This window comes from Bidens hawaiensis, unplaced genomic scaffold (assembly GCF_021521415.1).
Source record: "Bidens hawaiensis isolate Kalapana, Puna unplaced genomic scaffold, B.hawaiensis_p1.1 tig00012057_1, whole genome shotgun sequence".
NCBI lineage: Eukaryota > Viridiplantae > Streptophyta > Magnoliopsida > Asterales > Asteraceae > Bidens > Bidens hawaiensis.
This window is the reverse complement of record NW_027491968.1, coordinates 238548-310636: the sequence shown is the minus strand read 5'-3', so window position 1 is coordinate 310636 and position 72089 is coordinate 238548. Positions and strand designations below refer to the sequence as shown.

The 72089-nt window shown below is 35.7% G+C and overlaps 4 protein-coding genes and 2 pseudogenes across 4 annotated transcripts; all 6 read right to left on the bottom strand.

Moving 5' to 3' along the window:
* Nucleotides 1-4451: 4451 nt before the first annotated feature.
* LOC143539808 (GATA transcription factor 1 pseudogene) lies at nucleotides 4452-5828 on the bottom strand (annotated as a pseudogene).
* Nucleotides 5829-9155: 3327 nt separating this feature from the next.
* LOC143539795 (beta-glucuronosyltransferase GlcAT14A-like) lies at nucleotides 9156-12954 on the bottom strand. Its single transcript, XM_077033006.1, has 4 exons — nucleotides 12304-12954; nucleotides 11112-11187; nucleotides 10908-11023; nucleotides 9156-9884 (listed from the first exon to the last, which is right to left on the bottom strand). The coding sequence occupies exons 1-4, from the start codon at nucleotides 12857-12859 to the stop codon at nucleotides 9376-9378; spliced, it is 1257 nt and encodes a 418-aa protein (XP_076889121.1). The 5' UTR covers nucleotides 12860-12954; the 3' UTR covers nucleotides 9156-9375.
* A 5719-nt stretch (nucleotides 12955-18673) lies between these two features.
* On the bottom strand, nucleotides 18674-19482 carry LOC143539793 (dirigent protein 16 pseudogene; annotated as a pseudogene).
* Nucleotides 19483-19799: 317 nt separating this feature from the next.
* Nucleotides 19800-31837, bottom strand: LOC143539792 (uncharacterized). The gene is made up of 12 exons (XM_077033005.1): nucleotides 31475-31837; nucleotides 31316-31392; nucleotides 21416-21575; nucleotides 21324-21348; nucleotides 21151-21240; nucleotides 20897-21068; nucleotides 20735-20808; nucleotides 20499-20568; nucleotides 20330-20401; nucleotides 20119-20252; nucleotides 19974-20047; nucleotides 19800-19891 (listed from the first exon to the last, which is right to left on the bottom strand). The coding sequence occupies exons 1-12, from the start codon at nucleotides 31701-31703 to the stop codon at nucleotides 19800-19802; spliced, it is 1269 nt and encodes a 422-aa protein (XP_076889120.1). The 5' UTR covers nucleotides 31704-31837.
* A 2703-nt stretch (nucleotides 31838-34540) lies between these two features.
* Nucleotides 34541-38454, bottom strand: LOC143539821 (chaperonin CPN60-2, mitochondrial-like). Its single transcript, XM_077033025.1, has 18 exons — nucleotides 38414-38454; nucleotides 38313-38334; nucleotides 38114-38245; nucleotides 37333-37492; nucleotides 37059-37234; nucleotides 36887-36982; nucleotides 36663-36767; nucleotides 36483-36569; nucleotides 36301-36390; nucleotides 36138-36218; nucleotides 35973-36041; nucleotides 35812-35889; nucleotides 35634-35729; nucleotides 35459-35558; nucleotides 35277-35380; nucleotides 35063-35168; nucleotides 34905-34983; nucleotides 34541-34816 (listed from the first exon to the last, which is right to left on the bottom strand). The coding sequence occupies exons 1-18, from the start codon at nucleotides 38452-38454 to the stop codon at nucleotides 34696-34698; spliced, it is 1743 nt and encodes a 580-aa protein (XP_076889140.1). The 3' UTR covers nucleotides 34541-34695.
* A 7315-nt stretch (nucleotides 38455-45769) lies between these two features.
* Nucleotides 45770-57966, bottom strand: LOC143539807 (chaperonin CPN60-2, mitochondrial-like). Its single transcript, XM_077033015.1, has 17 exons — nucleotides 57907-57966; nucleotides 49408-49539; nucleotides 49042-49201; nucleotides 48772-48947; nucleotides 47894-47989; nucleotides 47670-47774; nucleotides 47483-47569; nucleotides 47303-47392; nucleotides 47138-47218; nucleotides 46964-47026; nucleotides 46814-46891; nucleotides 46642-46737; nucleotides 46457-46556; nucleotides 46276-46379; nucleotides 46069-46174; nucleotides 45889-45967; nucleotides 45770-45794 (listed from the first exon to the last, which is right to left on the bottom strand). The coding sequence occupies exons 1-17, from the start codon at nucleotides 57964-57966 to the stop codon at nucleotides 45770-45772; spliced, it is 1638 nt and encodes a 545-aa protein (XP_076889130.1).
* Nucleotides 57967-72089: the final 14123 nt, after the last annotated feature.

Here is a 72089-nt window from a genome sequence, read left to right as displayed (position 1 = left end):
TCCTAGAACTCTAGAAGCTCATGGTTTAGCTGGGCCTGGGTTGTAAATATACATCCACACCGTCCACGTAGAAACACAAAACGGTTAACTGGTTATCAACTGAACCGGTTTTTTTGTCAGCATGGTCAAAACCGGTTCGTTTTATAACTGGTTTTCGTATCTTGAAAACCCTAACCTATGAAACCGGTTAGGCTATAGCCGTAACCAGTTAACCGACCAAAAAAAAATAGCATGTTCATAAAAAAAGTTGTATTAGTTTTTATTAATAACAACTATCATCTTTTGGTCATCGTCGGTCCCAATTAATGAATTAGCTGCTTACAGTCTCATCTTTTAACACACTTGTTCTCAACGGTCTGCGACTAGCAGAATCCTAACGTTGTTAGTTGCAGGTTGCCGGAAAAACGTCTTTGGCCTCAAAACTCACTTTTTTCCTGGAAAACTCAACATTTTCGTCCCAACATTTTTGTAACCTTGGATTGGACATTTAGGAACATTTTTCTAGTAATAGCCCCAATTATTGGGGTTGTCGAAACCCTAGAACCATCGTCGGAATCGGAAGTAGTGGTGGTTGGTTGGTGGTGAGTCAGTTGGTGATGGTGGCAGTGTTCAGGTTGACTTTTCCTACAAAAAATGTTACTTTTCCGGCCAAAATCGTATTTCATGCAACCTGCAAGTAACGGCGTTAGGATTCCGTCAGTCGCGAATGGTTTGGAACAAATACGTTAAAAGTGGGACCGTCAGCCACCAATTTTGTTGGCTGGGACCAGCAGCGACCGAAAGATGATAGTTGGGATTAAAAAAAATAATAATAAAAACCTAGAAACCCGATTTTGAGTAACCGGTTTTAAATTGGTGGATGAACAATACTCAAAACCGATTAGGAAACGTTGGTTAGAATGGGCCTGGGACTGGTTTTTATGCTAGCCAGGGGCAGATCTAGTATGTTAGATACGGGTTTACGGGAACCAGAGTTGCGGATTTTCAATAGAACGTCTATATAAAATATTGAAGTGAATCTACATGTAAAATGTTGAGTGAATCTGTACACAAAATAAGCCATGGTTTGTGGTAAAGACTTTGTCCCCCTATAGTCTCACCCGGGGTTTGATTCCCGTCTTATGCATATCCCCCCCCCCCCCCCCCCTAAATGGACAAGCGTGATCCAAAAAGGTATGCTTGTTTTATATTTGATGAAATCACCTATGGTCTTGAAACTTGTTTATTTTAATTTTGAAGGATTTATTTCATGAGTCAGTCGGCATGTACCACATATTACTGTGTGCAATTGTGAAGCAGGAAATTAAAGAGTCAAATGGAACACAAACTACATGGAGTGTATCAAATAAAACCTTATTATGGGTCTGTTATTAATTTATATAATTACTCATCCAAATTACTAATTTCATTGTTCTATAAATTGATGTTGCAATGATTAAGGTTGTAAACGAGTCAACCCGAGCATGAGTTCAATATTTTCAAAGGCTAGCTTTCTTCACAAACATGCGTTTAGTATTTATATTATTTTTTTGTTTTGACTCTTACGATTAGTAAAGGGGGAAATGGTTTATAACGATGACATATTTGTAATTGTATGAGTCGTAATAGCTAAAATTACATCCCACATGAAATCCTATTAGCTAATTCTGTGCGTGTTAGGATTGTAAACAAAAAAAATTTATTTTTTGTAAAAGGCCCCGAATTTTCATTCGCTTTAGGACCCTAAAATGGTTGAGCCGCCCTTGCCCAACTCGAATTGACCTAGAAATGTTTGCATCCAGTACTATGAAACTTGAGCGTCTAAAAATAGTGAACCTACTGGAAAAATTTTCTGGATCCACCACTAATGCTAGCGGTAATTAATAACCGAAACCGGTTTCGGTTAATAGTCAGTTCCGGTTCGAGAAACCGGCTTTTTTGTGCACCACCACATCCACAGCTAATCTTTTAAGTTACAAACCGCAATCTAACCTGAATAACTTTACTGTTATTCGGAATCTTTCAAGTCATCAAACTAGTACTGTACAATGAAGGATACATTTGATTATATTATGTCAAAAATTGAAAGCCTTTTATCTTTAATTATTTCATTTGATTATATTATACATCAAACTAGTACTGTATTGTCCACGTTCAAACTTTCTTTAATTATTTCATCTTTCTCCCACGAATATCGGGCCGACTATTGTATTAAAAAAAACGTTTTTTCTTTTCCTACAAAAAGCCTAGGAAGACGTTAGAGTAAGTTGCATGTCAATGCTTGAATTTTAGGGGAATTTATTTGTGGCAATAAGTTGGACACAACATGCAACGATTCAGCCACGCTGTTGTAATGAGTCAGATGCACAAAAGCCTAATCAAAACTCATTAAAAGATCAGAGCTAGAAAGTTGAGCACATTGTTATAAACAACACATCGAAACCCACTCATTAAAAGATCAGAGCTAGAAAGCACGCTGTCAAGTGTCAACTTTAGTACTTTAATTCAAAATCATCATAGAAACATTTCTCAACGTCAAGAACAATTCAAGAACTAAAAACAAATTATTTAAATTAAGCTTAAATTTTAATTACATCGAAACAGAAGGCAAGCGGGCAACAAGCTGCGCCGCTACCCCTTTTTGAATCGCAAAATCCAATCTTTTAAAAACTATATTTGCTGATCTTGGAGTCATAACATTACTATGCATGACCCGCTGAACACGGGTAAGTAGCTCAACAGCTTCAGGCGCGAGGAAACCAAAAGTGTCAAAAACAAAAGGAATAAATACATGTTGATTGTCAAGACACGCCTTTTCATGTTTTGCCACCTTACTTGAAGCAGCTTTTAATGCGGCTTGACCGACTGCGAAACCACTCATTCCTAAGCTCACCAAAGGAGAAACCCCTGTTAAATCCACACACACGTGTTTCCCTCCTATCCATCCAAACACCAAAATGTCAGCTGGTCGAAGAGATGATCTTCCCTCCGACGGGTCAGTCAGGCAATTCACAGGTGCTTCATTTTTAACAGAAATTCCAGCTCGCCTGAATATATCAAAGAGCATATCCCTAACCAGATCGTGTCGGTACTTGAATCCCGGGAGCGCTTTACAGTGCACCGCGTGCTTCACATATGAGTCTAAACACGCCTTACGACAAACAAGACATATCTCATCAACCGGAAATAGAGGAATCATGAGGCGATACTTAAGGATACTACGATACTCCACTGGAGACATATGCTGGCCTAACCCATCTATAGGGATAGCAAGAAGAAAATCTTAAGCATGTGGTGCTTGTAGACACTCAAAAATGGCTTTTTGTCTGCTTGTCATATTAAAGTGTGACTCCATGTCGTGAACAATTTTACTAAAAAGAGCGCTCGCCAATGCATGCTGGGCTTTAGAGGGGGCGGTCTCTTTGTTAGAGAAACTGCTAAAATCGACGCTTGGAATCATATCACGAAGACAAGCTAGAGCACAAGAATAATCAAAATCCATCCCATATATACCATTGTCTCGCAAAATGTGATCCTGAAGCACCCACGATTGGGCTCTCGAGGCCATAAACGCATAAGAGGAAGCCTCTACCGCCAAATACAACCCCAAACCCCCATTCTTAATGGGTAAGGAAGCAAGTCGCCATTGGAGGTCTCCAAAGAAAGGACCTCCACAAACAAATCAAAACCCTAAACTCTAACCAAGACAACTTCACCATCGCAATGAATCAAAGGCATACCAATCAAATAGAACGGAACTAGATAAAAGACGTCATTCTAAAGATCTAAATAAGACGATTGAAAACTACACAAAGTTGTGTAGATTCTTAGCCAATGACAAAGAAGACGACCAAACTGAGATATATGCCCTCACGCTGTCATTTACTCTCTCTTTCTTTTATAAGCGGTAATCAAGCAGACTATCTTGGTGACTAGGTTGTTAGGATACTGGATATCTTCTATACAACCAACAACAAATTTTAGCCCAAGCCCACAATAAATTGTCTTAAGCCCAAACATAGAGCAACATAGTTTCCTATAGTACACTACACAGACACTAACTCATCATAGAAAAACATAAAAAACGAGTAAGAACCGAAACTAGATAAACAATTATGTTTGATGTTTAATTACATATTTAAATATTTTCAACATGTCTATCTTAGCAACATGTTCTCCAATAGATGCTAGTTCGTCATAGAGAGGCTTAAACTTTCGCTGATGATCAGAAGTAAAAACTACCCTTTTCAAGTTGCATATATTAACAAGTCCTATAGGTTCTGCATGTGTTCCATGGAGTCATGACTATAAGCTGCTTCTAACCCATATTAAACAAGGCGAGCGGTGTTGAGATCGACAATGGCTAGGGTCTTGAAAGTGGCGATAGGCGACCGTGACGGCTAGAGAGAAGAAGATACATGATTGATATCATGTAGTGTTTGTGAAAATTGCCCATAAATATTGTGTACTTAAAAATGTAATTTTTTTCATTACGATTATGTTTTGTGATTTTAGTCTTTTACATTCAGTTGCACCCCACCTAGGTGTCTAGCTTAGATTGATCGAGTAACCATATGTCACGGGCCACATGCTACCTGACCAAAACCCACAAAGCAAACCAAGTGTGACTAGCAATTAATCAAATCACAAGACAACCACCATTCTTAGTTGGTCAGCCCTTCACATGTTCACCACAAAGTACAAACACACCAAACTTCACACCTACACAGTTTTGGTCCGACCCTTTGAAGAAGCGGTCCCAACCGATCAAGCCCGTTTATCCTAGTGTCACGACCCGCCTAAACAAATCACTTCGCGACACTAAGCTTGCTACTTGCAAACCAACCATAAATCACACATTGCAATATTTAGTAAAGAAAAGCCCCTAAATGGTTAATTCATCGAAAATCATTCGATTCGCCATTTCTTTTAAATCAATGAATACAAGTAAATAAAACTGAAATAGTAACTCAAAGAAATGCTGACCCTGACCCTGACCCTGACCCTGACCCTTAAACCTAACTATTTCTGATAACCAGAAAAACCATCCTAAAACTACTACCCAGCCTGCATCTTCTTTCTCATTTCCATAATCTTCCTATGCGAATTCGAATGCAATGCCACCGAGAAACTCGGACTGTTAGCCGGCCTATACTCCGCCACCAACCGCCCCGACTTATACCTCACCCCACACGCGTTACACAAAGTCTTCGGCCCCATTGGCCCCGCCCGCCATTGCGGTGTCTTCTCCGCCAAACAATGCCGGCACCTCCTCCCGAGTCCAGCCCCACCCGCTGATGGTGGCCTAGGTAACGAACTCAAACTCGGTACCTCCATTACCTGATTCCACCACCAGCATTGCCTCCCTCTGCGCCTTCGGTTAGACCGCTTACGCACCGGGTAATTTAACGGCAAATGGAGGCTTCCACAGTAGCTAGTGATGCTATGGCTATTGCTGTTCCCACTGCTGCTGCTGTTGTTTTCAAGAATCGAAACGGTAACGGTCTGGTTCGGGCTGGAAAAGATGTCGTTGAGTGCGGGGAAAGCGTCTTTGTTCGATAACCATTCAAGTTCTTCTTCTGCTAACTCCTAAAACACATTATTTCAATCTTTAACACATAAAGCTTCAACCTTTAACCACTTTCCCCAAATTAAAACCAATTACAACAAACAAGTGCATGAAAACATATACCATAGTATTAATTTTATAAAAAACTTACAGGAAAAGAAGGGTTGTAATCAAGGGTTTTAGGGTTAGTGAAAGAACAGGGGGGTTTGGTTTCATCGTCTAAGAAGTTAAGGAGGTCATCATCGTCAACAATCAGACAAGAATCAAGGTCAGAGGCCATAGGGTTTGTTTGTTTGAGGAGGCGTGAAGTAGTTGTTGTTTAATGTTTTGGGGTACCTTAAATTATCAACAACATTGTGTTTGTTTGTGACACAGAGATATACGGATGAATGGCAAGGAAAGGATGTCTCATTTCTGGACATTACTCACTGGTTTCACTTTCACCCCTTTTAATATTCACTTCCTATTTCTATTGCCTCAAATGTTTAAACCCCACTCACTTACACTCTAAAGTCTAAACTAAACACATGTACACTTAGAAATGAGCAAATTCGGTACAGGTACTGATTGGTACCGGTATTAGTACTGAAATTGGTACGACGGTACTGAATCGTACCAAATTTTGAGTTTCGGGATTGTATGGTACTGGTATTTCCTGAATTTGACATTTAATACCGGTAACGTCCCGGTACCGTACTGAATATTTCGGTACCGGTACCAAGATTTTGTGATTTTCGAGACCAGTATTTTCAGCATAGGTACCGAGCTCATCCCTATGTACACTCACTCTATTTGTTAAGTTTTAACAGGGATGTTTAAATTCGAATTTTTGAAAATTTTGGATAGTGGACTTCGATATTTGAATTGGGTTGAATCTATTTATGAAGTGAAAGGGCATGAGTTTTTGAGGTTTGTAAGTACGTAGTTTAAAATCAGGACTTCAAATAACAAATTCGGGTTTATCTCGTATGGATTTGTAATTATTCAACAATTTTCATGTAAACATGTAGACATAAGTGCATTATTATGTATAGGTATGTATACAATGCAATTTTAAACATCTATGTTATCTTTAACATCGGTTCTTTACGTAGGCTTGTTGTATTTATGTGTACGACTTTTCTTGTGTTTTTATTTGCATGTGTGCTTGATGTAATTTGGTGTATATATTGCTTTGCTTGTTACGTATACACAAATAAATGACTTGCTTATGTTTTGCTACCCCTTGTTTAAAGCACAACAATGCTACTTAATACATTTTAAAAAAATATATAAATATTATTTAAGTAGTTTTAGATTATATACAATTTTCATTTTATAATGTGTTGTCGAAAATATTGAGCTTATGTTAGTCACCATAAAAGAACAATTTAAAAAGAGTTGTTCTATGAAGCAAAAGTATCGATACTAATAATGTATATTGACTTAAAACTGTATTTTTTGAAATGATAAGTATATATTTTTTTTTAACAAATTCAGTTATAAATTAAAAAAAGGTGTTTGAAGCATGTATCTCTGCTTATGATTAGATGTTTAAATTAGGTTGTGTGGTGTTATCTAATTATGTTATTTTGTAACAAAAGGGTGAAAATGTTAAGAGGATATATTATAAAGGGTGGTTATTGTATAATAGTTAAGAGTGAAGTGTTGGGCCGCCTACTACGCTCTAAACTCCAAAGCGTGTTTGAGTATGACTATGATGCAACTCGCTTATCATTCAGCCAACGGGATGCTGACACGTTGGAATTATTCTTTTCAAAAGTCGTATATATTTGACCCCCGGTGCATGCGCTAATTTTCACCTCTAAGCTCACTTTTGAATCAAATTAGAAAAGGCTTGGACTTGTATCGGACTATCGGGCTCTCCAATATTATCTTTAGTAACTCCTATAGATGAACTCGATATCAATACTGAAAATCTCTAATAATGGGTACCAGTCCTGGTATTAGTACCGTATAAATTCTGAAACATCAAATACTTGGTACCGAATCTATATCAACGGTACCAGTTTTGTTACTGTACCTAGAACCATTTGCTCATCCCTATAATATACTAATATATTTAGTTTTCATTTAACAGATATGTGATTGAATTAGATAGCCATACAAGTATCATCTAGTATCATACTCGTCTAAAAACATAAAACTTTTGTCATGAATCGTATAACAAGTTATGTTGAAAAATGTGTAGAGATACTTGATATGGGACATTCCTTAGAGAGTTAAAGAAAAATGAATTTAACTTGGGTCAGGTTAGGCTAACACCGCTTACATATTATATCACTAAAAAGTTAAACAAATTGTTTAACCTTTTCCATGTATCATACGGGATATATGAGGTTACTAGGCCTGTATGATACACGAAAAAGGTTATACATACTAGGGTGTTCACGGTCCGGTTTTGACGGTTTTTGGGTCAAACCGAAGCCAAACCGTTACCAACGGTTTTTAGTTATCGAAAACCAAAACCGAACTGTAAAGATTTAAAACCGAACCGAACCAAACCAAACCAAACCGTTATTAACAGCTTGGTTCCGGTTTGGTTTCACGGTTTGGGCTTTATTAAGCCTTTATAACAATTACACAATATACAAGTGCAGGATACAAGTTAAAGCCAAAATTCATAAAACTTAACAATGGAGGAAGCTTGGAGAGTTAACAAGATTAACATCTAACAATAAACATAGCATTAGCCTTATAAAGCCAACAATCCTTGAAATATGAACATAACCGATAGTGCAACTTAACAAAATGAAAGTCTTTTTTTCCAACATAATAGAAAGATACACAAGGAACTTTTGAGAGTTTGATGGCTAATGCAAAGCCCACAAAATGCGTTTTAAACTTCAAATACTCTTAAGTGCAGTTTTTTTAACTTAAACTTAATATAATATATATTATTAAATATCTAAACAGTTAATATATATTATTAAATCTTACGGTTCGGTCCGGTTTTATACGATAGGTTTTTGGTAAAAACTGTAAACCAAACCGTTCATTACGGTTTCTAAATTTGAAACCGACTGACCAAAAACTATAGAAAAAAAAAAAAAACTGTGAAACCAAACCGATGAACGGTTTAGACGGTTTCACAGGTTAAAATCGAACCGTGAACACCCTTAATACATACCTTTATAACAATAAATAAAGTTCAATACATGTTATACAAATTGTTTAGGGTAGTTTGCAAAAGTTATACATGTATAGCAATACTAAAAATGGTGGATGTAGCAATGACGTTTTATGCAGAAATTATCTACCTTGTATGACTTAACACAACATTCATAACAAGTGACGTTTTATGCAGAAATTATCTACCCTTAACACAACATTCAAAATAAAACTACCATGTGTCTCAAATAAAACTAAAACCCATAACTATTTGATTATAGAGCAGGACACCAACCTAGTGGTTGTAAAACAGAACCATCACAAATGGAATTTGAACCTACGATTTTTTATTCCATAAACTACTACTTTTTCCTTTGCACCAAGAAGCCAACTTACTTGTTGGCTCTAGTGAATTAAGTACATGAGAACATAATTTTGTAACTTGTAACTTCCTATCTCTTCATTTCAAAAGCTGGTAGCCAGTTTTGATACCAGTTAACCAATAGAGTGAAGGGTCAAAACATTGGTTTTGTTTTACAACATTTTTTGTGTTCAAGTTTTCTTAAAACTGAGGCCAACTACAATCCTATATTGCTTCAAAGAACAGAAACAGAAAAGGAGACCAAATCATCTTGATTGATGCAGATACCCATATACAAAAAAATTCAACTGTAAATCTATAAAACCGACACCCGACTCAAAAGGGCAAAACCATATCATTCAACGATGCACTGACTGGAACTAAAAGTCTCATTTGACAGTAACTCGACCATACGCTGCTCCAACCTTTTAGCCCCTGGTCCCGGTTTCAAAACATCGGCATCACCCCAAATGTTACAAGCTTCATCACCAGACCCACCTAAACACCACCCACCTGGAACCGGTTGACCTTGACCACGGTTCAGTAATTTTTGGTCAATGCGGTCAAGAACCGGATCATCGTGAATAAACATAGAACCGAAAGCTGAACCACTGTTGACTAGATCATCAAAATCATCTGAGTTGAGGGGTCTTGGTTCGCGTTTGGCGTCGTATGCGGAATACAGTAAATTGTGGTTTACAACAGTTTTGTTTAGTTGAGGAGAATTACATAACACGGTCGGGATGTATATAGATTGGGATGAAAGACTGTTGGATAAGTACATGAGTAGGGTTCTAGGTAAGTTTTCTGTTCCTAAAGTGCAATATTCCACAAACTTGCGGGTTAATATAGATGTTGGTGCACCTGCCGGAACATAAAAATGAAACATTTGTCACGCGTTAGATGAATTTCATGATTTTCACACAAAACACAATCTAAATTATGTCATCTACTTCCTAATTGAGAAACAGTTTTGAAGTGAAGTGATAAAATAATACACAAATTACACATAACTTCCATGCCTCAGTAATTCAGGTGGTTATAAGTTTGAATCCTAGCGCTTTTAAAAGTTGAAATAAATAACAGATAAAAGAGTTTAATTTTAATATTTATTGTGTATATTTGGGAGAAAAAAAGCTACAATGTATGCATACGTTTATTTTAATAGCTAAAGCAAATTCACAAAACTAATTTAGAATAAAAAGATTCTACCCTTTATGTCAAATGCTTGATGTGAACTTCAAATATGCATTCACCATGCCCTTTTTAACAAGATATGGCCAAATTTAAGTTTTTACCAAGATATGACCAAATTTAAGTTGTTTATTAAAATTAATGAGGCTCAGATTTAGGTTTGTAGTAGCGTTAAAAAAAGATACCAATCGAAATCCAACCGATGTTCTGAATATCTTGATTCTAACTTAGATTTTTTTTTTTTTTGCCTGATTTGGTATAAACGAAACTGGATACAAACTTGAGTGATTTATAAGTAGTTCCAATAGTTTGGTGGCCTTGATAAAAAAATGCTGATTACGGATTAACCTCTTTACACGTTAGCCCTTTCTAAAATGACCAAACAACCCCTGAACTGATATAAAACCTCCACTTTTTCCTCTTTTACGATAACATTCAGTTGTACAAAAACATAACTAGTTCGTAAAATATATTCTTTTAAAAAATTCTAAAGTATAAAATTTAACTGAATAGCACTCCTGAATGCTTTAATTACGCATTACCAGTGTAATTTTTTTCTGTTCATATTTTAAAAAACAGGTTTACAACATCAATTGTACTACCACAAAGATTATAAAGATCGCGTTTTAAAGTGTCTTCTAGCACACATTAGTATACAGCTATAATAATAAACTGGAAGAACTGAAAACTTACCTGTGAACAACCGGTAGGCATCTGGCAATGGCCTTTTTTGGGTGCCATAAAAGATCTCACTCGGCTCATCAAGAAAAAGGCCCGGGTCAACAACCACAGGTCTCAAAATCCTTGACCTGTTACAATGAAAACACATGTTATCATGCACCTCAATAATAGCTACCAAATTACCTGTTAAAATAAGTAAGAATAACACTGACATACTCTTTCCATCCAATGTAGCTTGTATGATTCACAAAGTTGAGATCTTTAGGCAGGTACGATAGAATGTGAAGAAGATCTTCAAACAAACAAAAGCCAAAAGTAAACACAAAGTTCAGTACTTTATGAAACAAACAAGTAAACAAAATAAAAAAAATCTCATTTAACAAAAAATAATGATAAATAAATGCCCATGTGAAAGAACTCAGAAACCAACAAAGACTACAAATTGCTACACCAACAACGTGACCAAACACCCAAAAATCTCAAAATCAATGCAAGGATGATACTTTAGAAAAAATAAAAAAGTACACATCAAGAAGCCTTTAATCCAAACTAACTGATAGATTTGATCACATTATGGGTGATCGGGTTCTAAGAACACAAAAGTAAACCATTTCTAGATCATAATTGGCAAAAAAAGAACTCTTAAAGCAAGCACGAAATATAGTCAAATAAACCTAGAACAACAAAATTGGGCAATTCGAAAAAGGGTAAATTAGGTCTACAAAATAAAAAAATCCCATTTTACAAAAAATAATAACTATAGATAAATGCCTTTGCGAAAGAACTCAGAAACCAACAAATACCACAAATTGCTACACCAATATTGTGACTTAACACCTAAAAGGTTCAAAAATCAAAATCAATTCAAGAACACAAAACTAATCCAAACTAATTGCATTATGGGTGATTGGGCTCTAAAAACACAAATTTAAACCAATTCTAGATCATAATTAGCAAAAAAATAAATCTTGAATAACAAGCACGAAATATAGTCAAATAAACCCTAGAACAACAAAATTGGGCAATTGGAAAAAGGTTAAAGTTAGGTTTACAAAATAAAAAAAAAATCCCAATTTACAAAACAAAACAATAACTATAGATAAATGCCTTTGTGAAAGAACTTAAAAACCAACAAATACCACAAATTGCTACACCAATATTGTGACTTAAAAGATTTAAAATCAAAATAAATTCAAGAACACAAAATTAAACCAAACCAATTGCTAATATTGATCACATTATGGGTGATTGGGCTCTAAAAACACAAACTTAAACCAATTCAAGATCATAATTAGCAAAAAAAGAAATCTTGAAACAAGCAAAAAACATTGTCAAACAAACCCTAGAACAACAAAATTGGGGGCAATTGTGAAAATGATAAATGTAGGTATACAAAACTAAAGAATACCATCTTGAGTAACAAGTGGATAATCATCAGCTGAGAGATTAACAAACCAATCCCAATCAGGGTTCAGCTTCAACAAAACAGCAGCACCATGTAAAGTAGCTGAAACCGAAGACGACCCTTTCGGCGTAACAAGATCAGCTTTCCCAATCACATTCACATTCTGTGCAGCCCAAATCACAGCCACCGATTGGACCGTCAGGGCCAAAAAGTCTCGTTCTTTTTGCGGTGCAGAGCGGTCAAGATGCAGCAGGTACTGGTTTCTCGGATGGTAGATGGAAAACAGCAGTCGGATGATCCGTCTGGAGTCGTTGGAGGATCCGGAAATGAAGTAGGCGATGGTGGGTGGGGTGGTTTTGTTGGTGGTGGTGAAGAGGAGCTGGTGGTTGTGGTATTGGGCGGTGGATGGGCGGTGTGGGAAGAGGTATGGGTCGGAGAATGAGGGCGGTGGCGGTGGGTGTCGGAGGGAGGAGGAGAGGAGTAGGAGGAGGAAGAGGAGGGTGGTGAGGGTTAAGATTGTGAAGAGAGTGGTGGTGGATGATGGGGTTGAGTTTTGCATGTTAAAGGTTGAATCTTGACGGTGGATTTAGGTGGTGGTGGTGGTGGACGGTGGTTGCCGGAGAGAAGGGGTGAAGTGGAGCTGTGAATTGTCCGTCAACAACATATTATTCTCTGGTGGGGGATTAGTTATTCAATTGGCTAATTAATGGCAACTACTTTGATGACATCGATTTGAAAATGGTTTGGTTTGGTTTCTTGTGTGGGTGAGCAATTGATTAGAGAGGCAAGGTGAGGTGAGGTGAGGTGAGGTGAAGTGAGGTGATCAAGACTTTATGTCCTCATGGCTTATTCTTCATCATCAAGTTAAGAACAAAAAAAAGAAGGTTTTGAAACATTTGATGATTTGTTGATTATGAATTTATGTGATGTGTGATGTGTAATGTGTTAGCTTCTAATAGAAACTCAATCTTGGATGCATAACTTATTCAAGCATGGACGGCGACAGTGCATCTTTATGAAATTTTACGTTAACTGAGGCTTCGTGCATTAACTCTTGCATATGAAAACGATGGGTGGTATTGTCGTAGAGATACTCTGGTGTGAGAATTGTGTATATGCTTCGTGGTTTCATGTACACATATATATGTTCTAATTTTTCGGTGGTGTGGTAAGTGATCATTGTCTGGACCTGATATTGTTAGCTAGTTGTTATCGGGTGGTTAATTTGTTAACTGGGGAGACACAGTTGGAAGGATTAATCTACAATCATGTTGATCATTTATTTTTTATGTGGATTGGTTAGGCAAATTAGTATTGGCTATACCACACCACTATGTATTACTTACGACAATCGTACCTTTTTGAACCAAATGCAGTGCTTTTTTGTATCTTCGACGTCTCCCTCCTTCACAAACCCTTTTTTTTAACTTAACTATAAATTTATATTAAAAAACGGGGTTGAAAAGTTAAAGAGATGAAGAAAGAAGTCAAAGATAAGAAGAAAGTCTTTTATCATATGCATTTACAACATTAGCTAAAATTGTGAGTTATCTACTTTTTAATATCATGTATCGAAGTTGTATTTGTAATAACTAATAATAAAGATTCTTCTCACTAACCAATTGAGCTTCTTTCTAAATTCTAACCCTGACGAAACTTGCAAGTAATCTATATGCTAATGCAAAAAAGAAGTAGCAAACTTAAAATGGGTTTACTAGGAAAGGAGAAGCTTGCCTGAATTAGCAAAAAAATAATTCAAAAATAGGTTACTTTGTTTTTCAGGCATATTAAGAGTCACTACATGTTACCTATTTATTTTTTTTATTTTTTTAAGGAGAGAGGCATCAGCGGTGACCTTACATCGGGTATCCATACCCTATACTCTATAGTCAACATTGTCGTTGTCACCTTAAATGGCTTTTAGGGTATCAAAAATATTAGTGGACTGCTACCTGATGAAATTAGTAGGAGAGAGAGAGAGAAAGAGAGAGAGAGTTAGTTGAGATAGTTGAGTGAAGTGTTGCATATTATTTAAATAGTTTTAGGGTAATATATGAGCTGTAAATGACATGATTTATGGGATTGGTGAGAAAGAAGGTACCTTGAGTAACCACCCTTCTTACCCTAACAGAAAATTTGTTCTTGTAGCAGCGTAATTTTCTTTATATATAGCTAATTGTATAAGTGGGAACGAGGACAGTGGCTAAACCTAATTAACCTAGATAGATATGTAGGGTTGTAAACGAACCGAACGAACACGAACAGGGCTTTATTCATGTCCATTCGCTAAGCAAATAATGTGTTCACAAACGGTTCACGAACACTTACCGAACGAGATTTTATGTTCGTGTTCGTTCATTGAGGAAATTAATGTGTTCACGAAAGGTTCACGAACACAAATAAAATCGGCAGAGCCTAAAGATTGAGATCGATGTATTCATCGATGTGAATAATGAGAAGGGGTAAACGAATCGAATGAACACAAACAAGAGTGTGTTCATGTTCATTCATTTAACTTTAAAAGAACACGGACACTTTATCGAACAAATATTTATGTTCATGCTCGTTTATTTAAAAATAGACATTTGTGTTCGTTTGTTTAAAATCTAAACGAACATAACTGAACAAAGATAAACGAACATGCATGAACAAATGTAAATGAACACAAATATAAACGAACTTATATGAAAACACTTAAATGAACACAAATTAGCAAATACAGTTGACCTATCCATATAATATTTAATTATGTTCTATTAATACATATACAAACATAAATAAACAAACATAAACGAACGTTCATGAACATAAATGAACAAACGGAACATGTGTTAATGTTCGTTCGTTTAATTAAACGAACACAAATTTTTTGTTCATGTTCGTTCGTTTATTAAATAAACGAACATAAACAGACTTCCCGCCGAACGGTTCACGATAGTTCACCGAACGTTCGGTTCGTTTACAGGCCTATAGATATGGCAAATTGCCACGGCCTCAGCAGTGGAAGCTGTGACATTCGTCAATTTTTGGATTCGTATTTGTATTTGTAAACCCGGCCCGATGGGCCGTTTCGATGTATTATTGATTATTAATAAAGTATTCCCGACATTTATGTTCAAACGTTCGTTCATTTATTACTCGAGGCTTATCGATAACCCGCTCTAACGCGTAAACAACCCAAAACAAAATGTTATATAATTCGGTTATAGAGTTTAAAGCCAAAAGTGTAAACTTCGAAAACTTATATTAACTTAAAAGAGATTTATTTTCCATTTAAAAGGTTTATTAAACTTCAGGGTTCAAAATGTAACATCTATTTAAATTATATAATAAAATCATATAAATTAAACCCAACCCCGCCCATCCTATCCCATTTTTCCGGTGGGTCTCCGGCCGCCGGAATCCGGCGCCGGAGGTGGCCACCACCACCCTTAAACTCATTTTTTCATCATTTTAAGTGTATAAAATTCAATTGTCGTCCATATTATGGCATAATCAATATATTAATTACGATATAACGACCTTTAAACAGCTAATCAATCCCGTGATACTCACCGGAATTTACGGAAATCAATTTGCCCGGTTAACAGGTATACGCTCCAAATTATTAGTATAAATAGGGGCCTAAGCTCCATTGCAACTCGCTCATTCCTCTCAATCCCCCTCTAGTACACTGAGTAATCTGTAATTGGGAATTCTTATAAATTCTTTCCGGCAACTGGGTTTCGATCAAAAAAAAACATATTAAGGTAATTGTTATATGATTTGTACTGTCGTAACATCAATGATTAAAAACCCTAAACTAATTTCACCAAACCTTGAACAGATTAATCGATTGTAAAATTTAGGGTTTATGTTCTTGATAAAGAAGATGAATTTTCATTATTATATATATATAATATTTTTCAAGTTTAATCTGAATTGCTCTTTAGACCAACTGGTTAACATGTTAGGAAATCAAACAAGAGACCTGGTTTCGAAACCCGGGTCACGCAGGCTTTTTTTCCTTTTTTTTTTTTTTTTTTTTTTTTTTTTGATATAACATGTTATTATTATTATTATTATTTAACCAAAATTATTAGAAACTGTTATTATATTTAAACAAGGGAAACCAAACATAAACGAATGTTCACCCTAGCTTAACTCGTTACACACTGCACATGTAAACCTCAAGACCCGGGTTCGAAACCCGGGGCAGCCATATTCCTTTTATTTAATTTTTCACCTAATTAATAAATCCTTTTTAATCATTTAAAATCAAAATAAAATTATAGAAACCTTTTTAAGTTAAATAAAAATTAAATAAATTAACTATAAAATATATCTCACCAATTCACACTTAAAAACCGAGTTTTTCGTTTTCGTAAACCGTAACTAAAAATCGTTTAATAAACGTAAGGTAAACTTTAAATTCCTAGAAATCGTTTAGTCAACGTAATAATTATAATTATAACTTATAACCAATAGTTCAAGCTTTTTGAACGTATAAACTTCGTTTTCACGCCGCTAGGATACTTAAATCATATTAATAACCAAATTTCCATTAAAACTTAAATGTTAATATTATAATTAAAGAATACAAAATAACATGAAATATTCAATAAAGGTTATCGATTGAGTCTTATTTTTGTTTATCTATTTTAGTTGGTATTGATCACACGCTTCGGCTTTCGTGACGCGTTCGGTTGTTTCATTCTTCAACGCTTTCGAGCTTCTTTTATTACCTTATTTATAAGGTGAGTTTTTCACCACCCCTTTCTAATGTTTTAATGTTTTGGGGTAGCATATGTATCCTTATAAAAATTCAAGTATTATTTCTTCTATTACCAAAACTACAATTCGTATATGGACTTGTGTGTTACTTGTATTACTTGCACGAATATTACTTGCACGATTGGGAAGCCTATTAAGTATGATCATATGCCCCCCCTTTGCACTCTGGTCCATTTGTATCGAGTGGAAAAGGGCCTCATTATCCAAGTACGTTGGTTGTTACCAATTGGAAAGGACCTTACTTGCGCGATTATCCAAGTACGTTGTTTGTACCAACTGGAAATGACTTGCTCGTTTATCACATGTCTATGAATTGTATGGTTTTTATGTACGTATTTAAACTGTGGAAACTCACCAGCTATATTTATAGCTGACCATATTTTATACATATGTTACAGGTACCGTGATTAGAGGTTGAAGTATTGAAGACACTTAGATTACTTAGGGTATTTCAATAAAAGAACTATTGTTATGGTTATGTTTTGGTTTGAACTTGTATTGTTACTTTCGAACTTGTGTTACTTGGCTTATTAAATGAATTAATGTTATTATGGTCACTTAATAGTGCCACGTGTGTTTGAGCAATCTGTACGTCACACTCGGGCGTTTCCGCTTAAGCCGGGGTGTTACAGAAACCAAAACAATCATAATTGCGACGGCATCTACGACACTGATTATCGTCGTTCAAGTCATGCAAAAACCTAATTAATCTAGATAGACATCACAAGTTGAATATCGTATTCACAAGAAGCATATGGTTAATATTACACGATTTGTCTAATTATTTATACTAACTTGACAAAATAAACTAAACTAAATCAAACGCTAAGAATTGATTGACGGGTTGATTAAAAATAAAAAGCATAACTAAAAAAGAAATTGATTCGTTAGTATATAATAAGGTGATCGCATATGGGTTTAAGGTTTTAAAGTACATTGTATAGCCTGATTGATTTTATATGATTGAAAACTAGTATGCATATAATTGGTTTTATAATAAGATCAATGGGTAATTCCAAGACAAAGGAATCTCACCGAGTTAGTATTGGAGATTTCGGACACATTGACTTATTAAAGTTATTCGGTGGTTCCTGAAACACTTTAGTCGGATAAAACTCTGAATGAGATCAAGTACGAAGTATGAATTTTGTTTTGTGTGAGATGTGAACCAGAATTGTTGACGGAAATTGTGAATGCCCTGTTTATCTGATTAGAAGCTAGAGTTTGAAAAACTGCTTTTGGCTATTATATTTTGAAATTTAAATTTAATTAATATTGTCTCCAAATTAATACTTATGATTATGTGTGACACAATCATAAAATATGAATTTTTAATGAAGCACTCGCCTCTTCGACCCTGCTAACCCCGTTCTCCTAACATCATAACAAACTAAACGATCGTGCACTTGCACATATCCCTAACTTACTTAATATTTACTATGATTACATTTGGCCCAACAGTTGATTAAGTTTCAATCTTAACGGTAAATCATATCCTTCAAATCATGAAAACATTGATATACAAATGGAAACAAATATCACATTTAGTTCACAAAACCACACACATGAATGCCACCTTACATTTTAATGCATCAAAGTCTCAATAAGAAAGATGTACAGTCAACCTCATCAAGGACTCAACTCCATCAGCAACAATCTGACCAGCCGGTATCAATGCCCGAACCTCAGCGAACCCACACGCATGCAAAAACTTCCCAGTCCCACCGGTCACAGACAACCGAGACATTGCACTTCCAATATGATAAACTCCAAAGAAGTTAATACTATCTCCATACTCACCACCTTCCATCATGGCTGTAAATGACATCATCTGTCTACTACCATCCGCTGAGCTGGCAACATAAACTCCTTGGGCTCTCCCTAGCATCTGTGAACCATATTTAGCATCCATGGTCAAGACATCATCTATCACGGTTATGGTCCCGAATCCTAGCCCAAGCCCAAGCCCATCTGGTCCCAAGCTGGCTGCTATCTGGTTTTGAATATTGTTTTGGTTTAGATTTCCCGCAAATTGGGTGCCAACTAAGCCGGTTCCAAGTGGGATTCCATTGGCGTTTACGGTTGGGATTGCACCATTGGGGTTTGGGATGGCGATCCCGCCTTGTGGGGCTCGGAATCCTATGCGTCTTGCAAGGGGACTTGACCGCTGTATATGTTGCCTAGTAGACCAGTTACTGGTCTAGCTGTTGGGCTGCTGCCACCTAGAATATCATGCATGTAAAGCTCGAAAACATGGTCTTCGCCTGCTGTTGATGGCGGGTCCAAGGCGATTATTTTCAAGATTTGGGTGTGCATGATGAAGATCGCGATGATCAACGGTAAAGATTGCTTTGACATTTTGGATATTGTATGAAAGTTAGTTAAAAGATTGAAGCTTGTTGTTTTGGATGGTTATGAGGTATGGCAATGATGCTTAAATACAAAATATAAAGATGGAGCTGGTTTAATATTTTAATTTAGTTCTATTAATCTTTGACTTGTATTAATTAATATGCAAATTCATCTAAACCATTAGCTCATTATATTGTAGTGGTTCTAACAAAACCATGGATATATATTATATGAAAAAGTTTAATCATTAATTTGTCACACTAACCAGACATAAAAGATTTTGATTTTATTCTAGTAAATAACAAAATAATGAAACTCAACTTATTTAACAACAATATAGCCAATAGTGATAAACTAACTAGAATCTATCATTATCAATCTGAATCCTGCAGTTGTTCTTGTTGCATAGGTTCTTCATGATTCATGATCTTGGGTTGTCTCACCATTGGGGAGATCAATTTCCATACTGCATATAATATACAAACATTTATGAAGGTTAAAATCAATATATTTTGGTAATGCGCATTTGTTCATAAGTGTATACTTACAATATAATGTGGCTGCGAACCACTCGTTAACAATTTTCACCCACGTACTTGCCCACCCGACATCGATGCTCCATCTATTATTTCAAAAACTTAAACATGGTAAATACTTGTTAAATATTAATTTGGCAGGGCATCTGGATCTTACTTTCTGGTTGAACTATCAAGATTCCAGCTGATGAACAACATAGCAAAATACATAGCACCCAATGAGAATACCAGGTGAAAGAATCCGTAACTGTAAGGGATATCATCCTCCATTTGATCTTTTTGTTTCTTAAGCTGAACTTAAAAGGAGTTCGATCACAAATTGAGAAGAAAAACAAATTTGTTATGTTGAACATATATAAAGAAAGAACCTGAAATGTTTCTGAATCAATCCCAGTGGAAAACGTTGCGATAACAATCGCTGAAACACCAATCAAGAAGCCCTGGGTACAACAATTTAATAATAATGTAAATCGTCAATTTCTTAGATTGATTATCTAATGTTTTCTGTTCCAAAAGAGAGGGCGTAAGCTTAATTACTAGCACGGTTATCCAATCGACATGCTTGTTCTCGTGCTTTTGAGGGCTGCATATTTCATTGGCGGGCTCACTGTAAAATCATATAAATATATTGTTAAAGAGGTTTTGTATTGTATATATTTATTTGTGTTCTAATTACTTTGTACTCTTATATTATTCATACCCAATGGGAATTTATGCAAATTAACAATATTGAAAATTCAAGTACTCTACACTTTATGCAGATGATAACAAACCTTCTTAAAGCAGACCAGCAAAGGAATACAACATAAGATGCCATGATCCCTGATGATAAAAGTCCTTTGTTCACCTGTTTCAAGTCACGTGGCGGTTAGCGGTTGTTTGCTTTTTTCTTAAATGATTAATGTTAAGGAAAGTTCAGTGGGGGGCATGCATACTTTTGAATGCAAGGATATAGCCATCATGACAAGAAGCAAAACCGCAGTCCATGTGATAAAAAATATGTTGAGAGTGCATGTAAGTTTGGAAGCATACAATGCATACATCGCAAGGATCCCACATAATGAGGCCATATAAAACAGAGTGGACATGAATAATCCAAAACACGAGCTGCATGACATAAAATGCGTGTTGAATATTTGTTAAGTTTGATGAAGATAGTGATAAGAAAAAAACATTAAAAGAAATGAACCTTTGTTTCTTTCGGTCATCGGCCATCCAATAAGCATTCCACCATGCTATGAACTCGATTACGCTTATGAGTTGAAGAATGAGAAATATCCTGGTTCATAGATTTTGGTAAGAACTGATTTTGATGAAAAAGATTATAACCCGCTTAAAAAGAAATGATTTTTAGAAGATTACCCTGCACCAACTCGAGCAAGTTCACCTACAATGAACTTGAAATTATTAGATCAAGTTGGCTTCTATAGCTTCTTGTAATTTGACTAACTTACCATATGAATGAACATAATCTGAGGGGATTAAGAATGAAAACACTAGTGTGATCACCAATATAGCAAACTTTGTTGTCCACCATCCACAATGCCATGTACTACGAATTTCGAATAACTTTGTTGTTCCACATGTGGTTATAAACAATATAAAGAAGAATATCTAGACGCGTAACTTAAGGACGCCACATTGTATAAATCAAAGATTCAAACTGAAGAAACACTAATCGACCCCGGGCAGATTACGGATAATTTGGGGGTTAAATAGATGTTTCCCACGAGGGTTAGGTCCGGCAAAGACGGTTGTTCTTCTGATGACCTGCAAAACAGACACCGTGAGCTCGTCACTGAGAAGGGGGGGGGGGTACCTCCTTGTGACCACCCTCCTGCGTGAGAATCAGACTAGATTGCTCTTGAATATAAGTGTATATTAAGAGAAATGACTAGAGCAGATATCAGATAATATATGGAGATATAAGATGTGATAAGATATGATACCGTTCCAAGGTGTTGGAGTATTTATAGCCGAAGGTAGGTTTCCAAGCAGGTACAGCCGGCTGAATACTATTCCTGTTCTACCAACTGTGGGCTACGCACGTGCCATGCTGATGGTTGGTGGGTAGGCAGCGGCTGATAGTGACCAGGCCGGCTGTGTACTATTCCTTTTCCACCAACTACAGGCTATGGACGTGCCCCGACAGGGGTTGGTGAGTAGGCAGCGGCTGATAGTGACTTTAAGTACTAGAGCGTGTTGCCCGTCGTACTGTTGTCAGTGAGCTGTCGTAGCTTTGGTCAGATCTTTTGTCCATACCTTGGCAGGTACAGTACAAAAGATCCTCCAGTATCGTACGGACTGGCTCATTTGGGCGGGAGTATTCCCGGCTTTGGGCGGGAGTGTTCCCGGCTTGCTCATTCCTTCTTCAGGTGACATTACTGAATTATTTGAGAGTTAGTGCCTTGTGCGTGTAGCCTTGCTGTGCGGGTTGCCTTCCCTGATGGCTAGTATCCGTAGCTGCGGGAACAGGCGGAGTACGTCGACCATTGGGAGGCGTTTCCTGCAGGAGCAGCTTGCGTACTGCGCGTAAGGACGTCGCGTCTCTGAGCATGGTGGGTCCTGCGGATCCAGTTGGTCTTTGCGCAGACGTCCCTCAAGGTGAGTCATGCGGGTCCAACCGCGCAGACGTCCCTCTGAGGCGAGTCTTGCGGGTCCGACTGCGCAGACGTCTCTGTTTGAGGTGAGTCTTGCGGGTCCAACTGGGCTCTGCTGGGACCTACCTCTTCAAGTCCCCCAGTCCAATGTTCTTCTCATGAATTGTTAATAAGTGAGGTGAACTTTTGGACTCAAGCAAAGGGGTTTTGAAAAGGGTTTAGTTTTAAGGTTTTCCATGGGGATTCTTCCCGCGGAAGTCCTAATGTCACGTGCAGAAATTCCCGACTTTTCTGCTTGATCTTTGGGTATGATGCGGGTAGGTCTGTAACCTCCTCGCAAGTCAGGAGCGTTGAGTTCCACTTGTGTAGATTCTCCATGAGGTTTTGGTAGTTTTAAACATAGTGATCAATTATGTTAAACAACCAATTCCATCTTGGAGCTTCAAACAATCTAGTTCTCAACGTTCCCGCTATGCGGGGATGTTATTTCCGTTTCCGCAAGCATGGCCCAGAAGATCCTTCTTGGTTTCAATTCCCTGCGGAGTGCTAAGTATGTGAAGGGTTTTGCCTTGACACTGTACCCGCACTCGTCTTATAGTTACTTTACTTCCAAGGTATTCCTGGCGTCAATTCCCTGCAGGTGCTAAGTATGTGAAGGGCTTTGCCTTGACACTGTACCCGCACCCGTCTTATAGTTACTTGGTTGCCGAGGTATTCTTGGCTTCAATTCCCTGCATGTGCTAAGTATGTGAAGGGTTTTGCCTTGACACTGTACCCGCACCTGTCTTATAGTTACTTGGTTGCCAAGGTAAGGGGGTAAAGTCCCGCTTACTTTTGAATCTTTTTGAATCTTTTTGAAATTCGAAGAGTTGGTGAAAGGATAAGAACAGTCCCAACTGTTGAAGGGACGTCAGCGTGGTCTGACGGTTTCTTCTGACAGTTTCAGGACGTGCATGAAGTTATGGCGACGTGACAGTATATGGTCATTCCAGACGCTTTTTCAGGCGCGTGGGCGCGAGTTTTCGGGCGCGTGGCCGCGAAGTTTACGGCGCACGTCCTGTCGACAGCTGTTGTCAGCTTGCTTTTTCCACGTGTCATAGTTTCATTGCACCTGCGCTTTTCCGTCTCTCCCGCATTAAATTCATCGCATTCATTGCGATGAGTATATAAAGGGAGGAGAGGGTGCATCTCAATTCACAGTTTCACTTCTTCTTCTAAGCGATTTCCGGCGAATACTCAACTTTTGTCGAGCATTCTCCTAAAATCGTTCTTCTTTCCATCTTCCAAAACATGTCTTCCATTCGTGATCCTGAGGCTATTGCCGAGGAGTCCGAAGTATACACCGAGAATCCGATGTCCGCGTCTGATAAGGATGATAAGAGTACTGCTGGCGAGTGCCAGTGTGCTCTTTCCGTCGACCTGTACCAGTACATCGTCAAGAAGTTCATGCTCGAGCCTTTCGAGCCTGAGTTTCCTGAGTCTCACCAGACGGTGTATGATGCCCCCAAGGGCAAGATAGGGGTGTATGCTGCATTCTTCATCTATGGGAATCTCAGGTTCCCATTGACGAAGTTTGTGTACCGTGTTTTGGAGAGACACAGTGTACACCTAACGGAGGTGCACCCGATGGCGATCGCAAAGGTTCGCCATTTTGAATGGGTGTGCCATATTCTGGGCGTTGAGCCCCGCGTCGACCGCCTGATGACCTTCTATTCCTGGAGGTGCATCCAGGGCTGGTATACCTTGGTCAATCGGATCAAGGATTTGAAGATCTGCGCTACCGAGCGCAGTCTTCGTTCTTGGAAGCGGGAGTTTTTCTATGTCTCCGCTCCCGTCGTCCCCATTGCGATGACGTTTAAGAACGGGAGGGCGCTCCCTAGCCTTCACGCCTCCAATTACCAAGAGGCGGAATGGTTCGCCAAGATCTCCCAGATCCAGACTCCGGTTTACCGCTTTGCGGAGTCTGGGATGGTGATGCTTGGGATGAGCCGGGTATGGAAGGATGCTGGGGCAGAGGCGCCACAGATTCCCATCGTCCTCGAATACGGTTTGAACTCTATCCCTTACGGTATGCTTCATATCTTTTTGCTGATTTAGGGTTTTTCTTCTAACTGCTTTTCTGTTTGTTTTCAGAGGGGAACAATTTGCAGTCTCTCCTGCAGCCGCGGGAGAGCGGTGGTCCCGCTCGGTTGGGTACTCGTGCTCTTGACGAGAATGAGTTGCCCATCCTTGAGCAAACGGCGGATAGGTTCGTGGAGGTCTACCCGCCAGGCCACGAGATTCTAAGCGCCACGCGGCCAGGTAAGGGATTATTTAACCCTCGCCCACTCAATGCTCAAACCTCTGCTGGAATTCCTCTAATTTTGTCATCTTCTGATGAGGAATCCGCAGACGGTCCTTTCTTCGCGAGGAAGAAGAAGGCTGCTGGCGGGAAAGGCAAGGCGAAGGTTGCCTCCACCGATCAGGGCAACCGGTCTGACTCGGAGACCGAGAGCGAGGAGGCGGCGGGGAACCCTGGTGGTGGTAAGACCACTGTTCCGGAGCTATCACCTCCGGGCAGCCCAGTGCGACGACGGTGACCGGCGTGAAGAGGCCGGCTCCATCGGGTTCGTCCCCTCCTGTCAGAACCTTCAAGCTCAAGAAAACTCGTAAGTGTAAATTAATCTTACCCGCAATTCTTTCTGCCATTGTTTTTAATATCTTGTCTTCATGCAGGCGTGGATGCTACTGCATTCCAAAGTGATGCGGGGAGGAGCAGTTCTGGACCCATGACGGTAGGTTTGGTCAACCTACCCGAAGCGATGACCCAGGCGGCTACGCCTGTTTGCAGTATTGGTTCAGTTGCTCATCCTGTTGAGGCAACTGTTCCAACTGTAACATCATCCCCGCCGGCTGTCAGTGCGATCTTCACGGAATCCTTCACTGAGCCGGCGGTGATTGTTTCCGCGGGCTCCTCCGCAGCGGCGGCCACGGTTGTGAGTTCACCTCCAGTGAGTTCACCTCCGATGGTCTCTACCGCAGCGGCTTCAACCGTGCCTCCGGCACCGGCGACTACCTCGTCCCCGGCCGGTTCAGCAGGTATGTTCGGGGCTTCTAGACAATCTCTGTCTCCTTCCCATCTGCCTGAACTCTTGGATGGTTATCCGTTAGGTTCGGGTGATGGTTTGGCGGCTACCGGCCTGTTGTCGACCCTACAGGTGCGTAAGGTTATTTTGGCCTTTTTATATTTTTATCTTTTCCTAACTGCTTTTTGTTTTTGCAGTGTCGGATTCGAATGAGGTGTATGTTCCACGGTGGAACATCCGCCGGGGAACAACCCTTCGGACGGCTGTGGACTGCGTCGAGTGGGCGCGTCACGCGGCCCCAAGTGGCGCGTTGGGGGAAGCCATGTCTAGCTACCAGGAGGGTAGGCTGACAAATGAGATTCGGATTCTCCTTGCTCGGATGCAGCCGCGCGTCGAGTTGCTTTGTCGTGAAAACGACAACTTAAAGGCTGCGCGTATCCAAGAAGTGGCTCAGGCGCGGGCTATCCGGGAGGAGAACAGGAGACTTTCCGCAATTGCTGCGGAGAAGGAAAAGGCCTTCAAGGCCCTCGAGCTTGAAGTGCAGGCCCGGCTCGAGGCCCGTTCCAAGGCTACCCAAGCTGTTAACGAACAGCTTCGGTTGGCTAAGGAAACTGCGCGGAACGTGACCGAGAGGGCCACCAAGGCTGAAGCCGTTGCTGAACCTCTGCGCACCGAAAATGAGGAGCTTAAAGCCAAACTAGAGAGGCTTCAGCAGGCTCATGATGCTTTGGCTATGGAAGACGCCAAGAAGCTTCAAGAGATCTTGGATCAGAGGGGTATGCTTGACCATACTGAGCGTAAGCTAAAGGGCGTTGAAGAGGCTGCTGCTAAGGAAGTGTTGCTTGCCAACATTAAAAAAAATGAAGCCGAACGCGCCCGTAACCAAGCTCAAGCTGCCCTCCAGGAGGCTCTGATCACCAAGGAATGGCTTCTACGAGAAGCGTTGTCGCAGGTATGCGTAGCTTCATAATATCTTTACGCTTTTCTTTGTGCTTAGAAAAGGTTTTGATACTTGTATTTTTTCTTGTAGGTTGTGCATCGGATCTTCACGGACACATCATATGACGATGCCATGAGCGCAGCCCTCAACGCTTCTCATGAGGATGGGGAAAAGGCTGGTTTCTTGCTTGGTCTTGGGTTTGTTGAGAAGGGTATCCCGCCTTCCAACTTCCCTCTTTATGACATGGACACTGAAGCTGCCTATGACCAAGCAGTGAACCAATATGCTGCCTTCCCGCATCCGGTGGTGGAGAAGGTGAACGAAATTGCTGCTGCTGATGATGGACTAACCATTCTCAAGACTTTCCTTGAACAGCCACAACCAACTGATGGTGCGGGTACAAGTGGGTTTGGAGGGAGTGGTCCTGAAGTTTGAACCTTGAGATCCCTTCCCACCGTTAGGATAGATTTATATTTCTGTAGGCGGGTAGATACCTGGCCATTCTTGTAATGTTTGAATTTTTTATGAAATATATATGTTTGTGCGGGTAGGACCGACAATTTCACTGGATGACTTGCTTTATAAACGTTATATGACTTGCTCATGCATATTATAGCTTAATTTGGCACTTGTTTTGCCGCATAAACAATATATGATTCGCTCGTGTATACTTTAGTTAAACTTAGCAATTTTTCAAGTGTTTTGAATAAGTTAACCGTTCGACGCGCGGTTGTCAATAGGTTAGTGTTCAGTTTCCTCTACCATGATTGTGCGGGTAGGACCGTCACTTTCATTTAGTGGGATGACCAAACTTTCCCTATAACTGACCTGCGTGAAGGTTTGCCGTTTTTTGTGTTTATGCTGGTTTTGCCGCCGTCCACACGCAACGACGTCTCCACTTATTTATGCGGTGAATACCGGCATATCAGTGTTTTAAATACGTTAACCGTTCGACGCGCGGTTGTCAACAGGTTAGTGTTCAGTTTCCTCTATCATGATTGTGCGGGTAGGACCGTCACTTTCATTTAGTGGGATGACCAAACTTCACCTATAACTGACCTGCGTGAAGGTTTGCCGTTTTTTGTGTTTATGCGGGTTTTGCCGCCGTCCACACGCAACGACGTCTCCACTTATTTATGCGGTGAATACCGGCATATCAGTGTTTTGAATAAGTTAAACCTTTCGACGCGCGGCTGTCAATAGGTTAAAGTTCAGTTTCCTCTATCATGATTGTGCGGATAGGACCGGCACTTTCATTTAGTGGGATGACCCCCAATCTTCACCTATAACTGACCTGCGTGAAGGTTTGCCATTTTTTGTGTTTATGCGGGTTTTGCCGCCGTCCACACGCAACGACTTACTTCCCCACTTATTTATGCGTGAATACCGGCATATCAGTGTGGAAAGTTTATAAGTATAAATGTAAGATCATCAGCGTCAATGTGATAAGGAGAATCATTTCCATTAGAAGTGGCTCTGGGCCTTTTCTTTACAAGTTTGGAATTGATCTACATGCCGCCTGTGTAATTGAGCTCCCTTCCATGTTCTTGGGATGGGAGTGTCATCGAGCCTTTCGAGCCGATATGCACTTGGTTCGGAATCTCGTTGTTTACGCAGTATGTAGTCTCCAACATTGAAGCTGCAGTTTCATTCGTGTTTTTCCCAACTGGGGTTCAACACGCATTAGCCTGCTCAGCGTTCATTACGCCACGAGGTGCGTGAGCGTCCCATCTCTGACAAATGCTTCGACGATGTCCTTCAAGTCTAAGCATTCCTCGGTGGTGTGGCCTCTTGTCCTGTGGAAGTCACAGAATTTGCTTTGATCAGCGTTTGGACGCTGTCGGATAATTGGAGCCTCTGGCCATGGGAGCCTCTCAGTGGCGAATATCTCGGTGACGCTTTTGGTGAGTGGCGTCCATCTGGAGTTCCGGTTCGACGACTGCATGTTGTCCTTTCCGCCTAACCGAGGGTGCGAGCCGGATGAGGTGTCAAAGTTTACCCTTGACTACCAAATACCTAGCTTCCTCTTTTTGTTTAGTCGGGCGGTAAGGACGTTGTTTTCTCTTGTTTTCTGGGTGTAGAGGTTTGTGCTTTGGGGAAGATCTCTACCCAGCTGCTTTTCCGTTTCCGCGAAGCGTTTAGCTGCTGTCATGATGGCATCCCATGTGGATGGCACGCCGTCTTTATCCGTTAAGGTGCGGATGAGCTCTGGATCTTTCGCGCCCTGGATGAAAGCAGCGCGAACAAGATCTTCGCTAATAGCGCCCAGACTCAGCTTCTTTGAGTTGAAGCGAGTGATGAAGTCTAGCAAAGATTCATCTTCCTCTCGGATGCAGTTGAGGATCGTCCATTGCTCTTCAGTGTACTTTCTTTGTTGACTGAAGTGTTGGCTGAACTTCTGTTGGAAGTCTGCCCAATCGTAGATGTGGTGGACCGGTAGACGGTCAAACTACGCTCTAGCCGCTCCAACCAGCGTCATCTGGAACATATAACACCACGTGGGTTCCGTCCAGTTGCTGACGGTTGCCCCCGCTATGAATCTGTTCAAATGATCGTCTGGGTCAGATATACCATCATAAGTGCCGATGTTAGACATCTGTTTGGCACTTCTCGGGGCGATTGCTTCCGCAATGTCCCTTGCAAACTTGGATGTTCCCGCATTTGCAGCAGTTGGTCTAAAGGTTTTGGAGAAGTCGCGTGGGTTTCCCCCCGTGTTCCTTGGTTTGAAGGTGTCTCCGAAATTCCTTCTCAGTTGGAAGTCCGTTTCCTTACGCTTCCCTTTTGCCCTATGGCGAGGGTTTGCGTCGGTGTCGGATTCCTCCCGATCATCGTCCGAGTACTCGCACTCACTGCTCATGTTGAGCTGTTGAGTGCTTCCGAATTCGTCAGCCTGTTGGAGTGAACGCAAGCGTTCATCCAACTCAGCTTGGAATTCCTTCTGACGTGCTTCGGCCCACGCTTTAACTTGATCGAGTGTTTGGCGGGGGAGCCTCGTCTGTTGTCTCTCCAACTGGGCATTGGTGAATCCCAGTGAAGGATTGTTTACTGCACTTACCCCAGCTCGGGTAACCGGGGTAGTGTTCGTAAAATTTACTGCACTTGCCCCGGCTTGGGTAACCGGGGTAGTGTTCGTAAATATTGTGTACTCGCCGGTGTTCCCCCCAGTAGCTGGGGTTGTGGTTACCGGGGTTTCTTGGTCACTCGTTGGCCTTGGCAACGGAGTAACCTTAACCATCTTTCCAGAAGTTTGAAAAAACTGAAAAAGAATAAGTTCTAGCTTTTATGCACGGATGGCGCCAATGAAGAAACACTAATCGACCCCGGGCAGATTACGGATAATCTGGGGGTTAAATAGATGTTTCCCACGAGGGTTAGGTCCGGCAAAGACGGTTGTTCTTCTGATGACCTGCAAAACAGACACCGTGAGCTCGTCACTGAGAAGGGGGGGTACCTCCTTGTGACCACCCTCCGGCGTGAGAATCAGACTAGATTGCTCTTGAATATAAGTGTATATTAAGAGAAATGACTAGAGCAGATATCAGATAATATATGGAGATATAAGATGTGATAAGATATGATACCGTTCCAAGGTGTTGGAGTATTTATAGCCGAAGGTAGGTTTCCAAGCAGGTACAGCCGGCTGAATAGTATTCCTGTTCTACCAACTGTGGGCTACGCACGTGCCATGCTGATGGTTGGTGGGTAGGCAGCGGCTGATAGTGACCAGGCCGGCTGTGTACTATTCCTTTTCCACCAACTACAGGCTATGGACGTGCCCCGACAGGGGTTGGTGAGTAGGCAGCGGCTGATAGTGACTTTAAGTACTAGAGCGTGCTGCCCGTCGTACTGTTGTCAGTGAGCTGTCGTAGCTTTGGTCAGATCTTTTGTCCATACCTTGGCAGGTACAGTACAAAAGATCCTCCAGTATCGTACGGACTGGCTCATTTGGGCGGGAGTGTTCCCGGCTTTGGGCGGGAGTGTTCCCGGCTTGCTCATTCCTTCTTCAGGTGACATTACTGAATTATTTGAGAGTTAGTGTCTTGTGCGTGTAGCCTTGCTGTGCGGGTTGCCTTCCCTGATGGCTAGTATCCGTAGCTGCGGGAACAGGCGGAGTACGTCGACCATTGGGAGGCGATTCCTGCAGGAGCAGCTTGCGTACTGCGCGTAAGGACGTCGCGTCTCTGAGCATGGTGGGTCCTGCGGATCCAGTTGGTCTTTGCGCAGACGTCCCTCAAGGTGAGTCATGCGGGTCCAACCGCGCAGACGTCCCTCTAAGGTGAGTCTTGCGGGTCCGACTGCGCAGACGTCTCTGTTTGAGGTGAGTCTTGCGGGTCCAACTGGGCTCTGCTGGGACCTACCTATTCACAAACCGAATTTTGGAAAAACATTAGAGCCAATATCAAGAAAATGCAATAGTCTTCTGATTCACTTTGATGCACATATTTTAATTTAACCACTAAATGTAAAATATTACTATTTCCAATCCAAACTTCCTTAAATTGGCATAAAAATAAATCTTGATCAATTTGCATATTTACAATGAAGTGTCAGGTAAGTGGGCAACAAGCTGCGCCACAACCCCCTTTTCAATTTGCATATTTCCAATTGTAATATGCAAATGTATCTATTTAATGCAACATACATACTCTTTTTACTGTTTAATTCAAAAATTATGATAGTCTGGTAAAAATGGTAAGTATATATGTTGCATTACATCAGATTTAAAAATCATTCAACTAAAAAAGATACGAAGCATCCCAAACTCATACGAAGAACTCCCACCGTTTGGAAGCATTCATGGCCCTCGGGTCCACAAGCTTCAAGAACTGCAAAAAGAAAAAAGGTTGAATAAATGTAACCGAAATCTAACCATTAAATGTGGTGATGAATTTGATCTGAGCAACTTACTGTTGAAGTGAAGGCAGACCCTTAGCCCATAGTCGCGCAGAAACCAAGCTACAAGATTTACCAATGAGAAGATAATGCCATACGTAAAGCGGGCTTTCAATGATTTCTTCTTCCTTACTAAGCACTCCATGCTTCTATGTTGCATCATTTGCCATTGAAGCATCTCATCATTTGTTAGTTTGATGTCTACTAACACATCATCTTCAATCATTTCTCCATGCTCAACCATCCTAAAGCAAGTTTTACGGTTGAAAATCAAACTCGTGTTCAAGAAAATTAAATTCAAAGGTTTAATCTTCAAAATGCTGATGCACAAAGTTACGAACAGATTGATCCCACATGAATGGTGATCCTTAATGAACAACAAATGGCTAAAAGAGATTACAATAAGATTAAGGAGTGTTAGAAGGTTCACAAACCTTTAGAGTGTCTTGAACTTGTGGCAGGATGATTTGGTTGAAACTTAGCAGTGTCTCTTAAGGAGTTAAGGGGAGTGATCAGTGAGGTTCCTTGGATCTCATTAGTTTTCCCTTAATTAATTAATAAATTAATAATTAAATAAACAAGAAGAAGGTAGCAAGAATCCAATTTGTCAGGTTAGAGTAATAATTGGGTTAAAAAGTCAGCTCAACAATACTGTTAATTAGCAGACAGTCCATTTGTTAAACTTGAACAAACTCTATTATTGTCTACAAGTAATCTATTTTCTTGGTTTGGATTAATTTTTGCTTTTAAATTGTTATATTAATAAAAGAAAATAAACCCATGTTATGGAAATGAAAATGAACAAAACCCATCAAGGAAACAGAAAATAAAAGAGGAAAGTTGTGTTCTTTAGCAAGATCTTTATTTTTTACTATTACTCCATTAGCATGTTCATTAATTATTCAAGTGACTCAAGAATATGTGAACATGAAAAAGAGATTTTGTAAAGTTTTACTCAAACATTTATAACAGCTGTCAAAGATGTATGATGGTGTGAAAAATGTTAGCCACAAGATACTAAAAAAGGGAAAAAATGAGAAAAGTATACATGTGAAGATGAAGAATGTTGCTTTGAGTGCCATAAGTGAAAAACCAAATAGAAGATGACAAAGGTGGTAGGTCCTAACAGGTTGACCCAATGCTAATTACGCGTTAAGGACCGTTGTTAGGAGCGGTACGGTGCTCAAGAACTTAATTTAATTAAAGTTAAACTATTCACTAACTAATAATAATCAAATGCAGGCCGCATGCTGATTTGATTAATTAACCTCAAAAATAATCTCATTGCTTCATAAAAGCTTTTTGGTGAAACTGAATGTGATTGTTACTTGCCTCCTTTGGTGAATGTGTTGTGCTGTTTTTTGTTTGTTGATAAATAGGATGAATCATGCTAATAATGTTAGGTGTTGCATGATTGAGTTTAGGTTTGTCCTTTTGAGTAACTACATTACTTAACCATAATATTTATTTTTAATTTCTGCTAACCAAAAATACAAAAATAAACAAAGAATGGATATAATTAATCACTGTAAAAAAGATGAAGCGAAATGGCTTTTTCGATGAGTAAAAGAGTTACGAGTTCAGTTAGATCGTGCGTAACATGATTTAACGACATCTTTCAGTTCATCTGTTTGTTAATACATCTTGCAAATGTTTTATAAAAATATAATAAGTCATAACTCTACTGTTACGTGTATCTTTGCCAATTTCTTCTGTTTGTTTCAACCTGTTTGAAGTATCAAAGGGGTGGTTGAAAATGTGTCGGTCACTTCTATAATTACCCCCTTAAATACTTAAGCAAAACCACACGTTACATTATTTTATCTTTGCCTTACCAAAGAAATAAATCAAATATGCATGCCACACTTCTTACTTTTACACAAGGGTGCTAACTGAATCTAATTTCAGAATCTCGAATTTAATTGGATCGAGTTATTAAAACTTTGAAACTGAAGTGAACATAGATTTGGAAAAAACTATGGTAGTGTTTGATATGTAAGAATTAATGAGAGGCGGAATATATATATATTAAAAAAAACATAATAAACGAATTCAATAAAATTATTGAGATGCCCACTTTTTTAAAATTAAACATGTTTTGCAAATCAAATGCACGGAGCTCCCGCGTGCACGAGGTCCAAGGGTTATTGAGATAACTTGAGGATGACGTAAGACCCTACATTTTTGCAAAAGGTTGTTTCTAGAGGAGTATCAGAACCGGTTAACCAGAAACTGAACCGAATCGGTTCGTTTCTCAAACCGGTTTCTACCAAACTGAGCCAAACTACCGGTTCGTATAGCGATTTGGGTTATTTCAATCAAACCGGTTTTAAAACCAGTTAAAACTGACCCGAACCGGAACCGGTATGCTTAAACCGGTTTCTAAACTGAACCGGTTTGACACAAACCGATTTGGAATATGCAAAAACCAAAATGGTTCGGTTTTAAAACCGGTTCCGTTTGTAAAAAAACCACCTTTGTACACCTCTAGATGTTTCCATGAGTGGCAGTAACCTTATTATTTCTCTATGCCCGTTCGATTTTGCATGTACCCGACTAATCCGCCCGACCCAATTTCACCTAATCCAACCCAAATACCTGAAATCCGATTGTTAAGGTCAGGTATTGATTAGGTCTTTAAACATCAAAAACCCAAATAACTAAGACCTGATTCACCCATAAACGATTGCTTCTAAGTGTGAAATCTCTCATGCTTGCTTTGAAGTTTGTGAAATGAAGTTGGTTGTAGTAAGGCACGAATTATAACAACAATAAGATGCTCAGTCAAACATACGGTGTAGAATTAGTGGATGTGTTAGTTGACATTCTATCAAGAAACAAACTTAACCCTTTTATCAATTAAATCCCTTAACTTGATTTAACTTTTACTATTCTTACTTGTATTCGTATTTTATACACATTGCATTCACACTAAAAAAAGAATGTAGTCCACAAAAATGCTTGAAGTTGATAGATTTTAATCAACACCAAATCTTCTCATACTCAAAAATAGTATCCATCAAAAAAGCATTGGACTTGTATCAAAATATGAATCTAATGATCAATAGTTGTTCATAAAACTTAATACCTTAAATATCCGCATGCTATTCAACTCGCTCATATGCCAAATGCTAACAAAAAGGAACAAAGTCACATTAAAATCACACCAAGCCAAGCTTTTGTGTTTATTTTGTCAGTAAAATGTATGTCAATCGGTTGAAGTATCACATGGTGGATCAAAAGCCCATGCCACCCATGCCGCCACCCATGCCACCGCCCATTCCTGGAGCCGCTTCACTAGCCGGTTGGGGGATTTCAACCACAATAGCTTCGGTGGTGGTCATCAAAGACGACACGCTACACAAACAAAAAGGCGGTTCAGCAATCAGATACAGTATAATCAACCCCACCCCACCCCGACACAACCACAATTAGTTTAACTAACCTTGCTGCATCAACTAAGGCGGTTCTAATCACTTTCAGTGGGTCAATGATTCCATTTTTCACCATATCCACATATTCGCCTATACCATCAAGAGAGTTAATTATTAACGGTACTTCAAAACTAAAAAAGAAAAGGGAAAAGAAAACAAATGATCAAACCTTTGGCTGCATCATATCCGAGATCCGGGTCATCTTGCTCTAAAAGCTTGCCAACCACAACCGAACCCTCAACTCCAGCATTAGAAGCAATTGTATGAACCGGCATCTGTAAACAATCGAGTTAAAACAGACAAGCTTATCATCTTATTTACCATATCACCAAGTTAACAACCGTGTGAAAATGCAAAAACGTGTTAGTTGCGAGTGTTCTAACCTTTAGTGCATTTTGAATAATTTGAACACCTATTTTCTGATCAAAATTGGCTGTTTGCAACTTATCCAATTCTTTAGATGCATACAGAAGAGCAACACCACCACCTGCAAAAAAATGGGATTACTTTATCTGTATTAATTATTTAATGATTGATACAAGACAACAAATGTTAACCAGTTTACCTGGAACAATTCCTTCCTCCACAGCCGCCTTTGTTGCATTTAACGCATCTGTAACTCTATCTTTCTTTTCACCTACTTCAGTATCACTAGCTCCTCCAATCTGACAAAAAAAAAATTTAATCATCATTTAAACATGAACTGAAGTAAATATTAATTCAAAAGAAAATGGCAATACCTTGAGAACAGCAACACCACCGGAAAGCTTGGCTAATCGTTCTTGAAACTTCTCTTTATCATAATCAGAAGTGCTAGACTCAATTGCTGATCTTATCTGTTAAACAATAGCATTAAGGTTTTACTTTTAACATTTTGTTAAAAATATATTTTACAAATTAATTTTAATGGAAGTGCACCTGTTCACATCGTTCTTCAATGGACTTTTTATCACCAGCACCATCAAGCACAACTGTGTCATCCTTGGATACAGTGACCTGCAACATTAATGACACTAATTAGTTGCCAGTTTCAAAATAATAACCAAACTGTTATTAATGCTTCAATTGACGTAACAAACCTTTTTACAAGAACCAAGCATTTCTAGCTCCAGATTTTCAAGATTCATACCCAATTCTTCACTTATAAGCTGCAGGTATCACACGTGTGATTATAGATGGCAATTTTGACCCGTTTACCTAAAAATTACCAAATTTTGACCCATTTATACAACATCAAGACTCACCTGACCACCGGTAAGAGTAGCAAGATCTTGCAAGTTTGCCTTTCGGTTCTCACCAAAACCAGGTGCTTTTATAGCACAAACCTATAAAAAAATGTCAGTTACATAAACTAAGAATGACAGTTATTGATGAATCTAAAAAAAATGTCTTGAAAGTTATAAAAACCTTAATTCCAGCACGAAGCTTGTTAAGAATTAAAGCAGCCAGTGCATCATTTTCCACATCCTCGGCAACAATTAAAAGTGGTCTTTGTTTCTGTAAAAGCATCATAACAATATAACAGATCAACAAACACAAATGGTTAAATATTTGTTAATTACGTAAAGTAGATTCGGGGATAATAATACCTTCAGTGCCAACTCTAACACTTTGATAACCGAATTAACGTTTGAAATCTTCTTCTCGTATATTAGAACAATAGGGTCTTCTAGTTCCTGTGAATCATCAATGAATGTTTATATTTAAATGATAAATATATACAATCTGTATACTAATATTCTAACAAAGTAATAATCATATAAACTTACACATTTTTGATTTTTTTGGTTTGTAATGAAATATGGAGATATGTATCCCCTGTCCAACTTCATTCCCTCAACAACTTCTAGTTCATTATATAATGTCTTTCCATCCTACATCAGTTCATAACACAAATTTTGAAAAAACGTTAAGTAAATTATCTGATGTTAATCTAAACAAATCAAATTAAATTCCTAGTAATGAAGACTAAGTGTAACTAAATGCAGCTTACTTGAATTGTGATGACGCCCTCTTTCCCAACTTTCTCCATGGCTTTGGCTATTAGTTCACCTATTTCACGTTCTCCATTTGCAGAAATCGTTCCCACCTGTTACTTATATTATGTTTCGTTACCCATAGAAAAACACATTTCAATACCAAATTTAATATACCAAATCACTAACCTGTGTGATTTCCTCGGATGTGCTTATCATGCGTGCCCTGCTCTTCAAGTTTGTTACAACTGCATCAACTGCCATGGAAACACCTCGTCTGAGGTCCATTGCATTCACACCAGCTGCAACTGACTTACACCCTTCTGAAAATATTGCACGTGTAAGGACCGTTGCACAAGTAGTACCTGAAACACAAACCATCAAAACAATTGTTGCCAGAGATTGTTACAGTTATTAAAATAACAACGTAATAACAATGAATACATCAGGGAGTGAATATTACCATCACCAGCAACATCGTTCGTAGCATTAGCAACTTGTTTCACAAGACTTGCACCAACATTCTTGACTTTATCATTAAACTCAATGCTTTTTGCAACAGTCACGCCGTCTTTTGTTACTTTCGGTGCTCCATAACTTTGTTCAATCACCACATTACGCCCCTATAACATGATTGCAAATTAGAATTTGTATCATAATAAAGTGACTAAATAGCATACTCCCTTTAATCTTTATAACATTCGACCTCAAAACTAGCTCAATCAGAGTCACCTTGAACAGCAAGTCCAAATATAAAAATTAGAACCGGGCGACAAACAGCACAGATTTACAGTATTCAACGTATAATGATCCACTAGAACTTCAATTAGGAACGAGTGGAAAGTGTGGCTAGCCTTGGCGGTCGCTTAGGGCCCGAACTTGCGGGACCCAAAAATTTTAAATTTCATTGTGGAACCACAAAGAACAATGAGTTTTACACGTAAAAAAGTCATAAAAAACTCATTTTTGCATAAATTTTTAGAAGTTTTGCATATAAACACATGTAGAAGCAATTCTAACAAAATAAACTCACTTTTGTAAAAAAAACTACTTTCTTCTAATGTTTTTTTAAATTTAAACGGCTTCTATGCATGTTTATATGCAAAAAAAAAAAATATAATATAAAAAATGCCTCTTTACATGTAAAAAATATTTTTTGTCACATAGAAAAAGAGAGAAATTTACAGTAATGAATGTAAAATCAAAATCAAGTAGAAAAAAAAATGTGATAATAAAGTAAGTACCTTTGGGCCCATAGTAACCCTAACAGCATCAGAAAGCTCTTCCACACCTCTAAGCATCAAAGCCCTAGCCTCCACTCCAAATCTTATGTCTTTAGCCGCATAGTTTCTGCTGGAACTCAACCTGCTTCCAATCTGATTCATATATAAACAGATGAGCATACATACAAATTCATATATAATAAACAGATCGATGTATTACCTGTTGAGTTCTGCTTGCAATCCTGAAAAGAGGAAATTACAATCTAATTAATTAGATGAATAAAAGCATAAATGAAAGAGAAGATGAATTGATAAGAGTACCTGGATGATTTAGAAGCAAGATTAAGGGCGAAACGATACATGATAATCGATGAAGATTTTGGAGAAGAAAATTAAAATATAAAAAGAAGAAGAAGACGACTCCGGAAGAAGAGGCGAATAGGGTTTTAGAAAAGTGATGAGATGAGACATGGAGGGTTTTAAGTTGTTAACCCTTTCTACAAGTAATAATAATAATAATAATAATAATAATAATAATAATAATAATAATAATAATAATAATAATAATAATTTCTAATTAAATCAACTAAAATTAAATAAAATACTAAAATAAAAGTTATATTATATGTTAAAAAAAAAAAAAAACTTTCCTTTGCAAGAGTAGGTTGTTTCTAGTCTGGCTGAGCTTGGTTGTGTCTTTGTTTTCATTTTGTTTGTATTTTGGTCTTCTAAAGTTTTCTGTTTTAGTATTAAGTATTCAATCTTTAAAAAAAAAAAAAACTAAATAACATAAACGTATTCATCTCTTATTTGCCTAACCTTTTTAATAATATATATATATATATATATATATCCAAATATTGTCATTTATGTGAAAAAATAATCTTGAAAAATATTAGAAGTCAAACTAAACGTATCCTTATTGTTATTGCCAGAGGACACATGTTGCTTATCTTTGTTACAAGAAAGAAAAATGTTCTTGAACACATATATCTTCCCCTGATGAATCTTTGTCACCACGTTGTCAAAATCTATGAGGTTAAACCACACATACTACCTCAAAGAGCTTAAGAACTAGCTATTGTGCAATATTACAATTTTACACGTTTAGGCATAATGAGAAATCATGGTGATAAACATCATGATCCTTTACGGTTTGATCTAGTCTTGTGATATGATTGTTTGATTATGATTAGGTGTTTGTGTGTGTGTTGGGAGTAAATTTGGGCAGCATGACAAGAGAAAAATCACAATAAATCAAAACTATGAATTAGGAAATAGATTACAGACAGGGGTATATATAGTGACGGTGACTCATTCGCTATACAGGCATAACGAATGAGCCACATTCATTGCGCCATTTGCTAAACATCCCTTAGTGAATGGCCTTATACTTTAAATGCTTCATTCGTTAACATTCCCTAACGAATGAGCCTACAAAACTTGTTCATTCACTATATAATGGATTATACTTTAATGACGAAACCAACCAAACTATTACAAAATACGATTAACAAAGAACAAGACGACTTCTTATGTATCAACACATAATCTTCATGTCTTATGAGATTCAGGATTGGCTACTGTCACATCCCAACCTAACGGCGGAACATGCTGGGGCGCAACATAATTTGTATCATAGCTCAAAAGACACTAAATAAAAAAGGTGACAATAACTAACTAATTTATTCAAATCATCGTGCACAAAAGTTTCAAATGGAAACAAAATAATCCAAATACAATCAATCTCAAAACCAACAAAACAATTGTTTTTATTTTTATTAAGACTTAAGGTCCAAACTAAGCCTTCAAACTTACTTCATTCATCCCATGTAGCTGCCAACGATACGTGTAAAAATAGATATATTTTGTCAACATAATATTGAGCAAGCAATTACAATTTGAGATATGTAAATAACAAAACTGACAATTCCTGGAGATAATGTGCATTACAGAAATTGTCTTTTATCTTTCACTCAAATTTCACTCGTAGTCCCTGATCTTCAAAATTGATCTTTTTTATCCTTTACGTTTTAAAATCCTTCAGCGTTTATCCTTTTCGCCTAACCCAGTTAAAAATCCTCGTTAAGACAGGTCATGTTACCTATTAAATTAAAAAAAATGTTTTAATAAATAAAGAAAAATAATATATTTAATTCTTTCTCTCTCCTTCTTCCTCCTCCTCCTCCTCCACTACAAATCTCCGGCAGCCACCACCGCCACCGTCCCCACCTGCTACCACCACCAGCCCCCACCAAGAAATTCAAAATGATATAAAAAAGGACCACTTAGTAAGTACCATCTTGGGTGCCGTAGAAATCTTCTTCGTCATCATTAGAGTCAATTGCAACTGGAGAATCCTACCAAGAATCTGAATTCCCTATAATAAATAAAACATTAAAATGAAACCCTAATTTCAAAATCAAACAAATTAGGTGAGTCTGAAATAATATTAAAACCTTGAAATGTAGGATTATGATGCAAGCGATCGATGGAATTGGATGCATAGGGGTCAATTTTGTTACGAGATGGGTACTGATTAACAGGCTCGGGTTTGGGTTTGGGTTTCATACCGATTCGTCTTTGTCCATGTGTTGTTGCGTTGTTAATTCTGGGTGTTATTTCACCGGCTAGTGGTGGTAGCAGGTGGGGACGGTGGCGGTGGGGACTGACGGAGATTGGTAGTGGAGGAGGAGGAGGAGGAAGAAGAAGAAGGAGAGAAAGAAGTAAATAGATTTGTTTTCTTTATTTATTAAAATATTTTTTTAATTTAATAGATAAAATGACTAATTTGCCCTCATGTGCAAGGCATATGACCTGACTTGATAAGGTTTTTTAACTTGGTTAGACAAAAAAGACAAACACTGAAAGATTTTGAAACCTAAAGGACTAAAAATATCAATTTTGAAGATCAGGGACCACGAGTGAAATTTGAGTGAAAGATAAAGGACAATTTCTATAATTCTGTCATAAAAATATGAATAAACTTTATATGTTTTTTTACATAAACAAAACGGTAAAAACCAAAAAATTATACACACACACACACACTAGGTTAGCTACCCGCATAGCACAAGGGTTAGAATAAATAAATTTATTTAAATAATAACACAATGTATAATACAAAAAATATGTTCAATAAATATAAAGATATATTATATAGTTTAATAAATTATACATTACACAATATAGAAATAAAAAGTTGTTAGAAAATTCATAAATCTCTAAATATTTCTTTATACACAATATTTGTAGTTTTATTTGTAACTTTACTTTCTATACCAAAACTTAATAGTTTCACATTATTTCTGCTTTTAACTCTAGATAATGCAACATATAACTGACCATGAGCTAACATAAATTGTCTAAAAACAAACCAACCATATATATATCGATTGGCCTTGGCTTTTATTAATATTTATTGCGAAACAAAAATAAAGTAAAAATTTCATTCTTTGAAATTAATTATTTTATCTAAAGGTGTAGGATTTTTTTTTAGAATAAAAGTGTAAGTTCCAATATTACTTTTGGATATGATTTCGGCTTCTATAGCACGATTATCATAAGATATTTTCATATGCAGTTTAGCTTCATTGCATAGACCAATTTTCTAGTTAATGTTTTAAGCAACATCACTTCATCATTGCCTTTTATGACTAATCTATGACTTGACAACTTTAGATTTTGAGGTTATTTAAAACATCTGGAAACTAATACTTTCTTGTAACGCATCATTTTATGTCTGATAGATCCTATATGAAGAATAGTAATATTTTTCATCTCTTGGAAACATGAATAGCAGACTTTTGTTAATTTCTTGAACGACCTCATTTTTTTATGCAAGGACAACTCATTCACTAAACAAATATATATTTTTGAAATATTCAATAATAAAAGGATACAAAGTCAATTTGTCATTTGATTAACATCATGCTAATGTCTAACATTTGTGTTAAAAAACATGTAGTCTAGTATTTATATTTTTTGTGGATTTTTAAGATGATAAACTTAACATAAATGATAGGTTGATTAAGAGCATGTTTGGGATTGAGTTTGAAAAATGTTTATTGACTTATTTGTTTTTTCAAAAAGACATTTTGAAAAGCTAGGATTTGGAGCTTTTAGAAAACTGCTTTTTAGCCCTTTCAAAAAACTAAAATAAAAAAGATTTTCGTGATTACCAAACATATTTTAGCTTATTGGCTTTTTGAAAACATTAATAAGCCAATAAGCATTTTTCAAACTCAATCCCAAACATACTCTAAATGGTCAACTAAAAAAAGAATTTGTAAATGGCTACTTTTTTAAACCAACCCGTGTGCCAAAACTCATTCTAATCATAAACTGTTTTAATCTGAACCATGTTTGTACGTTAAAGAAACCCGCTCGTTTAAATTAACATAAACAACTGAGAATACATCAATAGTGAATTTGTCTTTTAAGAGTTTGAAAGAAAAAACCTTATAATTTAATTAATAATCACATATATTTAATAAGTAAAAGTTTATTGAAATTTTAAATTTAAGTTAATCCTGTCTCTTCATCCAATAATATCATTTCTTATAAAAATAAAACCTTAATATTAATTAACTAATATAGTATATTTAAAACCTTAATTTTTACAATTTCACAATCAATGTGAAAATTGATTACTTATAAAACCTAATATTAATAACTAATACAATATATTTAGATAAACAAAATAACATATTTATGTTGGTATTTAATTTTTTAAGTCAGGAAAGAATTATTAAAAAGAGAAAACAAAAGATTAAAAAGAAAAAAAATTAAATGCAAAACTATTAATAAGAAAGAATGCATTTAATATGAGAGAGATGAGGGAAAATTTGTAAGAAACACTTTGGTGATGCCATGTGACATTTAGAAAGATTTATTTATTATATACTATAGATATACTGGTTTTAGAGCCCGTGTCACACACGGGATAATTCAAATTATAAAATTATAAATAAAAAAATAATTACATAGCGTATATAAAAAAATGTATTACATCTATGCTTATATCTATACAATGTGTACATAAATTGATTTTATTTATATCACAAAATGATTTTTTTAAATGAACTTAATAAAAAAATGCTCGTGCAAAAACGTACCCGGTAATGCTTCTTTCTATTGAAAAATTCATTCTCGGTGCCATATATGTATAATTGAAAGACTTTTGGTTATTAACCAATTTCAGAAATAAACTTATCATACGATAGTAGTTCTAACCATTCAGCCTAAATACAAAAGGAGTTACCTTTATTGATATATTTATCAATTTACCACCCATCTAAGAAAACTAGAACATTAAATTGTAACAATAGATGTTCTTCAAAAGCTATGTTTTTCTGAGCTACACCATGAAAAAGATTTTGATAAGTTTCAGAGGGTTCTCGACTTTGTCATAATGACAACATAAAAAAATAACATGTTAACCCATTCAATTTTGTGAATATTCATTTGAGCATAGTTTTGCATGACATGCTTCCCATACAACGTTCTGATCACCATTGAAGGAAAAATTAATGTTGACATAAATATTTCAAATTTGATAAAAATTACAAGAATTGATAGGCATGGAGGTGGCACGTCGAAAGTGTTCGCAATCTTTTCTTATATTTTAATAATTGAGGGAAAAATAGTCAGTTTGCCAAATCCCGAACCTTTTTTATTATTTCAAAAAATGCCCTTAAAAATAAATTTGAAACCCGAATCATGTTTAAACTTCTAACTTTCATACTTTTGACATTTTAAAGTCAACACTTTGAACACATAACAAATTTGACGATAAAATCTATTTTGCATTCTTAAACTTTTAAAAATATTCAAAATTTTCATTTTTAACCCTTTACAAATTTTAACCTAAATGCAGTTAACTTGTACCAAGCAATCTATTTAACAACTTTTGACCCATAAAATCAAATTTAAGTTTCACAAAAAACCCGAAACAATTTTTATTTGAGAAACATGATTTGTTGTTGATTTTTAAAATTCACTAAGTATTTTGAAATATATTGTAAAATAATATGTTAATATTCATATTTATAAAAATATATAGATATTATATAAATATAGTGTAAAAGGAAAGTGAATCATTATTGATTTATTATATATATTAGGATACATTAGTTTTGGAGAGAAAAAAATTATAAGAATTAACCAAAACATGACAAGTGTCCACATTTATTTTACTTTATTAGGATATAGGTATATATATATATATATGTATGTATGTATAATATTTTTGTGTAAAATGAAAAAAATAAAACAATAACAAAAAAAGAGAAAAAACTAATTAATTCAAGAAAAACTAAAAAAGGTATGCGATAATAACTATGTTAAAACGAAAATAAATACCTAGTTTATTTAAATTATTTACCATTTATGTGTTATTGTTGAAAACAAAAAAAATGGAAAAGATAAGGGGAAAAGAAAAGTGTTCGGAGTCGCTATAGACAAATAAGGTACACTAATAAAATATCACTTTTGTATCAAACTTTTCTCCCCAAAGATCATTTTCAATCTATCCATCAAAATATGAGAGGAAAGTTTTTATAATTTAAAGAGTGGTTTAGAGTGTTGTGAGTAAATCAGAGAGAAAGTGTAGTGATTTTTCTATATATTTGAAAAGTTTCTGTAGCATCCTATAAATTTTTTTATATTTTTTGAAAGTGGTTGTGAGTGAAGGAGAGAGAAAAACGTAATAATAAGTGTATAAAAAGTATTATTTAATTGAAAAGAAGAGAGAAATGTAGTAAGTTTTAATGTAATTTTAGAGATATGGATGGTGGAGGGAATGAGAACGCTCTAATATCTCATTATGTTCCCGCTGCAACTCCAAATATCACCGGAAAATTTCCCGGCATTATTTATCTTTGTCCATTCTATCTTTTCTCAATATTTTACAGGGGTCGGTGTCAAAATTAACAGGGGTCGGTCAGGATTTTTGCGTATATATAACACTAATTCTTTTTTTCTCACAGGGTACGGTCGACCCCGTAGTCAAACCGTAGATCCGCCCCTTACACCAACATGGGCTTTTGGTTTGTTCGACATCAGAACTTTAAAAGAAAAGAAAACTGATTTTTTCGGATGTTCATAATTTAAGGTTTTAGAATATATTTGTTCTTACCATAAAACCACATTTATATGACCCATATCATTGCAACCTTCTATTTGTGGCCTAATATCTTAAGTGGATTCCAAATCAAATAATATTTACACTTTTGAAAACTAGATTTTATTGTTAGGTACTAACAAAAATGGTGATAGATGGTCAATTGCAAGAAACCATCGAGATGTGAAAAAGAGACTAGGGTGAGTGTAAGAAGCCACATACATAAACACAGCATTTCATTGCATACCAATTAATGTTGTTTCAAATAATTAAGGTCGATGCAAAACATTAAAACATAACTTGTAATAAAACTAAAAGAGAAGATGGTTTTATTTATTCAGAAATATTTATAATTGTATTGTATGCGCCAAGGAACAAGATCAAGCATAATAAATAGATGTTTTGCGAATTGGTTTCCAAGCATACTTCTTAGCCAGACTATGTGATTGAAATTAAAGTAGTATTAGTTTCTCAGGGTGGCTCAAAAGTCCATGCTGCCGCCCATTCCTGGAGCCACTTAACTAGCCGGTTGGCGGAGTTCAACCACAATAGCTTCAGTGGTGGCCATCAAAGAAGACACTACACACAAATATGAAAGTGAGTTAATAATTACATACATTATTAACAAACCCGACCAAACCCAATCCAACTATGGTTAGTTTAACTAACTAACCTTGCTGCACCAACTAAGGCTGTTCTAATCACTTTCAATGGGTCAATGATTCCATTTTCCATCATATCCACATATTCACCTGCATATCCAACCAAGGGAGTATATAAACATTTCTTCGGTCCAAAAGAATTAATTACTAACGATAATTCAAAATTAAAAAAGATAAAAATGTGATCAAACCTGTAGCTGCATTATAACCAAGATTAGGGTCATCTTGCTCTAAAAGCCTATCAACCACATCCGAACCCTGAACTCCAGCATTAGAAGCAATTGTTTGAACTGGCATCTGCAAACAGTAGAGTTAAAACAAGCGACTTTATTATCTTATTTATCATACAACCATGTTAACAACGGTGTGAAAGAGGCGAAAAAATGTTGATGGGTGACCTTAAGTGCATTTTGAATAATCAGAACGCCTGCTTTCTGATCATCATTAGTTGTTTCCAGCTTATCCAAATCTCTAGATGCATACAGAAGTGCAACACCACCACCTGCGTAAAAATAGAATTATTTTATTCATATTAATTTTTTAATAATTAATCAAGCCAGCAAATGTTAACCAGTTTACCTGGAATGATTCCTTCTTCGATGGCCGCCTTTGTTGCGTTTAAAGCGTCCGTAACTCTTTCTTTCTTTTCACTAACTTCAGTGTCACTAACTCCTCCAATCTGATTTTGTTTTTTAAATCATCATTTAAACATAAACAGAGGGCCTTTTTACCATAAAGTAAATATTAATTGAAATTGGCAAGACCTTGAGTACAGCAACACCACCAGCCAACTTGGCTAACCTTTCTTGTAATATCTCCTTTTCATAATCAGACGTGCTAGACTCAATTGCTGAACTTATCTGTCAAACACCAACACTTAATATATTTAATTTTGTTTAAAACATATTATAAAAATTCGTTTTCATGAAACTGAACTTGTGCAATTCGTGCTTGTATAGACCCCATGTCACCAGCACCATCAATCACAACAGTATCATCTTTGGATACAGTGACCTAGAACATTAACGACATTAGTTAGTTACCGGCCACTCTTAAAAGTAACGCTTGAATTGCTGCGCAACAAACCATTTTACAAGAGCCAAGCATGTCTAGCGTCAGATCGTCAAGATTTATACCGTCAGTTATAAGCTGCAGGCAAAAGCGATGCACATCATAAATAATCTATCACACGTCCCGTTTACCTAAAATTAAATGACCCGATTTTGATCCATTTATACAACACTAAAAGTTAAAACTCACCTGACCACCAGTAAGAATGGCAAGATCTTCCAAGTTTGCCTCCATATTCTCACCAAAACCAGGTGCTTTTATAGCACACACCTATAAGAGTCAGTAGCCTAAAACTAAGAACAATAGTTATTCATGAATCTAGAGATAAGTGTACGTTTTGAAAGTAATGAAAACCTGAATTCCGTCATTAAGCCTGTTAGCGATTAAGGCAGCCAATGCAACATTCTCCACATCTCGAGCGATAATTAACATGGGTCTTTGATTCTGAAAAAGATTCATAAAACAATTTTAGGTAAATAAACACAAAGAATTAATGAATTAGTTAAGCACATTTGTGGAAAATAGTCATACTACCTGTAGTGCCAACTCTGACACTTTTTTAACCGAGCTAACGTATGAAATCTTCTTCCCGCAAATTAGAACAAGAGGGTTGTCTAGTTCCTGTGTAACATCAATGAATATATTATGCGTTTGAATAGGTAATGATATAACACAACCTGTATACTTATATTCTAACAAAGTAATTATCACATGAACTTGCACATTTTTTATTTTTTTGGTTTGTAATGAAATGTGGAGATATGTAGCCTCTGTCCAAGTTCATTCCGTTGACAATGTCTAGTTCATTATACAAGGTTTTTCCCTCCTACATTAGTTCATAATACAAAATTTGCCCAAGCATTAATTAAGTAAATTACCTAATGTTATATTAAACAATTTAAATTCCTAATAATGAAGATTAAAGAGTAACTAAATGTAGCTTACTTGAATTGTGATGGCACCCTCATTCCCAACTTGCTTCATAGCTGTGGCTATTAGTCCACCTATCTCACTGTCTCCGTTTGCAAAAACTGTCATCACCTGTTACTTATATTATATTTAGTTACCCATCAAAGGCGTTTTTCGTATTAAATCTACCATTCATTATATTTAGAGGGTATAAATCGAGAAAAAAAATAATAAAATAAGTGTTTTTGAGTAAGACAGAGATTGAGAATCATACGTGTAAGATTTTTAAAAGACACAAAGTTTAAAGAAAAAAGATGTTATTGGTTAAATTATATAGATGGAGATAAGAGACATAGATGAGAATTGTCTAATGTTTTTAACGGAAAATATGATATTTCCAGCGTTTGAAATGGTAAATAAGATCGTGAGTTAATTAAACGGATGCTCACTAGATTTTTCCTCCTCACATTTTTAAATTTACAATTATGCCCATCAATAGTTTAAAGTGGGACACTTGTGCTCCCTCCTTAATATAAATGGTAGATTGGTAGTAAGTTTTTTCACTTTAAGCGTGAATGAAATATCTCTTTTACCCCTACTTTTAAAAAAATAAATATATAAAACATAAAAATAAAAAATCTAAGTTGGACCCATTTATTTATATTAAAAACAAAAGTTCAAATAATGAAAGACCCATGAGACCTATCACCAACTTTATCTTTAACCTCCTTCACCCTCCGGCCACCAACACTCCTACAAGCATCGATATTACGTCTGAAAATAGTTGGGGATCATACTTGTAATTTTAGAAAAGCAGGGAACAAATAGGAAGCATCCGTGCAATTAACTCAATATATTAAGAAATCTTGATCTTAAAAGGGCATATTCAAAATTTAACATGCCAAATCACCAACCTGTGTGATTTCCTCAGATGTGCTTATCACGTGGGCCCCACTACTCAAGTTTGTTAAAACTGCATCAACCGCCATGGAAATACCTCGTGTGAGGTCCATTGCATTGACACCAGCTGCAACCGATCTGCACCCTTCTGAGAATATTGCACTTGTAAGGACTGTTGCACAAGTACTACCTGAAACACAAACCATGCATAAAAACGGTTGTCACATTAAGAGATTTGTTATATTTACTAAAATTAATAATAAAGCATGCATGAATTCATCTACCATCACCAGCAACATCGTTTGTAGCATTAGCAACTTGTTTCACAAGACTTGCACCAGCATTCTTGACTTTATCATCAAACTCAATGCTTTCTGCAACAGTTAAACCATCTTTTGTTGCTTTCGGGGCTCCACAACTTTGTTCAATCACCACATTACGCCCCTATAACATTATTCCATGACTAATTAGCATACTCCCTCCAACATTTAAAATAATATTCAACCTCAAAACTACTTAACTACATCGATCAGGTGATAAACAGTACATATTTTCAGTAATCAATGTAAAATGATCGATTAGAACTACAATTAGTGGTGGTGTGTACCGGTTGAACAAATATATATTAATCATATGTTATAAATTAGTACCTTTGGACCCATAGTTACCCTAACGGCATCAGCAAGCTCTTCAACACCTTCAAGCATCAAAGCCCTAGCATCCGCTCCAAATTTGATGTCTTTAGCCGCGCCATTTCTACTTGAGTTCAACCTACTTCCAATCTGATTTCGGAATGTAGATATAGATGAGCCTACTTCCACTCTGATTAGTGGGGGTGTAAATGAGCAGAGCCTGAGCTAAATGAGCCGAGCCTGAGCTCATTTTGTTTTGAGCTTTTTTTCTAAAGCTTGAGCTTAGCTTGTGAGTCATTTCTTCGACCTCAACCTTAGCTCATTTATTATTTATTTATCAATTAATTTATATACATTTTCACTATTTTTTATATTGAGAAAAACCATAAACGAACTCAGTGCAGTACTTTAAACGAGCCAAGGATTGGCTTGAGCTTGGCTATGCAGTGAGATTTACTACAAAGAAGTCCAAAAGAGTTAAAACTTCAAAATTTACGAGGCTCGAGCTAAGGTTCGATGACTAAACAAGCTTTATTTGAGACTCGGGCTCAATAAGGTTCGACTCGGCTTGCTTTGAGCATTTTATTGACCCGTTACGAGTAACTCACGGGCAACTCTGCTCGATTGCAGTATCAATATATATATATATATAGGGAAAAGATCAAGAGAAAACTCATCTTTAGAGAGAAAACTAAAAAACTCCTAAAGAATTATTTTTAATTAAAAATAAAAAAATATTTTCAAAAATTCTGTTTTAGCCATTATTCTTATATTTTCTTATATTTCACTCGAAAAATATAAAAAAAATATAAAAAACAAAAAAAAAAACTAAAAAAAAACCGCTGTAATGCACATACGTTGTGCGATACCGTTGTATTACACATGTGTATTACTATGTATTTTTTAGTTTAATAGTGTTTTATTGCATATATTCAATATTTGTGTATTGTATATGTAGTAGTGTTGTATTATATGGAAAAAAATAAAGTCGATGTGGTGCACATGTGGTTTATGTTGTATTACACATACGTACTAATGTGTATTCGATGTGTGTATTAGTCTTATATTGCATATATACAATAGTGTGTATCAAATATGTGCAATAGTGTTGTATTCTATGCAATACAAACACTTTTGCATATATGCAATGCACACTATTACACATGCGCACTATACCGACAAGTTTTTTTTTTTGAACCAATAACAACATATAAGAATAATGGAAAAAAAAGAAACGTCAAAATTTTTTTTTAAAAATAGTTTTTTAGAAGTTTTTAGGAGTTTTTAAGTTTTCTCTTTAAGAGGAGTTTTCACTAGAACCCACCCCATATATATATATATACATATATATATCGAGGGTTAGGTTATAATAGGAAGTATAGTTTTTGTATGAAGGATAAAAAGTAATCTTGTCCATTGATTTTGAATATGGAGGGTTGATATTAGTTTAGAGGGAAATCAAGTGTGAACACAAAGGAAATGACATAAAAGAAATAACACATTTATTGACTTTCTCTCTTTACATGCAAGGCACATGCCAAATTCCCCCATCATTTTAAAACGTCCATAACTTTTTTTACGACGTTTTTATTGAAAAACAAATTCACCATAATAACGAGTGTCTTTTTATATTTTATATGAGTACCATATTGTTATATAAAAATTAAAAAAAATTAGTGGGTTTTTTACATATTGTGTTTTACCAAAATTGTGTTATACAATAGTATTTTTCATTGTGTTTTTTACATTGTGTCATACAATTGTGTTTTTTATTGTGTTTTTATCATTGTGTTTTTTTCCATTGTGTTTTTCATATTGTTTTCCATTGTGTTTTTTCTGGCGAGGTGGTGGCGGTGGGTGATAGTTGTGGTGGCGGTGGGCGGTGGAGTGGTGGTGGTTGTAGGAGATGAGTGAAGATGTAAGTGAGTTTTATGTAAGTGGGTTTTAAGATTAAAGTAGGTGGGTTTTGATATAAAAGTGTTAGACAAACATACATTCCTTCCTAGCCTTCTTAGGAAAATCAAACTTCTTATTTGAACCTAACCATTCATTTATAAACATACCAATACAAATATATAAATAGATCGATAAATTACCTGTTGAGTTATGTTTGTAATCCTGAAAATTACAACAAATCATATCGCAAACCAATTAGATGAAATCATGTACGTGATTGAACAATAACAAAAATCTAACCATTCATGAGACTGAATATATTATTAATGTTTAAACTCAATTACCCATTTCATTTAAGCCTATTTTTATACATTTTTTTTGCACAACCCAAATCATAATCCAATAAGACCATTTAAAAATTCAATTGTTTAAACCCACGAACCTTTTTACTTAAGGCCCAATTTTTTTTCTCACCATTGGGTCAAATTTTTTTAACGCTTATCGAGTACGGTCTATGAAAAATCACCTAGATTTAGAAGCAAGATTTAGTGCGAAAAGATACATGGTTGATGAAAATTTTGTAGATTGAAACAAAAAACTCTGGAAGAAAAGGCGAATCACTCCAACAAGTCTCTCTTATTGATTAAGTTCTCAACTATTACAAAGGAAATTAGAAAAACAATTGTACTCTCATTATTTTAGTCTAATCAAACTCACCAATTTAGACTAATCCTAGCTCCCCAACTAAGAAAGAATTAGATCACTCCAAAATTAAGGGGTCGTTTGATTTTCGAAATGTTTTTAATGGACAAGAAAGGGAATTGCAATGTGTAGGATTTCTATGGAAAGTTATCATGTGTTTGGTTTGTAAAATCTATCTATTCTAACAAAGTAAAATAATTGTGGATACTTGTCATCTTTTGGTTAATTTTCACAATTTTTTTTCCTCTAAAACTAAGATTTTAATTGACCTAATATATATAATAGATCAATAATTATTCACTTTCTTTTTATACTATATTTATATTATATCTATATATTTTTATAAAAATAAATATTAACATATTATTTTACTATATATTACAAAATACCTGGTAAAAATCCAAAAATCAACAACAAACCATGCTTGTCAAAGATTGAAAAGAATATAATTTCAAATGTTATCATTAACATATTGGACTATTTATATTGTAGAATATTGTAAAGAAAACAAAACTCGAATATGTTTTCATTTTACAAAGTAATGTTTTTAATCATTAAATTATAAATATATGCTTAAAACTCGATCTATTTTTTTAAAATCAATCAACTTAATCTATTATTATTATTATTGTAAAGTGTCATAAAAATTTATAAATTATAAATCTATGTTTAAATCTATGCATTTATTTTTCGGTTAATTTAGTAAACTATATATATGTTAAAATGTAAGGATAGTATATACCAATCACTTCAGACATAACAAAGTTCATAATATTTAATTTTTTAGTTTTTTATATCAAGGATTGCTTTGGGTTTTTTTGGAACTCAAATTTGATTTTTATGAGTCAAAATTTGCTAAATAGATTGTTTGGTACAAGTTAACTATATTAAGATCAAAATTTTTAAAGGTCAAAAATGGGAAATTTAAGTATTTTTAAAAATTTGAGAATGCAAATAGATTTTTCATTAAATTTGTTACGAATTCAAAATGTTGACTTGAAAATGTCAAACGAATGAAAGTTAGAATTTTAAACATGATTCGGGTTTCAAAATTATTTTCAAGGGCGTTTTTAGAAATAATCAAAAGGTTCGGGATTTGACAAATTGACTATTTTCCATCGACTATTAAAATTTAAGAAAATATTGCGAACACTTTCGTCATGTCACCCCAGACTTATCAATGTTTATAAATTTTATCAAATTTGAAATATCTGTGTAAACATTAACTTTTCTTTCAATGATGATCGGAACGTTGTATAAGAAGCATGTAATGCAAAACCAATGGCGAAGCTTGGACAAAGACACCGGGGGGGGGGGGGGGGGACTCAAAATGTATACAAAATTTCACAAACGAAGGGGGCTGTGCTCAAATTTTCGGCTGAAAACGGCTAAATTTACACCACGTATAAAAAAATTTGGCCGAAAAAGGCTAAATTTTACACTACATATAAAAAATCTCAGGAAAAAGGCTAAATTCTACACTACGTATAAAAAATTTCGGGCGAAAATGGCTAAATTTACACTACATATAAAAAATTTCGGATGAAAACGAATAAATTTACACTGGTGTGTAAAAAAGTTGAAGGGGGCCGGGGCCACCCCGGGCCCTAAGAAAGCTTCGCCATTGTGCAAACCTATGCTCAAATGAAGCAAAATATTCACAAAATTGAATGAGTTAACATGGTACTTTTATGTTGTCATTATGACAAATTCGAGAAGCTCCTAGAAACTTATCAAAATCTTTTTCATGGTGTAGCTTAGAAAAACATAGTTCTTGAAGAACACCCGTCGTTACAATTTAATGTTCTCATTTTCTTCGATGGGTGGTAAATTGATAAATATATCAATAAAGGCAACACTTATTCTGTATTTAGGTTAAGTGGTTAGAACTACTATTGTATGAGAAGTCTTATTCTCGAATTTGGTTAATAACTAAAATTCTTTCAATTTATACATATATGACACCGAGAATGAAATTTTCAATAGAAAAGCGTCTAGGGTACGTTTCTGTACGTGCAATTTTTTTATTAAGTTCATTTAAAAAAATAATTTTGTGATATAAATAAAATTAATTTATATACTCATATTATAGATACAAGCATAGATTTAATACATTTTTTCATATACATTTTATGATTAATTACTTTACTTGTAATTTTATAATTTGGATCATCACGTGTGTGACACAAGTTCTAAAGCTAGTTAATAATAAAGGAATTGGAATGCTAAGAAAATCAAATTACAAAACTACCCTCCTCTTTTTCCTACATGACCCTTCTCTCTTTGCTTCTCAAAACAATCCTGTTTTTTTTATTTTTTGAAGATAAATAAAATGGTTTCTAAGGAGTGTTTCGATTCGAAATCGAACACCAATGGAACAGAGAGATTTGGGTTTCGAAACCAAAAATTGTCCACTGTATTGACTATCTGGCTTTTCAGTCATTTCGATTTTGAATCCAAAACTTGGAGTTTGTTACCATCTTGATAATTTTATCTTTTTTCAAAATGATCGACGAGATGAAAAGCATTAAAGAAAAACACGTGTTGTCAGTCACCTGATAAAGAAAAAAAAACCATGATTGTGAGATTCTTAATTTTACCTGTCATGAAGAGGAAGCATGGTTTTTTGTCAATGAATTGAAGTCGCACAGCAGTAGAAAAGAAAGAAAGAAGAGAGAATGGAATTGATGATGCTTTGTTTTGTTGGTAAACTTTCAACTTTCGTTGGAATGTTAAGGACGCATACACCGGTCACTGCCCCATGAGTGAAGGAAAGAATTTTAATTCAAATTCCATCCGTGCAACCCAAACCAAACATGATTTTCAGTGGAATCAATTCCAGTTCCATGTAATACACATGTCGATATCCAGGGTTATAATCAAACAATTGCAAATAAACTTTTTATAATTTTGTAATGCACATAATATCTTATCGAACCCAACCAAACAAATATCTTCTAAACATCGGTAAATGTAAAGTTTTATAGTTTTTGGTTTCGACACAATTCGATTTTGATAAATTTTTGGTCTTTTTACACTACCGGTACCGAAGTGATACCTTATTGTAAGGTAACTTAATTTATAATTAACCCACAATTTTAAGTTTGTAACTTTTATTACTTTTATGTTTTATAATATACCAATTTTCCAAGGTAACGCGTGAATGAATTCTACTAGTTTTAATAAAAACAACTAAAATGCAAAAATAAAATAGGATATTTATTCTATGATAACAAAGTTTTATTATAGATTAAAGAATTTAGTATAAAAGTCATTTAATAGTGTAAACTGTGTTCTAAAATTTTATTATGACTAGCTAAATTTAGTGATACAAGTGAAAGGATTATAAAACGTTTGGTTTAAAACAAAGTTAATATTCATAGAGGGGTGCCAAAGCATTATTTACTATGTCGGGCCGGCTCCGAGAATTGAAAAAATATTTTGGGTCGAAGGCGAAACATATTTTAGGAGTAAAATAAGTATTTTGTTGGGTTTAAACAATTTAATTTTTACATTGGCTTTACTTTGTTATGATTTGGTTTGTGTAAAAACTTTTGTATAAAAATAAACTTAAACATGTGTTGTGTAAAAATTTTTATATAAAAATAAGCTTAAGCATTTCTCAAATGAGACTAGAACCAACAACTATATGGTTGGGAGTTATACCCCTTTGCCACTACGCCAAGCTAGTTGTTATGTAATTTATTTTAAACATTAAATATACATATCGTTTTTCATAAAAATTCATAATTTAAAAAAAAATTAAGGCCTAACAGGGTGTCGGATCGGGCCATCGACCAACCGGCCAGCCCCACCCTTGGGCCGGCCCTGAACTATGTTACTGTTACCAATGATCGCTTATATGTTAATCTACAGCTAGATGAAAACAACAAGCAAAGTTCGCCACTATGCCTCTATTTAAATATATATATATATTTTTAACAATCATTTGAATTACTGAGAGGTCAGTGGCCTGCCCGATCATCTTCGTTCTACCCTCATGAGAAACGGCCCACTGTCATGCCTCTATTTAATGACTTTTTTTTTCAAAGGAGTTTGAAATAGTTTCTTTAATGTGTTATCGCATTACATTTATTATTTTTGTAACTACAAACCAAAATGATGTTGCAGATTTTTCACATACATTTTTACTGCTACAAGAATAACGATTTGAGGGGTCGGGCCACGGTAAGTAACTATGATTCAATTAAAGTTTTCATTGTTAAGCACAAAATACTTAAGAAAACAATTACTCCTTTTTAACGACAAATTAAAGCAACTACTTTTAATCATTACCTTTGATACTTAAAGAAAAAGGGTTATAAATATATGAGGGTTACTTGTTAGGGTATTAAATTCAAATGGCTTAAACATAAGGCAGGTAGTTACTTTAATCCGTGGATGAAGTCACATATATCACATCAGTGTCTCTCTTGACACTAGTAGTTTTTTGATGCATTATACAGTACCCAATGGCCAACGCTTGTTTTCATGTCATACTTTCATATGCGGCACTCGAGTAATACTGATTTAATTATCATACATTTTCAAAAGGTGACATGATAAAAAAAAAACATAATGAGAATTTGCATTATTTAATTATTGTCAATAAATAATGAACCAGGGATTAAACACAAAAACCGAGCACCTGGGTGATGCGGGATCGAGCCCTGGCAACCCCCTCTCAACCTCTGGCAGGTTACATGTAGCATATTGTTTTCTTTTATTTTTGGTTTGTTGCTTTGAAATTATTAAAGGTTATGCAATTGTCATAGATTTAAGAGGTGACATCCATAATGATACAACTCACGACACCTATGCATCTCCTAATAAAAATTTATTGTAATATGTTATAAGGCTGATAGTGAATATGTTGCTGTTTTGATTAAAACCAATTGGTTTCCAAGATCAAGCGAAAGAAATATATGTTTTGGGAATTGGTTTCCAAGCATACTTTTTAGCCAGACTGTGTGATTGAAATGAAAGCAGTATCAGTATCTCATGGTGGGTCAAAAGCCCATGTCGCTGCCCATTCCTGGAGCCACTTCACTAGCCGGTTAGCAGAGTTCAACCACAATAGCTTCAGTACAGCGGTTAGGGCTGTTCACGAGCCGAGCCGAACCGAGCGAAGGCTTGCTCATTGCTTGGCTCGTTTACAACCAAACCGAACCAAATGGCTGAAATACGAACCGAGCGAAAAACGAAACGAGCCAAAAATCGAATGGAGCATTTTTCAATTGAACATCGAGCGATTTCGAGCATTATTTATTTCTTTTTCATTTTATTTAACTTTTCCATAAGAAACAAGTTTGAAGGCTGTAAATAATATATTTTGTAAACAAATTAGTATATTTTAGACAAACGTATAATATGTTTGTAAATTTTTAGGAGAAATAAGATTGAAGTGAGACATAATGAACATGCAAACAAACTTTTAGTATTTTGAAAACTTGAATCAAACTAATAAAACTATAAAATTTTTAGACAAACTAATAAAACTTGAATCAAACTAATATATTATTATATATTAATTAGTTAATTTTAGATAAATAAAGATAGAATTACAGAAATTGTCCTTTATCTTTCACCCAAATTTCACTCGTTGTCCCTGATCTTCAAAATTGATCTTTTTTGTCCTTTACGTTTCAAAATCCTTCAGCGTTTGTCCTTTTCGCCTAACCCAGTTAAAAATTCTCGTTAAGTCAGGTCATGTGCCTTGCACATGAGGGCAAATTAGTCATTTTAACTATTAAATTAAAAAAATGTTTTAATGAATAAAGAAAAACAATAAAAAAACTAAAAATATATATTTAATTAATTCTTCTTCTTCTTCTTCTTCCTCCTCCTCCTCTACCAATCTCCGGCAGCCACCACCGCCACCATCCCCACCTGCTACCACCACCAGCCCCCACCTATCACCACCACACCTTCACCGTCGTTTAGCATCACACCCACCAAACTCCCCGTCTCCAAATCCATAATTGTACAACCACCATCACAACCTGAAACCACCGGTGCCGCCACTCATGAAACCACCCATTGGGTGTTACCATCGTCGACGATTTCCTGAAATCATGCCGGACCAATCATCTCCATTTCTCTCTATATTCTTTGCCCGAAATCATGGGTCTACGAGCAGTGAGTTCCGACGAAGCCTCCGGTGCCAGTGACGAGTACGGAGAAGCCGTTGGGTCTACGTGGCGTTGAGGAGCGGCGGACTTGTTTCTCCCAGGCGGCGGCGGTGCCATAGAAGGTGGACGAGAGGATGTTGGAGGAGAGGAGGCGGTGGTTGGTGGAACCGGTGGTGACGTCGGCGGGCGGAGGGTGGTGGTTGAAGGTGAAGAAGAATATGAAGAAGAGGGTGAAGTTTGGCTAATTACAAAATCTGTTACTATATTAAGATTATATATCGTTGTTTGCCCGGCGGGAGACGGGCTGATGGTGACCGGCAGTTTTGTCGGAGAAGATGGCGACGGTGGCCGTTGGAGAGCTTGGTGGTGGCCGAAAAGCTTGGCTATGGAGGTAGAAGAAGAAGGGGGAGAAGAAAGAGAGAGAGTATAATTATATATTAATTTTTTTATTGTTTTTGTTTATTTATTAAAATATTATTTTAATTTAATAGGTAAAATGACCAATTTGCCCTCATTTGCAAGGCACAAGACCTGACTTAACGAGAAAATCTAACCGGGTTAGGCGAAAAGGACAAACACTGTTGGATTTTGAAACGTAAATGACAAAAAACATCAATTTTGAAGATCAGGGACAACAAGTGAAATTTGGGTGAAAGATAAAGTACAATTTCTGTAATTCTGTCATAAATAAATGAATGAACATGGGTACTTCAAGTATTGTTATGTGTTTCAGGACATTGGACGCTATGAAGGCTTATAGGATTGATTTACGAGCTTTGAATGAAGGCTTAGAAGTGCGGGAATGGGAGTGTACGCATCACGAGGCAGAATAAAGAAAAGAAAAGAAGTTGGCCTGCCACTTTTGTTCTTCACGCGACGCGAAGGACTGGAGGTTATTCTTTGCGAGACGCGAAGAATGAAGAAATCATGCCCGACTATTTTGTCCTTCGCGCTACGCGAAGGACAGGCCGTTCGCGCGACGCGAACCGCCTTAATCCGAAGAAAATTAGGGTTAATCACTATATGAACTCATCTAAGCCCCCATTCGTCCTATCATTACTTCCAGAGGCAGAAGAGAGACCCTAGGACGACATCCGATCATTTCGAAGCTTCCGGTTCGTCTTGGGATTGCATGTTCATCAAGATAAGTGCTTTTACCGTAATGTCGATGATCGGCTAAAACGTTTGTGTTCATTCTAGGCTAGGGTTTTGTGTATTCTTTCTTAAGACCAGATTCATTATACATCATGAATAAGAACTTGATTTAGTTTTATTATTTGGTCTTGTTCTATTATTATTTGATTGTTTAAACAATTTGTATTTTCGATTATTGATTAATACATCACTTGTTTGGTTTTGTTCATCAACACTTAGGGTTAGGCTTTTGTGTCATTGAACAAATAATCATCGATTATTATTATTTAATTAGTTGTCGTAAAACATAAATTGGTAATTTGGTAGATCGAGTTCAATTGTCTCAACAATTCGGTTAAGTTATCATTTGTTATCACAATCAAACTAATAGGTCTAGTAATTACTGTGCAATCAAGTCAAGTGAATCTGGGATTAAGTTAAATATCACATTACCTAAACCTAGAGTGAATACCTTTAATTAATATTGTTTATAAATCTTTTAAGTAATTGTTTTAGTTTTAATAATCAATCTTTTCAAAACAGCTTGGCATCGTCTGTCCGCTTAGGTTAATTAATTAGTTAAAAATTATAAACTTACACTTTCCTTGAGTACCTGTGGAGACGACTTTACTTACCCGTACTCGTATAGGTATTTAAGTTATTAAAAATCAATTATTTGAGTAGACCGCGACAGCCTACGTCAGTGAGTAGGTTCAGGATTACAGCGGATATTTCTTTGGTGATGCAGGCGGCCAAGCGATGGTAACGGTTATTGTGACGAGAAGACATCATTTAGGGCAAAAGATATAAAAACTTATGAGATGGGAGAAAATTTTTGCGAAATACCCAAGATTGGTAGTTGCGATTGCGGTGGCTAAGCATTCACGGTTCGGAGTTGGGAGATGAGGACATATTCCGGGGACAGAATGTGTAGATTTTATGAGATGAGGGTAAGTTGTGAAACATATGAAATTGTTGGGAATTAAACTTGAAAATAAATTATAGAGTTAATTACCAAAATGACGTATACTTAGGTTTTGGATAGATTTGAACATTGATTAAATAATGAAATAAATCATCGGATTATGATTGAGGTTGAGAGCGAAACATTAACTTAACATGGGGCTAAAGTATAAAGAACTAAGTTTTGTGAGAAAGATTAAATCATTCATGACAAAAAATAATTCTGAAAATATTTCTCGTGCAAGGACTGTTGCACAAGCAGTACCTGAGACACAAAACATTAAAACAATATATTGTCTCAAAAGATTGTTATATATAGTTACTAAAAAATAATAACAAAGCACAAATTCATCATGACGTGAATATTACCATCACCTGCAACATCGTTTATAGCATTAGCAACTTGTTTAACAAGACTTGCACCAGCATTCTTGACTTTATCATTAAACTCAATGCTTTCGGCAACAGTTAAACCATCTTTTGTTGCTTTACGTGCTCCGTGACTTTGTTCAATCGCCACATTACGCCACTAAAACATTATTGCAAAATAGAATTTTTATCATAATATAGGCCTCTAATATTTAAAACATTCAACCTCAAAAGTAGCTCGATCAGAGTCTCACACCTTGAACAGCACGTCCAAATATAAAAATTAAAATCCGGATGACAAACAGTACAGGTTTGCATTAATGTAATGATCCACTAGAACTCCAATGGGCGCACAATCTTGTTGGGTGTTTCTTCAAAAAGATTATAGTTTTGTCACCAAAACCTATAACAGACCTCTCTAATGCCCCCCTCCACCAACAATCTTTTTGAAAAAAAAAAAAAAAGTAAAAGAAAATGGTGGAGTAAGCGTTCCAATTTCAACGGCTAGAAGATAACATTAATAAATAACCACAAATCTACCCATATTCTGAATGGATCGAACTACACTTAGAAAAAGCTTCTTGTATCCACAAGACCCAAATAAGAAAGAATTCAAAACACGTCAAGAGTCAGAAAGAAAGGATGTTGAGAGGGGCGTTCGATTGCTCCAAGCTCGATGGCACATCATCCAAGGGCCAACAAGAATTTTGAGTAAACTGATATCATGTACACATGTATTATATTGCACAACATGATTGTAGAAGATGAAGGGTACGCCATAAGCGAATGGTCAAAGGATGATGAAGAAATAGAACCGAAAATTCAAGGAGAGCCATTAGATTTCAAAGAACGCTTAAAAAGATTCAGGGATTTACATAGCAAAACTCTACATATCGCACTTCGAAATGATTTAGTTGAACACTATTAAACAATAGGATTAATTTTGTAATTTTTTATGTAATGTTTTATATTTTATTTATGCTATGTTCTATTTTATAGTTATGTTAACATTTTAACTATTTAGTGTTCATATAAATTTTTTAAAAGTATATTATATTTAAACATATATGAAATATAAAAAATAAATATGCTATGAAAAGTAGTTAAATTTAAATTATTGTATAGTAGGTGATAATATCACAGTTTGTAAGTGAGGGTTTTTTTAAAAAGTTAGGAATCTGACGTGATTATGGATGCTCTAGGCCAAGCTTCTTCTTATACACACACATTTTTATGCAGATAACTACCACCAGGACGCCCCTCATTTTCCGGCGATAATCACCGATCGTGCAACCATACACACTAATCGCTGCAAGACAAGAAGGCGGTGAGGGATGATATTGGTGGCACTATGGAGGCGATGTTGGATGATCTCCTGCTACACACAATCTCTCGGTGAGGACTGAGGGTTGATATGTTGGTTCTGTTCAATACCCACAACCGTTGATGGTTGTGGGGAGGCCGAATCTAAGGTCAAAAACGTAAACCTCAAAGGCATAGATGTAAAAAAAAGGTTATATTAAAGTTGCGTGATTAAACCCCAATATGAAAAACGACACTTTGCTCTTTTTGTTAAAAAGACTTCTAAATGTTTCATATGCAAAAACTCGAAAAAAGATTATGTGAAAAGGAATCTTTTTACATAGTAAAAGTAAATTATTTACATATAGAAGTTAAACCACATGCTACAAGCATACACAAATTTACAGTAATTAATGCACAATAATCAAATACAAAATCAAATGTTTAAAGTACCTTTGGGGCCATAGTAACCTTAACAACTAGCACTTTATCCGTCCAGTGGACGGGAACATCAACGCGAGAATGTGATGAATGCATTAATAGAATACTATCTTTCTAATAATATATTTAATGAAATAACGACAAACTATCTTTCTGTGCACTTGAACGAAAAAGCGTAGCTCATCTTATTTATGTGTAAAAAAGACCAACTTCATTAAAAGGAACAAAAAAATGATGACGTCGATCACTTCTGATTTCCTTCACACTTTGAGACCTAATTTTATAACAATCCCTAGAACCCAATCACCAATCTGCATTGCTTGATGCTTGAATTAGAATGAATCTAACGTCTTCAAACCATAAAAATATAGATAAGAAATGTATGCAATAGACAGATTTCCCCACACAGTTGACAAACCAATTTTTTCGACCACAAAAATCATACATGGAAATTGCTTCATGATTTAAACTCATATAATATTCAGCTACAACCATAATCAAATGTCATAACTAAATTAATCATTGCATGAACATGAGAAGTGTTCCATTTCTAAAAGAATAAACTCATGACAGAAGCCAAATTGCAAATGATAAAATAAAATCTCCAACATTTTAATAAATCCACAAATACCCCATATAAGTTAGCAAGCAACTCACCAACATCAAACACGAACTCCTAATTAATAATTATTTAAATGATAAAAAGCTTAAAGCATCTAAAATTTCATTATTATCCCCAATCTTGGGTGACAACATCGTCAATACTCGATAACAGAAGAAACATGAGAAACATTCAGAGAATATTTATACACACCTAAAATAGCTACCTCATTATTGAAAATGAAACACACCCTTCTTTCTGTATAACCATTGGTTGCATTTCTTAACCTGTTTAGTAGTCCCCCTGTATGAAAGCGTTCAAACGGTTGAGCTCTTAATGTGTTCACTCACCACAACACGAACCACATCACCTATAGCAGCCATGCCCTACATTCCCGTGATTATCGGCAAATACACAAGAAGTTATTAAGATCAGCCACGTTATTAGAGGGGTCAAAAGAGATAGGTTTGGTGGGTTGGTGTAACGGGCCAAATGGGTTTGGTTCAAAACATGTGTATATCAAGTGTGGATTGAGTGTGCCCAAAACACGATTATGTCAACTTTAAAAGATACGCATGAAAAGAGAATTTATCATGATTATTATAACAATATATACTCAAGGAAACATATACATATTAATACTACAGCTAAACATAATCCCGAACAAAGCACAAAAGAATTTGCACAATTAGAGTTATAGTTTCAATTCTAAGAAGAGGGCAAAAAGGTTAATCAATTCATTGCAAAAAGAAAAAGACATAGTCAACTACAGAATTTCTTATATTTTAACACAATCATCAATCATAGAGAAAATGCATACTTGTCATATTGCTAAATGCTACTTACAATTTAGAACATACATAAGAGGATTTCAAGTTTCAAGTAAAGGAGAAAACGAAAACACAACTTACAAAACAAAATGGATCAATCAGCAGACAAGCAGCAAAAGCAAGCTGTTGGCGACAACTGCAAGCTGCAGGTGGCCATGTGTTCGCAAAGCAACTTGATTTCATGTTTTTGAGCAAAGAATCTTGTGTAGAAGCTGCAGTTGGCCACATTCCTCATCCCGTAAACTAGAAACCCAAACATGATATCATAATATCATGACAAACCTCAAATCTTAAAATACACTTTAGTTAGATTAGTAAAGAAAATATTTAGAAAATAAGCCTTTGGAGTATAGTGAGAGATCCATTTGAACCAACAAACCACTTCTCAGATACCTCAAACACAAGAAAAATTGGACAGTATTGACCTTTTCAGGTGACCCGAATGATGGCACCCTCTGGCATATGAGAACAGTCATTGCTTCCGGAAGTTGATGTAGTGTAAATGCAGAAACTTTAGGCTTCAAAAATAAATTATTTATAATAATAATAATAATAATAATAATGATAATACATTTTCAAATACAAATATTTTCAACCCAATAGAGTAAGAAACTGAATTGACAGAGACATTGGTAGGTCTTCGCTCTTCAGTGACTGTATGTCTGTATCCTGCATACATTTTTATCAACTTATCGTCAATATAATTGAAACTATTATGCCATTTTTGGTGTTTTGTAGACAGAATATGATATCGTATAACGTTAAAAAATGTAAATTCAATAGATGAAGTAAAAGAAATCACTATAAATTAAAAGAATTACCCTTGTCTGTAGTTTCCTAACCGTACATTCTTGAACAATTTGTTTATTTGAAAGCTGTGCACCTATATAAATTAGAAGGAATAATGGTATTTAGATAATACAAAAACTATTTTAGCAAGTAGTAAAAGTCAAACTCGTATCTTTCAAATGAAGAGGTCGCCATTTCTACCCATTTGTTATGGTAGTAATTTTGTTTTTTACTTATAGATAATGCACTAACGGATCAGCCAACCCGTTTTGATCAATTATAAAACCCGCCCGGCCAGCCAATCTTGCAACTTCTAGTAAAATGCAATCAAATTTATCAATACTAATCATACACAAAGTAATATTTTACCATAATCTTTCACAAACTTGGATAACCCTGCTTCTTTTGTCAACAGTCAATGCATGGTCTGCTGCACAAGCATTACCAACCACTTCTTTAATCTCGGGAACAGTTTCAAGCGCAGCATCAAGTTCCTATAACAGATCACAAGTATGGGTGTGCATAAAATGGGTCTGACCCATGAAACCCGTGAAACCAACCCGTGAAACCAACCCGTGTGAAACCCATGAACCCTAGCCGTGAATTTTAAATAAAACGGGTCACGGTTCCTAACTTTCTTTCCAAATGATTCCGGTCCGGTTTCAGGTCACAAGCGTATGAGCATGTTATAACACATCACACATTAAAAAAAATTAAACTGACAGGTGGCCCGTTAAGAAGCAGAGCACAATAGGCAGGCCAAGCAAAGTTTTGTAACGTGTCAAAACATGTTTGGGTCAAAAAGGGACTGTTTTTAGTCCCATTTTTTTTTGTAACAGTTACTATTTATGTTAAATATTTGATTAAAAACTATGTTTTATAATAATATTCTAAACCATGTTGAAGTATACGAATTTAAACCCATGTCGAAGTTAACGGGGAGTGTTTGCGGGCTGACCCGAACACGACCTGTTTAACCTTCTTTAAGCTGAAGATTTTTTTATTTGTTATTGTTTTTGACATATTGATACTTTAAGTTTACATTATATTCTAATCATAATTTTTTTTTGTCAATTTCCATTTTAGTTTTATATTTAGGCATAAGATAGCCAACTAATTTATTTGATTACATAAAATATATTATTAAAAAATAAAATAAAAATAATAGGGCCAACCCGCGAACCCACTTGGTTGACCCGAAAACATGTTTAGCTAAATGGGTTCGCAGGCTCGATCCAAAATTGACCCCATCTCGTTTATACCAACTAACCATAAAATTTCGTGTTAGGTTCGTACCGTGTCATATATCTGCACCCCTACTTCTCGATACCTTAAATTATAACAGAAAGATAAAACTTAAAAAGGGAGCATGTAAAATAGAATTGGAATGTGAGACAACCTTTCCTTGTTGATGACCCTTAAATACAGTTTGACCAGATTAACTATAACCATTTACTACAGATGTTGTCAGATAAAGACTCCATCTTACCTACAAAATTTAAAAAATAATTGGTTAATAGACCATCATTTATATGCAGAACCTATGACTTCTAGTGGAAAACAACCGAGACCTGGAAGCAATCGCAGCACGAATCCATGAATCACAAATTCCATATTCTTTAACTCTACAAAGAAGCAACAACATTTCAATTAATCATGAAAAGAAAAATCATTCAAGATCATGAACACGAACACGATCACGATCATAACTTACAAGTATGCAACATATACATTAGCGTCTTGAAATATGTTGATATAGAAATGGAACAACTCGGGCTGACATCTCCACATAAAAAAACGTTAAAAAAGAACCTCACAATTAAAAACTGTATATTAAACATGTCACTATAATTCAGTTCAAATAAACACCTTACTCTGAGGCCTAAGCAGCAAGCAAATGCTCTTTGGTCATAATTAAGACTTGAGACGACTCCAAGTGACCTTGCAGCATGAGTGGCACTAACCCCAGTTTTTAGAGCATTGGGCTTCTGTAATAATGATCTGATCCTAGAAAACACCTACATTTGCAACATATAATAATTTGAACAAATACCAACTTTACAAGTAAGATACAATCAAAACCAAAAAAACAAACACAAATGAAAGGAGCTTTACATGTAATAGTTGAACAATGATACATAATGAGAAGTGTGGAAAATGGAGATAATACCTAGCTCATTGGGTAGAGTTACATAGGTTGAAAAGAATGTAAGCATCTGGTATAATAACATACATGGTACCCAAACTCTCAACATAAGTTCAGCATCTCCTTCAAGATAAGTATTATAACTCTATCAGTTCAACAAAATCTGTGTTTTAATTAAAAACATTAAAATGCACAAACTTATTAACCACAAACAAAAAATAATTAAATCATAGCATAAAACTAATGACAAGATTTTACCTTAGGATTGTTATTGCAAGAGCAGTAATGGAATCTTCCTCTTGGCATATTAGGCACTCAACCACTCGTCATATGAATAATACTTGTTTTCAATAATCACATTCTAACATGATAAATTCATATACAAGCAAAGCTGTCTCCCCACTGCTTTCATCCAAATCACCAAAACCTTGCACAAACTTAATAGAAAACAAAAAAAGAAAGAATTCAACTATACATTATATAGTTGAATTTCCACTCTATGATTGAATATTCAATCTTGGTTCTTATCGGACGGTTCAAATCAAGTTCTTTTAATCCTTATCGAACAGCCAATATTCAATCTTGGTTCTTATCGGGCGGTTCAGATCAAATTTCCACTCTATGGTAACCTATTATATATAATATCATAAACCTTTTCAGCACCTCTAAGCATTAAAGCCCTCGCCTCAACTCCAAATCTGATGTCTTTATCCGCATAGTTTCTTCTTGAATTCAACCTGCTTCCAATCTGAATCGGCATGCAGATTTAAATGAACATACGTAGAAGTGTAAAAATAATCATACAAATATACATATAGCACACACAAACACATATACAAATTAACAGATGGTTACATTACCTGTTGGGTTCTGTTTGCGATCCTGAGAAGAATTCAGAAACTAATTAGATGAACAAAAACATAATATATATAGTTGCTACTTGCTAGAGATAATGATACCTGGATTTAGAAGCAACATTCAGTGCGAAACGATACATGATTGAAAAAGATTTATGAGAGGAAAACAGAAGAAGACTCCAGAAGAAAGATCAAATGGGGTTTTAGAACGGTTTAAGACTAGTAATAATGTATAATTAAATCCAATAATTATATACATAAGTAAAAACTTATTTTTAGCAACTAAGCCTAACAAGAAGGTAAGAAAATTATTATAAAAATCTTTTAAGTTTTAATTGTATAAACTTTGTTCTAAAATTTTATGATTAGCTAAAATGATGCAAGTGAAACAATACGTTTAAATAAAAAAAACACAAATAGATACTTTTAAGTTTTAAATGTCACCACGCATATTAACTTTGTCAATAAACTATAATCATAATGATGAGGGTGCCCAAATACTTTTTTAGTTAAAGTAACCCTATAATTTATAAAATTTGAATAATTATTAACAAATAACATCCATTTTTAAATTTATGGTTTTAATATTATTGGGTAATCTATTTCAATAATAAACTAATAATTTACTATAAATAAAATTTGAATAATCATTAGCAAATAACATCCATTTTTAAATTTATGGTTTTAATATTATTGGGTAATCTATTTCAATAAAAAACTAATTGTGACATCTGTCAATTTCGGGTTATTTTATACTTGTATTCTTAATGTAAACCCGACCTGTTTTGTATCCCGAACCTTTCGATATTATCAAAATGATGAATTTTATGTTACATGTTTGTTTTATAGTTGTTAGATCTAAAAAAAACACCCTTTTCGGTTCTTAAAATGTCCCGAAAACGCTCAAAACGAACTCAAGGGACTAAAACTACCAAAATGGAGACTTGAATGACCCATTTGTAGTTTGTGCTTTCTTGGGTCTATAACCAACCCATTTTCATGCAACACCCTTTATGAAAGACCCATTCAATTTACCCTATATACACACACTCATCTTCTTCATTTGTTCTTGCTCATTTTCTCATTTCTCTTAAATTCTTGAATTCTAAGGTTGTTCTTCATAAGCTAATCTTTCATTTTAACTAACTTCTCAATACTTAAAGCTTGATGTTACAACATATATATAATATAAACTCCTTGTTTACCTTCGGTCTTTCATTTCTCCGGTCTCGGCCGGTTGAAATGTCGGGCTAGTAAGGCAAGATTACATGGAGGACTTTGTAGTCCTTGTTTATATATTTAACAAATTTAACCATATAACTTGTTATACTTGCTTAACTTCTGCATATTTTAGTTTATTGTTCATATTTGTCAAGTTCCATGGTATTGGGTATGTGGTGACTAGCCTCGGTTTCATCCCGAGTTGAGAACCGAACCAAAAACCTAACTTTTGTTTAAAAGCTTTATTGTTAACTTTTTGAATGTAAAACTTGAGTATTATTATTTATAAGTTATTTTACAAGTTCCATGGTAATTGGGTATGTGGTAGACATCCTCGGTCTTATTCTGAGTCAAGGACCGAACCAAAAAAACCGAACTAAACCATGTTCACTCGCTTAAAACACACAAGTGTGTTTTTAGTCACCAAAACTCATATTTTTCTTCAAGATTATATTTTAAATTAATTTTAGTTAATTTCTAAACATACTTGGTATGTCGGTAATCAACTTGATCTTATAACAAGTTCGGACCGATAAAGTCGTATACTCGCTTAACGAACGTTAAGGTTCTTCACAATATAACTACATACTTGGTTAAGTCTATTTTGATTTTATTGAGTTATCTCATAACATTTATTATTTTGGGAAGTTAACTTTGAGCTTGGTCAATTATCAAGTCTCAAACCGACAAACCCGAACACTCGTTTAAACCTTGTTTTGGTATTCTTATAACCAAGGGTTTTGCAATATTGCATTTTAACCCACATTATTACTTAACATAGGTAGAGTAAAAAAAAAAGAAAAAAAAACTAATGAATAGAATACCAAGACCCGGTTTCGAGTAAACGTATTTTACAAAACTCGTTTCTTTAATTTCTCAAATATTTACATTTTAAATCCTAAACTTTATTAATTTACTTTATTTGTCATGTATTTTATTTTAAACCCTTCCAAGACTACCTATTAACACAAGACCCGTTTAATATAGGTTTTGCTCGTTAAACCAATCTCTCCGATTATTCACGACACTATCTTTCAAGTTACTGGTTAATGTGAGTACTTTTTCATCCCCCGTTTTCCATCTTTCGTTTTGGGGGTGACATTGCATACTTATTCAAAGTCAAATGATTTATACTTGAGTCTTAAACCACAACACTTATTGTATATGTTTACTTAAATAAATGCTCGATTTGGTGTTATATGCTTTACATGATTATATGCAAATTCTTGAATCCTAAGGCGGGTAGCCTCATCAAAGTATGATAATACGTTAATTCCAAGTATATATGGTATCCCCATATAGAAAGGTGTCGTCAATATATTCTTATTGACGATTTCATTATTGTCGTCAATGTATTCTTATTGACGGTTTTATTATCTAAATTGCTGCTATTATTTATTGTTTTCATATACTAGTTGTGGATTTCATACTATATACTTATTATCCAAAACTATGAAAATTGCTCACCAATCTTTGTGTTAACAAACTCTATTTTATGCAATGTTACAGGTTTGATGTTAGCTTGATTGGATTACTTGAAGAAACTTATCATCTTGGCTTTAGGATATTAGAAAATGAAAGAACAAGTTATTTGTTTATCTATCTATTTGGCATTTTGTATAAACAATTGTTGTGTTATTTATGATGATATGGATTTAAATGAGTTGTTTAAATATTGTAACTTTATAGTGTCGTTGTGCAATAAGCAATCATGTCGCGCCTCGCCGTTTCCGCCTTCATTGGTCGGGGTGTGACACTAATAACTTACTATAAATAAACGTTTAATTAAGAAATTTACAGCACTAGTGAGTTGGCCTCGTTTGGATCCCACATTCACAGAGCAAAGTGGAGGAGTGAAAGAGATGAAATGGAGAAAGGAAACAGAAACCCACAAAGGAGGGAAGAGAAAGAAGCGCACAGAACTCCGCTAGAGGGGTGCTCGTACAATTTTACGAGAAACACAAACTTTAGTAATTATGTAACATGTTATTTTTATGATTGATAAAACTTAGTAATACAAGTGAAACAATTATAAAAGGTTACTATAATTATCTAGTATTGTTTTGAGTTTGGATGGTAATGGGTCGGGTTTGGGCCGGGTTTAGGCATTCCCAAACCCATGTCCGTTTAGTAAAGTTGGATTAAATATGGTTTGGATTATATACAAATGAAATTAACATGATAATTGTGAGAATCAAGTAGAGTAATTATGTAATTACATCATAGAGTAAATAGTTACTCTATGATGTAAGAAAAAAAAACTCGAAAAAGACACAAGATTAAGTGAAAAAGATCATTGTGTCTTTAAACATTTGTTTAGGCAAATTGGAAATAAATAATCCTAACTTTTGTGTATTGGCCGATAATAATCCCAACCTTAAAAATCACTACCAGCGGTCCCAACTTTCAACTATTTTTGTCTCAATGGACCTTCATTAAAAAACACTTAACGTCGTTAAGTTTTTTTTTTCTGAGTTTCAAATCGATGTTTTGGGGATTTTGATCGGAAGAACGATACGATTCGACTGATGTAAAATTTATCACGAAACGGTGATTCAAATAAGTTGATTTTTGTTAATTGGAAATTCAAACAACCGAACTGATTCATTGTTTTGTCACTTGGATCACCGTTTCGTGATAAGTTTTACATAAGTCGAATCGTATCGTTTTTCCGATCAAAATCCCTAAAATATCGGTTTGAAACTCGAAAAAAACATAATGGCGTTAAGTGTCTTTTAACGGAGGTCCATTGAGAAAAAAATAGTTGAAAGTTGGGACTACTGGTAGTGATTTTTAAAGTTGGGATTATTATTGGCCAATACACAAAAGTTGGGATTATTTATTTTAATTTGCCTTTTGTTTATCATTGTGTTTTGTGTTTATTTTTATCATTGATTGTGTCTTTTTTTTCTTGACATTGTATCTTTTTTTTTTGATATTGTGTTATATACTCAACATTGTATCATATTTTGTTCGGCATTGTGCTATATTTTGCGATCTATTGTGTCTTTTTTGTTTATCATTGTGTTGTGTGTTCATTTTCGGCATTGTGTCTTTTTTCTCGGTGTTGTGTCTTTTCGTCATGTTTTTGAAACGGGAATGACGGGAGATTTATTTTTTTCCTTTTTTATTTATATATTGAGTTATGATTTTATTTATTTATTTTTTTGAATTTTTTTGAGAGGTTTTTTGTGTGGCCGCAAATCCTTCTCACACTTCTCATTTTTGTCTCTCTTTGCATTTTAACTTTGCCCGTGTACATATAAATCCAATATTTAATATTTTATTATTTACTAGCTTTATAAACTCGTGTATTAC

Excerpts from the sequence above, each read along its gene's own strand:
- LOC143539795 (XM_077033006.1), bottom strand. The coding sequence starts at position 12,859 with ATGCAAAACTCAACCCCATCATCCACCACCACTCTCTTCACAATCTTA. Across the intron at positions 11,188-12,303 it reads TCCACTTGTTACTCAAGATG|ATCTTCTTCACATTCTATCG; the intron begins GTATTCTTTAGT and ends GTTTGTTTGAAG. Across the intron at positions 9,885-10,907 it reads TGCCTACCGGTTGTTCACAG|GTGCACCAACATCTATATTA; the intron begins GTAAGTTTTCAG and ends ATGTTCCGGCAG.
- LOC143539792 (XM_077033005.1), bottom strand. The coding sequence starts at position 31,703 with ATGGTTGAGCATGGAGAAATGATTGAAGATGATGTGTTAGTAGACATC. Across the intron at positions 31,393-31,474 it reads GGTCTGCCTTCACTTCAACA|TTCTTGAAGCTTGTGGACCC; the intron begins GTAAGTTGCTCA and ends TTCTTTTTGCAG. Across the intron at positions 21,241-21,323 it reads CTTGCTCGAGTTGGTGCAGG|GATATTTCTCATTCTTCAAC; the intron begins GTAATCTTCTAA and ends TCTATGAACCAG.
- LOC143539821 (XM_077033025.1), bottom strand. The coding sequence starts at position 38,454 with ATGTATCGTTTCGCCCTTAATCTTGCTTCTAAATCATCCAG. Across the intron at positions 38,335-38,413 it reads CTTGCTTCTAAATCATCCAG|GATTGCAAGCAGAACTCAAC; the intron begins GTACTCTTATCA and ends TCCTCTTTTCAG. Across the intron at positions 35,381-35,458 it reads GGAGGAAGGAATTGTTCCAG|GTGGTGGTGTTGCTCTTCTG; the intron begins GTAAACTGGTTA and ends ATTTTTTTGCAG.
- LOC143539807 (XM_077033015.1), bottom strand. The coding sequence starts at position 57,966 with ATGGATTTGGAGACGGGGAGTTTGGTGGGTGTGATGCTAAACGACGGT. Across the intron at positions 49,540-57,906 it reads ACGACGGTGAAGGTGTGGTG|ATTGGAAGTAGGTTGAACTC; the intron begins GTGATAGGTGGG and ends TTCCGAAATCAG. Across the intron at positions 47,775-47,893 it reads AGGGTGCCATCACAATTCAA|GAGGGAAAAACCTTGTATAA; the intron begins GTAAGCTACATT and ends GAACTAATGTAG.